Raw genomic sequence first — 72,089 nt, 5'->3', positions numbered from 1 at the left:
GGACATTGAGTTACAAGGTACATATTAGAGTTGAGCGAACTTTTGAAAACTTCAGTTCACTGGGTCCGCCAAACTTTTAGAATAGGTCCAGTTCACAGTCAATTAGTTCTAACTGAACTCATAATTCGCTATCCTTTAAAACTCATGACAGAACACCCTTAAAGGGGTATTCTGCCCCTAGTTATCTTATCACTTATCCAAAATATAGGGGATAAGATGCCTGATCCTGGGGGGGGGGGGAGGGGGTGTGTCTGTTGGCTTGGACCCCCCACGATCTCCAAGCCAGCACCACTGCATTCTGTACATAAATGGTCAGAATGTTGGCTTCGGGCTTCCGTGTTCGTGGCATCACACCACGCCCCCATATGCATGTCTTTGGGAGCATGATGGCTGTGTACTTCTGCTCCACAGCTGCCACGCCCCCTCCCATAGACATGAAAAGAGGGGGCGTGGCATGATGTCAAGAACACGAAAGCCTGAAGCCAGTGTTCTGAACATAGATGTTGAGAATTCTTTAGTGTTGTCCCAGATATTGCAGATAGGATAGGGAATAAGATGTCTAGAGGCAGACTACCCCTTTAAGAGTTAGTGCACAATCCCTTGACTGTGCCTCTCCCCTAGAAGGCTTTTTTCTTGAGACCACAGATGCCGCAGAGTCACCGTCACCTGCTCCTGAGCTGATAATACCAGCAGACCTGGTCTGGTACATTTGACAAATGATCTTGCCCTACTTGGGCTCTGCTCTTTATCACCGGCACTGCAACCACATGCCTCCTGCTTTGACCATGTTACCTGCTTGCCACATCCTGTCCAAACCTTGCTCCCCCTCAGCATATCCACCATGATGCCCTACAATATTACCACCTCGCCTACCAACACCTTGTCACGATTCGGCTGGCAGGAGGTGGATCCTCTGTGCCAGAGAGGGATTGGCGTGGACCGTGCTGGTGGACCGGTTCTAAGTTGCTACTGGTATTCACCAGAGCCCGCCGCAAAGCGGGATGGTCTTGCAGCGGCGGTAGCAACCAGGTCGTATCCACCAGCAACGGCTCAACCTCTCTGACTGCTGAAGATAGGCGCGGTACAAGGGAGTAGACAAGAGCAAGGTCGGACGTAGCAGAAGGTCAGGGCAGGCAGCAAGGATCGTAGTCAGGGGCAATGTCAGGAGGTCTGGAACACAGGCTAGGAACACACAAGGGAACGCTTTCACTGGCACAATGGCAACAAGATCCGGCGAGGGAGTGCAGGGGAAGTGAGGTATAAGTAGGGAGTGCACAGGTGAGAATACTGATTAGGCCTGCTGCGCCAATCAGTGGCGCAGCGGCCCTTTAAATGGCAGAGACCCGGCGCGCGCGCGCCCTAAGGAGCGGGGCCGCGCGCGCCGGGACAACACAGACGGGGAACGGGTCAGGTACGGGAGCCGAGATGCGCATCGCGAGCGGGCGCGTCCCGCATCGCGAATCGCATCCCGGCTGGGAGTAATATCGCAGTGCACCCGGTCAGCAGGTCTGACCGGGGCGCTGCGAATGAGAGAACGCTGCGAGCGCTCCGGGGAGGAGCGGGGACCCGGAGCGCTCGGCGTAACACACCTGTCCCACTAGTGCTATGCTCCACCACTGCTTCCATCTCCACCACCTTTACAACACACTCCAAAAGATGACTGTCCTCACACAACTCCTCCTTGTTAGAATCTATCCTTCTGCCTAGCACTAGTGTAAGAAAGAAAAACAGAGATAATGGAAAAGACTGTCTAAAAAGGTTTCATTTTGGATGCTAGAATCTCCTTCACAGAAAAGACGTCAGAAGATCCGGAAACTGGAGTGGGAGAAACAACTTTGGGAGAGAAGAGGTTAAGGATGAGTGGTTTAAGGAGAGAGACATGGAAGGCATTGGGAATACGGAGAGAAGGAGGAAGAAGGAGTTTGTAAGAGACAGGGTTGATCTGGCACTTGATTTTGAAAGGACCAAGATAGCGTGGTCCCAGTTTGTAACTGGGGACATGAAAGCGGACATATTTAGCGGTTCTTCTTTTTTTATCAGCAAATCTTTTCATCCGGGATGAAGCCTGTAAAAGAGAATTTTGGGTCTCTTTCCATATGGTGGAAAGATCACGAGTCACTTCATCCACAGCGGGCAAACCAGAGGGCAAGGGAGTAGGGAGGGGAGGAAGAGGGTGACGGCCGTACACCACGAAAAATGGGGATTTAGCAGAAGATTCGGAGACTCTGAAGTTGTATGAGAATTCGGCCCATGGTAGAAGATCTGCCCAGTCATCCTGGCGGGAGGAAACAAAATGCCGTAAATAGTCACTCAGGACCTGATTAACTCTTTCTACTTGCCCATTGGATTGGGGATGATAAGAGGAAGAGAAGTTTAATTTGATCTTGAGCTGTTTACAGAGAGCCCTCCAGAATTTAGACACGAATTGGACGCCTCTATCTGAGACGATATGCGTGGGCAAACCGTGAAGGCGAAAAATGTGTATAAAAAATTGCTTTGCCAACTGAGGCGCTGAAGGAAGACCAGGAAGAGGAATAAAATGTGCCATCTTGGAAAATCGATCAACGACCACCCAAACAACTGTGTTGCCACGGGATGAGGGCAAGTCCGTAATAAAGTCCATACCAATCTGTGACCAAGGCTGTTCAGGAACAGGCAGAGGATGAAGGAGACCAGCAGGCTTCTGGCGAGGAGTCTTATCCCGGGCACAGACAGTACAGGCCCGCACGAAATCAATAACATCAGTCTCCAGAGTCGGCCACCAATAAAATCGAGAGATGAGTTGCAAGGATTTTTTGATGCCCACATGGCCTGCGAGGTGGGAGGAGTGTCCCCATTTGAGAATCCCGAGACGCTGGCATGGAGAAACGAAGGTCTTCCCTGGAGGAGTTTGCCTGATGGAAGCTGGAGAAGTGGAGATCAGACAGTCCGGAGGAATGATGTGTTGCGGAGAGACCTCTACTTCAGAGGCATCAGAAGAACGAGAGAGGGCATCGGCCCTAATGTTCTTGTCAGCAGGGCGAAAATGGATTTCAAAGTTAAAACGGGCAAAGAACAACGACCACCTAGCCTGGCGAGGGTTCAGTCGTTGGGCAGACTGGAGGTAGGAGAGATTCTTGTGATCAGTGTATATGATAACTGGAAATTTTGATCCCTCCAGCAGGTGCCTCCATTCCTCAAGCGCCAATTTAATGGCCAGTAGTTCTCGATCCCCGATGGAATAGTTTCTCTCCGCCGGGGAGAAGGTCCTAGAAAAAAACCCACAAGTCACAGCATGCCCGGAAAAATTTTTTTTGTAGAAGGACAGCTCCAGCTCCCACTGAGGAGGCATCTACCTCCAATAGGAAGGGTTTAGATGGGTCAGGTCTGGAGAGCACGGGAGCGGAAGAAAAGGCAGACTTGAGATGTTTAAATGCGTCTTCCGCTTGGGGGACCAGGACTTGGGATTGGCATTTTTCTTGGTTAAAGCCACGATAGGAGCCACAATAGTGGAAAAGTGTGGAATAAACTGTCTGTAATAATTGGCGAACCCCAAAAAACGTTGGATAGCACGGAGTCCGGAGGGGCGTGGCCAATCTAAGACGGCAGAGAGTTTATCTGGGTCCATTTGTAGTCCCTGGCCAGAGACCAAGTATCCTAGGAAAGGAAGAGATTGACATTCAAAGAGACATTTCTCCATTTTGGCATAAAGTTGATTGTCACGAAGTCTCTGAAGAACCATGTGGACATGCTGGCGGTGTTCTTCTAAGTTGGCAGAAAAAATCAGAATATCGTCCAGATAAACCACAACACAGGAATATAGGAGATCACGAAAAATTTCATTAACAAAGTCTTGGAAGACGGCAGGGGCGTTGCATAGGCCAAAGGGCATGACCAGATACTCAAAGTGTCCATCTCTGGTGTTAAATGCGGTCTTCCATTCGTCCCCCTCCCTGATGCGGATGAGATTATAAGCACCTCTTAAGTCCAGTTTGGTAAAGATGTGGGCACCTTGTAAGCGATCAAAGAGTTCCGAGATAAGAGGTAAGGGGTAGCGTTTTTTTACCGTGATTTTATTAAGTCCGTGGTAATCAATACAAGGACGTAGGGAGCCATCTTTTTTGGACACAAAAAAAAATCCAGCTCCGGCAGGAGAGGAGGACTTGCGGATAAACCCCTTTTTTAAATTCTCCTGGATGTACTCCGACATGGCAAGAGTCTCTGGAGCCGACAGAGGATAGATTCTGCCCCGGGGTGGGGTAGTACCCGGGAGGAGGTCAATAGGACAGTCATAAGGCCTGTGAGGAGGCAAAGTCTCAGCTTGCTTTTTGCAAAAAACGTCAGAATAGTCCATATAAGCCTTAGGAAGACCGGATACAGGGGGAACCACAGGGTCACGGCAAGGAGTACTGGGAACCGATTTAAGACAGTCCTTGTGACAAGAAGTACCCCAGTTCTTGATTTCTCCTGTGGACCAATCAAGGGTTGGGGAATGGCGTTGAAGCCACAGTAATCCAAGAAGAGTTTCAGAAGTGCAGTTGGAGAGGACCAAAAATTCAATTTTTTCGTGATGAGGTCCGATGCACATTAGGATAGGTTCCGTGCGGTAACGCACGGTACAGTCCAATCTTTCATTGTTAACAGAATTGATGTAGAGGGGTCTGGCGAGACTGGTCACCGGGATGTTGAACCTGTTGATGAGAGAGGCCAAAATAAAATTTCCTGCAGATCCGGAATCCAAGAAGGCAGTAGCAGAGAAGGAGAAGGTAGAGGAAGATATCCGCACAGGCACAGTAAGGCGTGGAGAAGCAGAGTAGACATCAAGAACTGTCTCATCTTTGTGCGGAGTCAGCATACGTCTTTCCAGGCGGGGAGGACAGATAGGACAATCTTTCAAGAAGTGTTCGGTACCGGCACAGTACAGGCATAGGTTCTCCATGCGGCGTCGTGTCCTCTCTTGAGGTGTCAAGCGAGACCGGTCAACTTGCATAGCCTCCACGGCGGGAGGCACAGGAACGGATTGCAGAGGACCCGAGGAGAGAGGAGCCGGGGAGAGAAACCGCCTCGTGCGAACAAAGTCCATATCCTGGCGGAGCTCCTGACGCCTTTCGGAAAAACGCATGTCAATGCGGGTGGCAAGATGAATAGGTTCATGCAGGTTAGCAGGAATTTCTCGTGCGGCCAGCACATCTTTAATGTTGCTGGATAGGCCTTTTTTAAAGGTCGCGCAGAGGGCCTCATTATTTCAGGATAATTCGGAGGCAAGAGTACGGAATTGGATGGCGTACTCGCCAACAGAAGAATTACCCTGGACCAGGTTCAGCAGGGCAGTCTCAGCAGAAGAGGCTCGGGCAGGTTCCTCAAAGACACTTCGGATCTCCGTGAAGAAGGAGTGTACAGAGGCAGTGACGGGGTCATTGCGGTCCCAGAGCGGTGTGGCCCATGACAGAGCTTTCCCAGACAGAAGGCTGACTACGAAAGCCACCTTAGACCTTTCAGTTGGAAACTGGTCCGACATCATCTCCAAGTGCAGGGAACATTGCGAAAGAAAGCCACAGCAAAACTTAGAGTCCCCATCAAATTTATCCGGCAAGGATAATCGTAAGCCGGAAGCGGCCACTCGCTGCGGAGGAGGTTGTTGCTGGAGCTGCGGAGGAGATTGTTGCTGGAGCTGTGGTAATAGCTGCTGTAGCATCACGGTCAGTTGAGACAGCTGGTGACCTTGTTGCGCTATCTGTTGTGACTGCTGGGCGACCACCGTGGTGAGGTCGGCGACAACTGGCAGTGGGACTTCAGCGGGATCCATAGCCGGATCTACTGTCACGATTCGGCTGGCAGGAGGTGGATCCTCTGTGCCAGAGAGGGATTGGCGTGGACCGTGCTGGTGGACCGGTTCTAAGTTGCTACTGGTATTCACCAGAGCCCGCCGCAAAGCGGGATGGTCTTGCAGCGGCGGTAGCAACCAGGTCGTATCCACCAGCAACGGCTCAACCTCTCTGACTGCTGAAGATAGGCGCGGTACAAGGGAGTAGACAAGAGCAAGGTCGGACGTAGCAGAAGGTCAGGGCAGACAGCAAGGATCGTAGTCAGGGGCAACGGCAGGAGGTCTGGAACACAGGCTAGGAACACACAAGGGAACGCTTTCACTGGCACAATGGCAACAAGATCCGGCGAGGGAGTGCAGGGGAAGTGAGGTATAAGTAGGGAGTGCACAGGTGAGAATACTGATTAGGCCTGCTGCGCCAATCAGTGGCGCAGCGGCCCTTTAAATGGCAGAGACCCGGCGCGCGCGCGCCCTAAGGAGCGGGGCCGCGCGCGCCGGGACAACACAGACGGGGAACGGGTCAGGTACGGGAGCCGAGATGCGCATCGCGAGCGGGCGCGTCCCGCATCGCGAATCGCATCCCGGCTGGGAGTAATATCGCAGTGCACCCGGTCAGCAGGTCTGACCGGGGCGCTGCGAATGAGAGAACGCTGCGAGCGCTCCGGGGAGGAGCGGGGACCCGGAGCGCTCGGCGTAACACACCTGTCCCACTAGTGCTATGCTCCACCACTGCTTCCATCTCCACCACCTTTACAACACACTCCAAAAGATGACTGTCCTCACACAACTCCTCCTTGTTAGAATCTATCCTTCTGCCTAGCACTAGTGTAAGAAAGAAAAACAGAGATAATGGAAAAGACTGTCTAAAAAGGTTTCATACACCGGGCTTTGTAATTGTAAATGATAAGAAATTTACTGACACCTGGCCTAGCATCGCAGTTCTCCTGAGATGACCGAGAACAAGCCAGCAAGTCTACAATGGCCTATAATCCTCTGAAACAACAAGATGCCTGAAGGAAAATGGAGTTTTGCTTGCCAATGCTGCAGCTACTACTGCCACTAGGAACCTGGCAGCTGCTGCTACCTGTACAAGGCCTGGGAAAATAAGTGGTGCCCACAGTGGCCACTAACATGCTTAATGGCGGAGGACATGGAATGGGTGCTCTTTACTCTACTCCGCCCTCATCCAAATAATGAAAAGGATTTTGAGGTGATATTTATTTATTTATTTTTTTTTGGGGGGGGGGGGGGGGTAATTTGTCACCAACTAGTCAAGTGATTGAGAAACTGCCAGACAGATATGCATTATTTTTTGTTAAAACTTGAAAATACAGGTAAAGCGGTGCACAATGGTCCAGTCTAGTTCCACTTTCACAGCTAGAAATGTTCTATTTGTACAACCCAGAAAATACAGGTAAAGTGGTGCAAAAGGGCTATTTAAGATGTATTCTCACAGTTTTTGATTGAGAAATGCACTAGGTTTTTTTTGTGATTCTCCTGACAATTTTGTTCTTCTAACCCTAAGCTTAGAGAAAAGATAAATACACCCCACACAAGCACTTTCTGTTGTATTGCACAGGCACACTAGTGCAGTGGAGCTTTGTAGTGCACGCACACTGATTGACTGAACTATAAATTGGTACATCACATAAAGCCCACCACACAGTTTAGATGCTATGCTAGAATGCCTTTCTTTGTGTTACAGCATACATTTTGCCTGGCTGGGCTCTATATTGCTCACACACTGCTGGGATCTGTAGTGCACAATCACTGGTCAGCACTGCAGGTCAGCCCACCACACAATTAATTTGGTACAATGCTTTGTGCTCTCTTGTAGTGTGTTTTCTTTCTATGGCTGGGCTCTGTAGTGCCACAATAAGCTGTTCTGTGCTCAGCTTGTCACTCCAAGATGGCAGCTGAAAAATAGTGCATAGGGTTTTATCTGTCCTCCTAGAAACACCCTATGCTTTTTTTTGATTGGCCTGGGAGCTGTATGCAAGCAATAATCAGCTAACCTGCAGTCATGTGATCTGGCTGCTAGCTGCAAAGTGTTCTGGGCTACCCTGATGTCATCTCAGTGTTCCTACTTTCTCATCTCATGCTGAACTGGCACAAAAAACACAGTTGGGGTTATTTACTACTAGGATCCTGACTCTTTTTTTCTCAGGTTTTGCACCCAGATTGTGGGCGACACAATTTGTGACCAGAAAAAACAAAACTCTCAATTTTGCAAGAAACACCTGAAAAGGGGCACGACAATGGGAGAAAGGGGGTGTTGCCCCAACAAAAGGGGCGTGTCCCTGACAGTAAAAAAAAAAAAAAACAGTGTGACTGCTCTTCAGTCCTCCCTTCCTGATGGTTAAATAAAAGAGACTTATATGCAACTAATGGTGAGTGCCATTATTTGTTTCTCTTGTTAGATGAATTGTCACATTGCTGCTTTTGTGTGAGTGATCACCACTTCCAGTGGCGGATCCAGAGTATAATCACTATCAGCAGTATCAGGCTATGTTTGCACGGGGTAATGTCCGCACAGAAAAGCTCAGCACATGAAATAGTGGCAGACGTTGCTCCCCGTCTGGATCCTCTGACCACTACCTAGTAATCTGCAGCCACAGCAATAGGATCAAGACTATTCCTGAAGTAGCAAAGTGGTATACATATCCACAGAAGTGCAAAGTCTGGAAGTTGTAGTGCCGACCCTAATATTCTTTTTGCATAAAGCATTACATGGTGTACATGTACATCATGCTGCTCCAAGGATTTATACTAAGAACAGTGTTTTATCGAACAGCAGTTGTTTGTTTCTGTACATTAGAGCCTTTTGTTCTCTAATGTAACAGGGTGTCTTGTAAGAGGCAGTAAAATTTATGCTATTTCTAGCTAAACTACATGACTTTGACTTTGCATTAATAGCTCCTTAGCTTGAAAAAAAAAACAATATATGCATAAAAAGCATTATAATTTTGAAGTATCAGTTCACTAATTCATACCCTGAATAATAAAGGAACTCATTAAGTGTGGAGTCTTTGTTACTTATTGGTGCATAGATCTCTTAGCAGTTTAAGTTATGTATCATAAGTCTAAATACTTTCAGGGATAATATAAAATTATCTACTGTTCTTTTATATCTAGATATGAACATTTATTTTCTTTTGCTACTTTGCTAGCCTAGCTGAGAAATAATATATTATCATAATTGCATATTATTTATTAGCCAGGAAACAAATAAGTAAATCTAAAACAATTCTCCTTTGTTATTCATGAATCTGCATTAGATGGCAGAGATATAGTAAAACAAGTAGGCTATCATTATATTTATTACAGCCTCTTTGTGCTAATGAAGAATAACATTCACTAGGAAAATGATCTAGGTGGTTTAGAAATTAAAGCTAGGCCTACAAACTACATTCCTCAGGAAACATCTAATGTCACATTTTATAGAAAGCCTTTTAAAGGGGTACTTCACTGCTAGACATCTTATCCCCTGTCCAAAGGAAAGGGGATAAGATGTCTGATCATGGGGGCCTGCCACTGGGGACCCCCACGATCCCCCTTGCAGCAGCCCGGTACCTCAGCAGCCTGGAGCTAAGTTTCCTCCGATGCTGATGAGAGGTGGTGCAGGTGACGGGGCATCGTGACATCACGGCCCCGCCCACTCATGACATTACGTCCAACCCCTCAATGCAAGTCTATGGAAGGGACGTCCACTCCCATAGACTTGTTTTGAGGGGGAGTGGCATGACATCACAAGGGGTGGGGCCGTGATGTCACGATTCCCTGTCCCCTGCACCACCCATCATCAGCATCGGAGAAAACTTAGCTCCGGGCTGCTGAGGTACCGGGCTGCTGCAGGGGGGATCGGGGGGGTCCCCAGTGGCAGGCCCCCGTGATCAGACATCATATCCCCTATCCTTTGGATAGGGGATAAGATGTCTAACAGTGGAGTACCCCTTTAACCTTAGTAGAAGACGGCAGACCCAATTGTTTACTGACTGTATTTGCCGGCATTATTTATTATTGCTGAGACAATATAGAACAGACAGTGCTTGGTATTATGAAAGCAGGAGATGACATGGGGATTTAAAAAAAACAAACAAAAAAAAAACACTTTTAGCAATAGTGACCTAATGTGGACATTTAAAAGTAATGTTATTTAAAAGATACATATATGACCTCTTATGTATTTGGATAGATAGGGAGGCGGATATTCATTAAAAGGGTACTCCGCTAGCAGATATATTTTTTTAAATCAACTGGTGCCTGAAAGTTAAACAGATTAGTAAATTGCTACTATTTAAAAATCTTAACCCTTCCTTTTCTTTTTGAATTTCTTTTCCCTCTGGTTAATTACCACTTTAAGTTTAATTAATAAAATTTCCACCTGTCCTAATTTTCCACAGGGGCAGTAATACCCCATTTGTGCTGCTAGTTAGGATGCAAGTGAATTTGGAATTTTTATTATCATCTTACTTAACTTCAATACCCATAGCTATCTTATTTTTTATTTAGACACCCATATGATGGCTTGTTTTTTGCATGACCAATTGTACTTTGTAATGACTTCCTTCATTTTTCTATAACATTTGCTCCGAAACCTAAAAAAACATTTTTATTTGGGAAAACATTTTTTGACCCTCTATAACCTTTTTTATATTTCAATGACATAGGAGAGGGGGCCTACAACTATATATGGGAAAGTATGGGGGCCTACAATTACATCAGGAGGCCTAGGTAGAATAGAGAACAGGATTAAGGTCACATACATATTTACACACTTGGCTTGGTTTCCACACAGGTTTTTTCTGGTGCTCTCTGCTGAATCACAAGCACAGTGCTCTCTGCTGACATCTCTGTCCATTATAGGAACTGTCCAGAGCAGCATATGTTTGCTATGGGGATTTTCTCCTACTCTGGACAGTTCTTAAAATGGACAGAGATGTCAGCAGATAGAACTGTGTTCTTGATGTCAGCAGAGAGCTCTGTGTTCCAAAAAGAAAATAATTTCCTCTGTAGTAATCAGCAGCTAATAAGTACTGGAAGGATTAAGATTTTTTAACAGAAGTAATTTAAAAATCTGTTTAACTTTCTGGCACCAGTTGATAAAAAAAAAAAAAAAAAAGGGTAAAAAAATGCTTCACTACAATGATAAATGCTGGTGCCTGTGTGGAAACCAAGCTTTAGGTTGCCATCCTTTATAGTCCTTCCTTTATAGCTCCTATTTCTTTTTTATATATGTGTGGCTTTGGGTCAAAAACTGCAGTGACTATTTTTCAAAACTCCCATGTGTGAGACCAGCCTCAATGCTTTTTATCTTCCGAACAGTATTTCCAGCATTGGAACATATATATTTATACACTTTAAAGGCAGTATACATAGTAACGTTGCTAAAGAAAATGATATGGGTGACACAGACCAAGCCTCCTTTCATCTCTGATCTTAAAATAAAGTAATAAGGTAAGATGGAATAAAGAACAACACTTTCAAATGAAATATATAATAGAAGTATTGCAACTAAAAAAAATCTCATCAAAATCAAACATGTTCCATGCTGTTTCAGAACATTCTTTGCTATATGGATGTCCTTTGAGCAGGAATAACATATATTGTTAAAAGCCATCTAAATGATAATGCACAAATGGATAATTTCATAATTTTATTCTTTTGAACTGTAACTGGGTTTTGTCTTTCATGAAATTACTATATTTGGAATATTTGTACAATTAATTTGATATGTTGATTCAACTACATTCAAACACTACATGAACAAACATTGGAACACTGTCATTTTTGGAAGCATGTGGTACTTAAAGCATAACAGATATATATATATATATATATATATATATATATATATATATATATATATATATATCATACCCTGCATGGCTCCCTCGAGAAATAAATACGTGATGCGTGTTTCATTTGAGAAAGCAATAATATCCAGTAATTGTGTCCTAGTGCTCATAAGTCATTATTTATTAAAAGACTGCAAGCAGTGCAAGAGTGCTGAAAAAGCAAATATTAGTCTTACTAGCAACTACATTTCCCAGTTTCCACACATTTCTTCCATTGTCTAAGTTTATAACTATTAACATATAGCGGGTGCTTTAAATGTGTTTGAACATTTCTAATACTGGGGTAATGAATAGAGATGAGCGAATTGAAGCTGACGAACCCGAATTTGTTACGAATTTGTGGAAATATTAAATTTGTAGCGAAAGCGAATATCGCCGCAATTCTATCACATGAATCGCTTAATTAAACTCCATTTACTGCAGTGCAGGCTCCAGGGCATCTAAAATGGCGGCTCCACATGTCAGTACATGGGCATGGAATGCTGAGAAAGTGGGAAGGCAAGGCGGGAAGGGAAGTAGGCGGGATGGCCCTGAATCACATGCAGGATGCAGCCTATCAGCAGCCAGTCACCCCTGTGATGTCACAGCCCTATATAATCGGCAGCCATAATTCCAGCTCCTCATTCATTACAATACACTGCAGAAGGATCATAGGACACAGAGCCTGTGTGTGTGTGTTACAGCAGAGAAAAGTGCAGTCCAGCAGCGTTTAACATCCTCCTAGTCACATCAGTGCTCTCGTGGACGGAGAGCATTGTTTTTTTCACTGAATAGGATAAATCATCTGCTGGTTATACTAGTCTGTAGACGGTATAATAACCAGCAGTCCATTCCTAATAGTCTTTGACAGAGTGCAATTTTGTACACAGCTTTTTTTGGCTGCAGCACTGTTGTGTACTGCTGGTGTTTTACAAAAATATTTTTTTTAAGTGTACTGTAGCACATTTTTCTGCCCTCATCAGTGCATACCGCATACGTACATCTGAGTAGTGTACTATTTTGTACCTGTGAATCTGTCAAGGGCCTACATACTGTGAAAGGGCAGAAGTAATTACTGGCTGGTGTTTTACAAAAATACAGAGTTTTTAGGCGTACTGTAGCGCATTTTTCTGCCCTCATAAGTGCATACCGCATACGAAATTCTAAGTAGTGGACTATTTTGTACCTGTTAATCTGTCAAGGGCCTAGATACTGTGAAAGGACAGAAGTAATTACTGGCTGGTGTTTTACAAAAATACAGAGTTTTTAGGCATACTGTACCGCATTTTTTTGCCCTCATCAGTGCATACCGCATACGTTCATCTAAGTAGTGTACTATTTTGTACCTGTTATTCTGTCAAGGGCCTATATACTGTGAAAGTCCAGGCAAAAGTACTCACCAGCTGGTGTTGTACTCAGATACTTTTTTAAGTGTACTGTAGAGCATTTTTCTGCCCTCATAAGTGCATACCACATACCTATATCTAAGTAGTGTACTATTTTGTACCTGCTAATCTGTCAAGAGCATAGATACTGAGAAAGGCCAGCCAAAAGTACACACCTGCTGTTGTTCTAGACAACTACTCTTTTAAGCATAGTGGAACGCATTGTACTCTCCTCATATACGCACTAAGTATGTCAGGGAGAGAAGTGCCAGGACATGTACAGAGGAGAGGGCTAAATCCTTCAGGCAGAGGTCGCAGCAGACTAGAGGCGAGTGGCAGCAAGAGTCACAGCGAGAGGCCTGAGCTAACGTTATCAGCTAGCGGTCGTGTCTCGACCAGCAACCCATCTGCCATCATCGATTGGTTAACACGGTCATCCACTTCATCACAAGTGACATCTGACACCCCCAGTCAACAGTCGGTGGGTTGCTCAGACACAACCCTCAGTTGCCATGGCCCAAGAGCAGTCTGTGTCCTCCCATTGCCTCTGTCCTATGCTGTTCCCTCCCCTAAAGATGTATCTTATGCTGTGGGTTCAGCTCCACCATTCAGTGAGGACGATCTAATAGAGGACAGTCAGCATCTACTGCCCAGCCAACAAGTGGAGGAGACATCTGCCGCTTCCCCCACTAGGCAGGCAAGGAGTGGTGAGGAGAGTGATGTCGGAGCCGGTTTTGCCAGCGTTCAGGGTCCTGAGGCAGACACTGTTGAGGAACCTGAGGAGGACATCAGTGACGTGTAAACACTTGTTGATGATGATGAAGCAAATCGCAATTAAGAACCGGGTGCAGAGCGGGCTTCATCACCATCATGAGAAGAGAGTTGCAGATTGCCCGTGAGGCAGCAACTGAGCCAGCAAGGTGGTTGCATGGTTGGCAATCAGCATGGTGGCAGAAGTGGAAATTCTGGAGCCAAACATGCCCAGGGGAGACCACCTGCTTCACTGCAGCCTACCTTTCCGGGAGGTAGTGGAACAGGGGTTCCTGGAGACGGCGGCAGTAGCAGTCAATTAGTGCAGACTGTTGGTGGGAAAATCAGCTACTCGGCGGTGTGGCAGTTTTCCATCAAGCATCCAGAGGAGGTTCACATAGCCACATGCAGAAAGTGAAGCGTAGACAGGGTCCCAATGTTAGCACCACTGCCCTGCGTCAACATATGCTTCACCACCATAAAGCGGCCTGGGAGAACCGTGGCTCCGATGTAGTAGTCCAGCCTGCTGCATAACCTAGTGGCATGCTGCTCCCTCTTTCAGCCAGCCAAGGCTCCAACACCTCAGCTGAAGGGAGCTGTGTGTTATACCCTCCTTCTGTCACTCCAGATGCTCCTGCCTCTCCTACTTTTACTCAGCCATTCCGCCAACAATCCATCGGCGAAGCCATGTCCAAGAGACAATGGTATGCGCCCACTCATCCAACAGCTCAGAAGCTGAATGTGCTCCTGTCTAAGTTGCTGGTGCTGCAGTCCCTCCCTTTTCAAGTGGTGGACTCTTCACCTTTCAGAGAACTGATGGCTTGTGCCGAGCTGAGGTGGAGAGTGCAAAGCCGTCATTTCTTTGCGAAGAAGGCAGTACCAGTCCTGCACAATTATGTGGAAGAGAAGGTGGTCCAGTCATTGAGCCTGTCAGTGTGTAACAAATTGCACGGCAGCGCCGATGTCTGGTGCTGTAACTACGGTCAGGGACAATACATGTGCTTAACAGCTCACTGGGTAAATGTGGTTCCTGCATAGCCACAACACCAACTTGGACAGGTCACACCGCTTCCTCCTCCACGCTCTCAGGCCGTTGGTCCTGTGACAGTGTGCGACTCTGCCTCCTCATCCTCCACCGTGTCCTCAGCCTCCACTGCCCAGACAAGTCTTAGTGGTCCTTCAGCATACCATGTGTGCAGGGCACGGCGGTGTCACACTGTTCTTCACATGGTTTGCCTTGGCGAAAAGAGTCACACAGAGGAGGAACTGCTAAAAGTCATTCGTAAGGAATCGAAGCATGGCTTACTCCACGAAAACTGGAAATGAGAACCATGGTGATTGACAATGGAAAGAACATCTTGCATGCGCTGCAATTGGGAAGACTGAGCCATGCGCCCTGCATGGCACACGTGTTCAATCTGGTTGTGAAGCAGTTCCTGAAGTGTTTCCCGATTTGCAAGACATCCGAACAATGGGAAAGAAACTTTGCATGCACGTCAGCCACTCATTCATTTCAAAGCACACCCTCCTTGAACTGCAGCGTCAGAACGGTATCCCCCAACATAGTCTGATTTGTGACAATGCCACACGTTGGAATTCCACTCTCCATGTGTTGGACCGACTGTACGAACAGAGAAAAGTCATCATCAATTTCTTAATAATCCAAGCGGATAGGGGTACTCCCCTGTGTAACTTCAATGTGAACCAGTGGCAGCTCATACGAGACACGTGCCGTTTGCTCAGGCCCTTTGAGGAAGCCGCATTATTAGTAAGTCACCAGGATTACGGGATGAACGACGTTATTCCACTGATTCATTTCTTACAACACGTGTTGGAAACGATGGCTGGTCAGGGCACTGGAGAAGTTGCGCCTACATCTCATGGCCACGAGCCCTGTGTGGGCTGAACTGGAGGTGGACAAGGAGAAGAGGGAGGGGCATAGTGGAGCACAGTTTAGGTTTCACCAAATGGGCGGTTTTTCTAGTAATCTGACAGGAGAGGTGGAGCAGGGGCAGCCAGAGGAGCTACAGGGTTATGAGGAAGGCGAGAAAGAGGACCCAGACTGATGGGTCTGCTATAACATTTAAACAGTACAAAGAGCTTAATAAAATCTGTAAAAATGCAATAAAAACTGCAAAAATTCTAAACGAGAGACAGGTGGCCAAAGAAAGCAAAACTAATCCTAAATATTTTTTTAGATATATAAATGCAAAAAAAAACAAGGACAGAGCATGTAGGACCCCTTAATAATGATAATGGGGAGGTTGTCACGGGCGATAAAGAGAAAGTGGAGCTAGTGAATGGGTTCTTTAGTTCTGTATATACTAGGGAAGAATAATGAGCTGACATTGGACAGGTCAGTGTTGGTAACACATCATGTAATGTACTGAACTGGCATAATGTAGAGATGGTAGAAGGTAAGTTAAGTAAAGTAAATGTAAGCAAATCTCCAGTGGGATGGACTACACCCAAGAGTTCTTAGAGAGGTAAGTTCAGTAAAATATGTACCCTTGTTCATGATATTTAGAGATTCACTGGTGTCTGGTATTGTGCCAAGGGACTGGCGCAAGGCGAATGTGGTGCCAATCTTCAGAAAGGGCTCTAGGTCTTCCCCAGGAAACTATAGGCCGGTAAGTTTAACATGCATTGTGGGTAAATTGTTTGAAGGACTTATAAGGGATTACATACAGGAATACATAGGGGATAATTGTATTATAAGTGATAGCCAGCATGGGTTTACTAAGGATAGAAGTTGTCAAACCAATCTAATTTGCTTTTATGAAGAGGTGAGTAGAAGCCTTGACAGAGGAATGGCTGTGGATATAGTGTTTCTGGATTTTGCTAAAGCGTTTGATACTGTCCCTCATAGACGTCTGACAGGTAAGTTAAGGTCTTTGGGTTTGGAAATTTTAGTTTGTAACTGGATTGAACACTGGCTCATGGATCGTACCCAGAGAGTGGTGGTCAATGATTCGTACTCTGATTGGTCCCCGGTAATTAGTGGTGTACCCCAAGGTTCAGTACTGGGCCCGCTGTTGTTTAATTTATTTATCAATGATATAGAGGATGGTATTAACAGCTCTGTTTCTATCTTTGCAGATGACACCAAGCTTTGTAGCACTGTACAGTTTATAGAGGATGTGTATAGGTTACAAGATGACGTGGATAGACTAAGTGTCTGGGCATCCACTTGGCAAATGAGCTTCAACGTGGATAAATGTAAAGTTATGCATCTGGGTACGAATAACATGCATGTGTCGTATGTCTTAGGGGGATTAAACTGGCAGAGTCACTGGTAGAGAAGGATCTGGGAGTACTTGTAGATCACAGACTACAGAATAGCATGCAATGTCAGGCTGCTGCTTCCAAAGCTATAAGGATATTGTCATGTATAAAAAGAGGCATGGACTCTAGGGACAGGGACATAATACTCCCCCTTTATAAAGCATTGGTACGGCCTCACCTGGAATATGCTGTTCAGTTTTGGTCGCCTGTACATAAAAGGGACACTGTGGAGCTGGAAAGGATGCAGAGACGCGCGACTAAACTAATATGGGGCATGGAACATCTTAGCTATGAGGAGCGATTAAAGGAGTTACAATTGTTTAGTCTTGAGAAGAGACGTTTAAGGGGGATATGATAAACGTATATAAGTATATTAATGGCCCATACAAAAAATATGGAGAAAAACTGTTCCAGGTTAAACCCCCCCCAAAGGTCGAGGGGGCACTCCCTCCGTCTGGAGAAGAAAAAGTTTAGTCTCAAGGGGCGACACGCCTTCTTTACCATGAGAACTGTGAACTTATGGAACAGTCTACCTCAGGAACTGGTCACAGCAGGAAAAATTAACAGCTTTAAAACAGGATTAGATACATTCCTGGAACAAAATAAAATTAATGCTTATGAAGAAATATAAAATCCCATCCCTTCCCCAATATCGCGCCACACCCCTACCCTTCAATTCCCTGGTTGAACTTGATGGGCATATGTCTTTTTTCGACCGTACTAACTATGTAACTATGTAACACCGTGGCAGTATGCAGCCAAGATGGAGGCAGGGAGTCCCTCCGAGTAACTTGCACAAATGGCACAATGAATGCTCACTTGAGTAGTGACAGCCGAATTGTCACCATTCTGCAGCGGGATGACTTTTGGATCTCCACCTTATTGGACCCTCGCTACCGCCACAAAATGGGGGACATTTTTACATCCACTGAGAGGGAGGACAAAATGACCTACTACAGAGGCATCCTATGTAGTCAGTTGGCCGATGCCTATCGGCGCCATCGTCCATCCTCTCGCAGGTCTGAATCGGGGGGTCCCCTGCGCTCACGTTCCACTGCCATGGCTGCTAGGGAGGGGTGGGGTGGCAAAAGCAGTACCAGTTCAATCAGCAGCAGCCTGAGTCTACTGTTGCTGATGAGTAGCTTTCTTCACCCTCATAGGGAAGCAACCCATCAGCAGCAGGTAGACCTGGAGCAGGACCTGAACCAGCAGGCAGTGGCATACCTTGACATGCCCATGCCAACTCACCTTGAAGATCCGCTGGACTTCTGTGCAGCCAAATTGCAATTAGAAGAGTTTTCACTGGAAAACCTGTTCTGCCCGGCCAGTAGTGTGCCATCAGAGTGGGTGCTTAATGCGAAGGGGGCCATAGTAACCCCAAGGAGAACTCGTCTTTCCACGAAAAATGTTTAGAGACTGATCTTTGTCAAGATGAATCAGGCATGGATCAGCCAGGATTTCCATCCACCAATGCCTGATGCATGAGAGTAGATTGACCATGGTGCAACACCAACACTTCACAAATATGGATAGTAGACTTGTGCACTAGAAAAATTTTCGTTTCGTTTCGTTTTTTCATTTTGGAAAAATTTTTCGGTTCGGTAATATTTAGATTTTTCGGATACATTTGGTATTCGGGTGTTCGGTTAGATTTTTCGGATACATTCGGTATTCGTTTTTTTTTTATATTTTCTTTCGGATACATTCGGTATTCGGGTACATTCGGTAAATCTTTTTATTCTTTTTTGGACTTTAGCGATCCTAAAAAATTATGGAGATACCTTTTTTAATAAAAATTTCGTAGGGTACCATAAAAAAATAATAATAAAAAAGATACAGTAGTGATGGAGAAAATTGTATCTAACGAAATGAATATTTTTTTTTATATGAAATGTTTATTAATTTTTAAACAGGGATCAATTTATGTGAGCGGGTAAAGCACAAAAAATGTAGACGACAATAATAAAAATGTATTGTGTGCGTGTCCGTGTATGCAGAGGATTACTGCGGATTCGATGGATTACGGCGGATTATTTTTTTTTACTTTTAATAAAATGGTTAATGAGGGCTGTGCGGGAGTGTTTTTTTAAATAAAATAATTTTTCCAATGTGTTACATAGTTACATAGTTAGTACGGTCGAAAAAAGACATATGTCCATCAAGTTCAACCAGGGAATTAAGGGGTAAGGGTGTGGCGCGATATTGGGGAAGGGATGGGATTTTATATTTCTTCATAAGCATTAATGTTATTTTGTTCCAGGAATGTATCTAATCCTGTTTTAAAGCTGTCAATTTTCCTGCTGTGACCAGTTCCTGAGGTAGACTGTTCCATAAGTTCACAGTCCTCACGGTAAGGAAGGCGTGTCGCCCCTTGAGACAAAACTTTTTCTTCTTCAGACGGAGGGAGTGCCCCCTCGTCCTTTGGGGGGGTTTAACCTGGAACAGTTTTTCTCCATATTTTTTGTATGGGCCATTAATATACTTATATACGTTTATCATATCCCCCCTTAAACGTCTCTTCTCAAGACTAAACAATTGTAACTCCTTTAATCGCTCCTCATAGCTAAGATGTTCCATGCCCCATATTAGTTTAGTCGCGCGTCTCTGCACCCTTTCCAGCTCCACAGTGTCCCTTTTATGGACAGGCGACCAAAACTGAACAGCATATTCCAGGTGAGGCCGTACCAATGCTTTATAAAGGGGGAGTATTATGTCCCTGTCCCTTGAGTCCATGCCTCTTTTTATACATGACAATATCCTGACGGCTTTGGAAGCAGCAGCCTGACATTGCATGCTATTCTGTAGTCTGTGATCTACAAGTACACCCAGATCCTTCTCTACCAGTGACTCTGCCAGTTTAATCCCCCCTAAGACATATGACGCATGCAGGTTATTAGTACCCAGATGCATAACTTTACATTTATCCACATTGAACCTCATTTGCCAAGTGGATGCCCAGACACTTAGTCTATCCAAGTCATCTTGTAACTTATGCACATCCTCTATAGACTGTACCGTGCTACAAAGCTTAGTGTCATCTGCAAAGATAGAAACAGAGCTGTTAATACCATCCTCTATATCATTGATAAATAAATTAAACAACAGCGGGCCCAGTCCTGAACCTTGGGGTACACCACTAATTACCGGGGACCAATCAGAGTACAAATCAGTGACCACCACTCTCTGGGTACGATCCATGAGCCAGTGTTCAATCCAGTTACAAACTAAAATTTCCAAACCCAAAGACCTTAACTTACCTGTCAGACGTCTATGAGGGACAGTATCAAATGCTTTAGCAAAATCCAGAAACACTATATCCACAGCCATTCCTCTGTCAAGGCTTCTACTCACCTCTTCATAAAAGCAAATTAGATTGGTTTGACAACTTCTATCCTTAGTAAACCCATGCTGGCTATCACTTATAATACAATTATCCCCTATGTATTCCTGTATGTAATCCCTTATAAGTCCTTCAAACAATTTACCCACAATGCACGTTAAACTTACCGGTCTATAGTTTCCTGGCGAAGACCTAGAGCCCTTCTTGAAGATTGGCACCACATTCGCCTTGCGCCAGTCCCTTGGCACAATACCAGACACCAGTGAATCTCTAAATATCATGAACAGGGGTACAGATGTTACTGAACTTACCTCTCTAAGAACTCTTGGGTGCAATCCATCTGGCCCTGGAGATTTGCTTACATTTATAATACTTAACTTACCTTGTACCATCTCTACATTAAGCCAGTTCAATACATTATATGATGTGTTACCAGCACTGACCTGGCCAATGTCAGCTCCTTTTTCCATAGTGTATACAGAACTAAAGAACCCATTCAGTAGCTCCGCCTTCTCTTGATCGCTCATGACAACCTCCCCATTATCATTATTAAGGGGTCCTACATGCTCTGTCCTTGGGTTTTTTTGCATTTATATATCTAAAAAAATATTTAGGATTAGTTTTGCTTTCTTTGGCCACCTGTCTCTCATTTACAATTTTTGCTGTTTTTATTAAATTTTTACAGATTTTATTAAGCTCTTTGTACTGTTTAAATGTTATAGCTGACCCATCAGATTTGAATTTTTTGAAGGCAATTTTTTAGTTGTTTATTTCTCTTTTAACATCATTTGTCAGCCATGTAGGATTTAGTTTTAATCGTTTATATTTGTTCCCCTTTGGTATATATTTAGCTGTATAGTTATTTAGAGTTGATTTAAAGATGTCCCATTTACCTTCTGTATCAGTATTTGAGAACACCTCCCCCCAGTCTATGTCCTGTAGTGCAGCCCTCAGCCCAGGGAAGTTTGCCTTTTTAAAGTTATATGTTTTTGCCTTCCCCGCCTGTCTTTGTTTTCTACATTTTAAGTCAAAAGTAACTATATTGTGGTCGCTATTACCAAGGTTTTCTCGCACAGTTACATTACCAACCAGCTCTGCGTTGTTGGAAATGATGAGATCCAACAAGGCATCACTTCTTGTTGGGTCCTCCACAAACTGGCCCATAAAATTATCCTGCAATAAATTTAGGAATTGTCGCCCCTTTGTAGTTTTAGCCAACCCCGGACCCCAAGCTATATCTGGATAGTTAAAATCTCCCATTATTACCACTGTACCTGCCTGGGCGGCCCTCTCTATTTGTTTATGAAGCCGACCTTCTATCTCATCTCTATGTGTTGTGTTTTTTTTTTCATTGAATTTTCAGGCTTAGTAGTGGAAGCCAGTCTTATTGACTGAATCCATTACTAAGCCAGGGCTTAGTGCTAGCCCCAAAAACAGCTAGTGCTAACCCCCAATTATTACCCCGGTACCCACCGCCACAGGGGTGCCAGGAAGAGCCGGTACCAACAGGCCCAGAGCGTCAAAAATGGCGCTCCTGGGCCTAGGCGGTAACAGGTTGGCATTATTTAGGCTGGGGAGGGCCAGTAACAATGGTTCTCGCCCACCCTTGTAACGTCAGGCTGTTGCTGTTTGGTTGGTATTGTGCTGAGAATGAAAATACGGGGAACCCTATACATAACGCCAGCCTGTTACCGCTGGACAGCCTCCATAAGATAGCCTCCATAACTAAGCCTGAAAATTCAGTAAAAAAAAAAACACAACACATTTGAAAAATTATTTTATTTAAAAAAACACTCCCCCACAGCCCTCGTTAACCATTTTATTAATAGAAAAAAAAAATCGGCCGTAATCCATCGAATCCGCAGTAATCCTCTGCATACACGGATCTGAAACCAGAAGAAAAAAAACACAAAAAATTGGTTATGACATTTTTGGCGCTGTCCGCTGGGGAGAGCACCTATGATGCAATGTCTACCCAAACAGGGAGCCACCAATTGGTGCAAAACTACAACTCCCAGCATGCCCAGACAGCCTTTGGCTGTCTGGGCATGCTGGGAGTTGTAGTTTAGCAACAGCTGGAGTCTCCCTGTCTGGGTAGACAGTGCCAGAATGGTCTGTTCACATTATACAAAACGGACAATGTGAACAGAGCTTCAGATTTACTAGCCTTGTTCCCTTCTGTAGCTCTGCCCCCTGATGACGTAATCACTAGGGGGCGGAGCTACACGGACCTGCCCGGTACTCAAGGGAAGTAAGTGGACTTCGTCTTCTGTATACACTATATACAGCTATCTATAGATAGCTGTATATAGTGTAGACTGCCCAAAGGGTTAACCTACACTGTCCAGCAAATTTATACGTTTAAAAATGTCATCTTCTGACCCCTATAACTTTTTCCACGTACATGGCGGTATGAGGGCTCATTTTTTGCGCCGTGATCTGAAGTTTTTAACAGTATGATTTTTGCTTTGATCAGACTTTTTGATCACTTTTTATTCATTTTTTAATGGTATAAAAAGTGACCAAAATACGCTTTTTTTGCACGTACGCCATTGACCATGCGGTTTAATTAATGATATATTTTTATAGTTAGGACATTTACGCACGCGGCGATACCACATATGTTTATTTTTTATTTTATTTACACTGTTTAATTTTTTTTATGGGAAAAGGGGGGTGATTCAAACTTTTATTAGGGAAGGGATTAAATTACCTTTATTAACACTTTTTTTTTACTTTTTTTTTTTGCAGTGTTATAGGTCCCATAGGGACCTATAACACTGCACACACTGATCTCCTATGCTGATCACTGGCGTTATCGGCGCTTGACTGCTGGTGTCTGGATCTCAGGCACGGAGCAGTCATTCATTGGTCGGACACCAAGAAGGCAGGTAAGGGCCCTCCCGATGTCCTGTAAGCTGTTCAGGATGCCGCAATTTCACCGTGGCGGTCCTGAACAGCCCGACTGACTAGCCGGGATACTTTCACTTTCGCTTTCGAAGCGGGGGTCAACTTTGACCGCCGCTTCTAAAGGGTTAATACCGCACATTGCCATGATCGGTGATGTGTGGTATTAGCCGCGGGTCCCGGCCGTTGATGAGCGACGGGACCGACGCGATGTGATGCGTGGTCGCAGCTTCATATCGCTTCATTTCGCGGGAGCCGACGCAGGACGTAAATATACATCCTGCGTTGTTAAGGGGTTAAAAATCATACATTTCAATGGTCTCCTCATGCTTCAGCCACCTCTAGGCTGTGCCATTCAGCCAGTATATGGTTTACTGATGCTGCTGGGCCTGGGTCTGGGAATACAAATTTTGTTATGGAAGCACTAGCTACCCAAAATCTTCAGTTTAAATTTCAGAATTCATCTTTTCATCTTAGGGATTGTGAAGCCCTAGTGTCTACTCATGCCGCTGCCAACTCCTTGCTGTGCCATTCAGACACTATATGGTTTACTGATACTGCTGTGGCTGGTATCACTTGGGTATTGTTTGAGTCTAATAACCAAAAGTATTGCCAGAGAGTGAAAAAGTGATTGTAATTTAGATGCCAGGAATAGAAATACATTAGCATCACTTTTGTGTCACATGACAGAATATAGTCATTAGGTACTAAGGACATTAAGCACTTAATTCTATTGTAGCATGTGCTTAGGTCTTCCTAATGTATGGTATACACTGGTGCTGCTATTTGCAGTGTTAGTTGTTAATATGCCTGAGTTGTTCTGCAAGCTCCTATTTATATCTTGTTCTTGATATAGGAGTAAATACTGGTTCCTAACCATCTAGTTTAAACAGCTTGTACACAAGTTGCTCAAACGTAATAAACATGTAGAGCATGTTAAAGTTACTTCACCCTAAATATCATTTACTACATACCCCATATTCTACACTATACAAAACACACATTGCAAAAACCTTGATACTTGAATTAAGTAGAAGTTGAAAAAGGAAAACTAAATAGGTGAGTGGGGGGAGGATAATAAAGCAAAGAAAGCAGACAGTGGGATGGATAGGTTAGAGAGGGGTCAGGACATAATGGTGGGTGGAGAGGAGTCCTGTGGGGGGAGGTTAAGAGCAGTGGATAAGGAGATTCATGAACAGAAAAGGTGGTGGAGTCTGTCTGTATGTAAGAAGTGGTATGAAAGTCAGTGTGAACGATGCCAAAGTGTGTGATGATTCTGAGGATGTGGAATCATTGTGGGTAGAATTACAAAAGGAGGGAAATACTGAAAAAATTATACTTGGTGTAATTTTAACTATCCAGATATAGATTGGGGTCTGGGGTTGGCTAAAACTACAAAGGGGAGACAATTCCTAAATTTATTGCAGGATAATTTTATGGGCCAGTTTGTGGAGGACCCAACAAGAAGTGATGCCTTGTTGGATCTGATCATTTTCAACAACGCAGAGCTGGTTGGTAATGTAACTGTGCGAGAAAACCTTGGTAATAGCGACCACAATATAGTTACTTTTGACTTAAAATGTAGAAAACAAAGACAGACGGGGAAGGCAAAAACATATAACTTTAAAAAGGCAAATTTCCCTGGGCTGAGGGCTGCACTACAGGACATAGACTGGGGGGAGGTGTTCTCAAATACTGATACAGAAGGTCAATGGGACATCTTTAAATCAACTCTAAATAACTATACAGCTAAATATATACCAAAGGGGAACAAATATAAACGATTAAAACTAAATCCTACATGGCTGACAAATGATGTTAAAAGAGCAATAAACAACAAAAAAATTGCCTTCAAAAAATTCAAATCTGATGGGTCAGCTATAACATTTAAACAGTACAAGGAGCTTAATAAAATCTGTAAAAATGTAATAAAAACAGCAAAAATTCTAAATGAGAGACAGGTGGCCAAAGAAAGCAAAACTAATCCTAAATATTTTTTTAGATATATAAATACAAAAAAACCAAGGACAGAGCATGCAGGACCCCTTAATAATGATAATAGGGAGGTTGTCACGGGTGATCAAGAGAAGGCGGAGCTACTGAATGGGTTCTTTAGTTCTGTATATACTATAGAAGAAGGAGCTGACATTGGACAGGTCAGTGCTGGTAACACATCATGTAACGTACTGAACTGGCTTAATGTAGAGATGGTACAAGGTAAGTTAAGAAAAGTAAATGTATGCAAATCTCCAGGACCGGATGGACTACACCCAAGAAATCTTAGAGAGGTAAGTTCAGTAATATCTGTACCCTTGTTCATGATATTTAGAGATTCTCTGGTGTCTGGTATTGTGCCAAGGGACTGGCGCAAGGCTAATGTGGTACCAATCTTCAAGAAGGGCTGTAGGTCTTCTCCAGGCAATTATAGACCGGTAAGTTTAACGTGCATTGTGGGTAAATTGTTTGAAGGACTTATACGGGATTACATACAGGAATACATAGGGGATAGCCTATGTATTATAAGTGATAGCCAGCATGGGTTTACTAAGGATAGAAGTTGTCAAACCAATCTAATTTGCTTTTATGAAGAGGTGAGTAGAAGCCTTGACAGAGGAACGGCTGTGAATATAGTGTTTCTGGATTTTGCAAAAGCGTTTGATGCTGTCCCTCATAGATGTCTGACAGGTAAGTTAAGGTCTTTGGGCTTGGAAACTTTAGTTTCTAACTGGATTGAACACTGGCTCATGGATCGTACCCAGAGAGTGGTGGTCAATGATTCGTACTCTGATTGGTCCCCGGTAATTAGTGGTGTACCCCAAGGTTCAGTACTGGGCCCGCTGTTGTTTAATTTATTTATCAATGATATAGAGGATGGTATTAACAGCTCTGTTTCTATCTTTGCAGATGACACCAAGCTTTGTAGCACGGTACAATCTACAGAGGATGTGCATAAGTTACAAGATGACTTGGATAGACTAAGTGTCTGGGCATCCACTTGGCAAATGAGGTTCAATGTGGATAAATGTAAAGTTATGCATCTGGGTACTAATAACATGCATGCATCGTATGTCTTAGGGGGGATTAAACTGGCAGAGTCACTGGTAGAGAAGGATCTGGGTGTACTTGTAGATCACAGACTACAGAATAGCATGCAATGTCAGGCTGCTGCTTCCAAAGCCAGCGGGATATTGTCATGTATAAAAAGAGGCATGGACTCAAGGGACAGGGACATAATACTCCCCCTTTATAAAGCATTGGTAAGGCCTCACCTGGAATATGCTGTTCAGTTTTGGTCGCCTGTTCATAAAAGGGACACTGTGGAGCTGGAGAGGGTACAGAGATGTGCTACTTAACTAATATGGAACATCTTAGCTATGAGGAGCGATTAAAGGAGTTACAATTGTTTAGTCTTGAGAAGAGACGTTTAAGGGGGGATACGATAAACGTATATAAGTATATAAATGGCCCATACAAAAAATATGGAGAAAAAGTGTTCCAGGTTAAACCCCCCCAAAGGACGAGGGGGCACTCCCTCCGTCTGGAGAAGAAAAGGTTTAGTCTAAAGAGGCGACACGCCTTATTTACCGTGAGGACTGTGAATTTATGGAACGGTCTACCTCAGGAACTGGTCACAACAGGAACAATTAACAGCTTTAAAACAGGGTTAGATACATTCCGGGAACAAAATAATATTAATGCTTATACAGAATTATAAAACTACATCCCTTCCCCTTATCCCCTTACACCCTTCCCTTCAATTCCCTGGTTGGACTTGATGGACGTATGTCTTTTTTCAACCATACTAACTATGTAACTATATATATATATAAATATATATATATATATATACATACATGCACACAGTGGGGCAAAAAAGAGTAGTTTAGTCAGTCACCAACTGTGCATGTTCTCCCACTTAAAAAGATAAGAGAGGCCTGTAATTTTCATCATAGGTATACCTCAACTATGAGAGACATAATGAGAAAATAAATCAATAAAATCATATGGTCTGATTTTTAAAGAATTTATTTGCAAATTATGGTGGAAAATAAGTATTTGGTCACCAACAAACAAGCAAGATTTCTGGTTCTCACAGACCTGTAACTTCTTCTTTAAGAGTCTCCTCTGTCCTCCACTCGTTACCTGTATTAATGGCACTTGTTTGAACTTGTTATCAGTATAAAAGACACCTGTACACAACCTCAAACAGTCACACTCCATACTCCACTATGGCCAAGACCAAAAAGCTGTCGAAGGACACCAGAAACAAAACTGTAGACCTACACCAGGCTAGGAAGACTGAATCTGCAATAGACAAGCAGCTTGGTGTGAAGAAACCAACTGTGGGAGCAATTATTAGAAAATGGAAGACATAAAGACCAATGATATTCTTCCTCGATCTGGGGCTCCATGCAAGATCTCACCCCTTGGTGTCAAAATGATGACAAGAATGGTGAGCAAAAATCCAAGAACCACAAGGGGGGACCTAGTGAATGACCTGCAGAGAGCTGGGACCAAAGTAACGAAGGCTAACATCAGTAACACACTACGCCACCAGGGACTCAAATCATGCAGTGCCAGACGTGTCCCCCTGCTTAACCAGTACATGTTCGGGCCCATCTGAAGTTTGCTAGAGAGTATTTGGAGGATCCAGAAGAGGATTGGGAAAATGTCATATGGTCAGATGAAACCAAAGTAGATCTTTTTGGTAAAAACTCAACTCTTCATGTTTGGAGGAGAAAGAATGCTGAGTTGCATCAGAAGAGCACCATACCTACTGTGAAGCATGGGGGGATGGAAACATCATGCTTTGGGGCTGTTTTTCTGCAAAAGGGACCAGGACGACTGATCCGTGTAAAGGAAAGAATGAATGGGGCCATGCATCGTGAGATTTTGACTGAAAACCTCCTTCCATCAGCAAGGGCATTGAAGATGAAACGTGGCTGGGTCTTTCAGCATGGCAATGATCACAAAAACACCGCCCGGGCAATGAAGGGGTGGCTTCGTAAGAAGCATTTCAAAGTCTCAGGATCTCAACCCCATAGAAAACCTTTGGAGGGAGTTGAAATTAATGCAATGGAATTATCATCTGTACAATTTTTGAGAAATACATTTTTACATACGATTGTATATGATTTTTTGCAATCCAATTTCATCTGATTTTACGGTCCGATAATTGGATGGTTAAATCGTGATGTGAACCTAGCCTTACAGAAAATGTTTGACCTCTGTCATTGCCAACAAAGGGTATATAACGAAGTATTGAGATTAACTTTTGTTATTGACCAAATACTTATTTTCCACCATCATTTGCAAATAAATTCTTTAAAAATCAGACAATGTGATTTTATGGATTTTTTTTCTCATTATGTCTTTTATAGTTGAGGTATACCTATGATGAAAATTACAGGCCTCTCATCTTTTAAGTGGGAGAACTTGCACAATTGGTGATTGACTAATACTTTTTTGCACCACTCTATATAGGACTTCTGGTATATTGCTCCACAAGGTCTGCTCTGCATCTCCTGGTGAATGCGTCAGTCACTGGCAAGCAACACCCTCCCCACATGCCATACCCCATCTTGCAAAGACTTGCCCACCATTTAAGCCACACCCCTTTTATTTTCAGTTTACAATATCTTTACCACAACTTAGCCCCACTTGAGGATGGGCTATGAGGATTAGAAATGAGGATTAATACTAATAAACAGTTATTTAAAAAATAAATGAGAATTCGATATGAGGACAGGATATGAGGTCGGGATATGAGGACAGAATATGAGGACAAAATATAAGGACAGGATATGAGGTCGGAATATGAGGAGGGCATTTGGGGTCGGGATATGGGGTCAGAATTTAAGGACAGAATATGTGGACAAAATCTTCCTCCTTTGTTGCTTTTCCTCCCCCTCAAGGATAAGGAAGGAAAAATGGAAAAACCGGACAGCGCCGGGTACTCAGCTACTGAATAAGGGACTCAACTCAATAAGGGAGATTTATCAAAATCTGTGTAGAGGAAGAGTGGTATGTTTGCCCATGGCAGCCAATCAGATCACTTCTTTCATTTTTAAAGAGACCTGTGAAAAATGAAAGAAGCAATCTGATTGTTGCCTTGGGCAACTGCACCACTCTTCCTCCACACAGGTATTGATAAATCTCCCCCAATGTGTGTATGTGTGTATATTCCAGCATCACTTCCAAATGGCTAAAGATATTTCCATGAAACTTGGTACATATATTACTTATATGTCAAAAACAAACATAGGATAGATAAATTAACCCTTACCCACCCCCATTTGCGACGGTCAGGGTTTTTGTTTGACGTCCCATAAAAGTCTATGGAAAATGTATGTTCCCTTGTAAGTTCCAAATGACTAGATATATTTTGATGAAACTTTGAACACATGTTACTTTTATGTCAAATAAAAATATATGATAGTTAAATTAACCCTAATCTACCCCCTTATGTGAAGGATGGGGTTTTTGTATTAGGTCCCATGCAAGTATATAGGACTTCCATTACCTTACTCCAAACTCTGCTCTGCATCTCCTGGTGAGTGCATCAGTCCTGCCACACCCCTACCGCATACCACACCCCTCTCACATGCCACACCACATATCACAAAGCTACACCCACCATTTAATCCACACCTCTTTTATTTTCTACCCCTTTTGTGCATTGGTCCGGCCTGCAAGTCATGCCCACTTCAACAAAACCACGCCTCCTTCTATTTTCGGCCTACAATCTTTTCATCACAACTCAGCCCCACCTTAGGACAGGATATGAGGGTGGGAGATGAGGACAGGATATAAGGACGGGATATGAGGATGGGATATTAGGTGGGACATTAGGTCAGGATATGAGTTCAAGATTTGAGGATGGGATATAAGGACAGGATATGAGAACAGGATATGAGGACGGGATATGAAGATGAGATAGGAGGTCAGGATATGAGGTCAGGATATGAGGATGGGATATGAGGTCAGGATATGAGGATGGAATAAGAGGAAAGGGATATGAGGACGAGATATGAGGTCGGGATATGAGGATGGCATATGAGGTCAGGATGTGAGGACGGGATATGAGGAAAGGGATATGAGGACGGGATATGAGGAAGGGATATGAGGACAGGATATGAGGTCGGGACAGGAGAACAGGATATGAGGACAAGTATTTCCTTCTATGTTGCTTTTTGTCCCCCACAAGAATTACGTAGGAAAAACTGGGCAACGCCGCGTACTCAGCTAGTAAATATATAATTTATAATAATGTGAATGGTAATATGGTTTACAGAATAAATTCACACCACCAATTTAGGAAAACCTCTTTACTTTTTTTTTGTTTATTGACATACTGCAAATCTGTAGAAAATATAAGGCAGATTGTAAATTTAAATAATATACATGCACATCTGAATGCACACACACATACTACTGACATAATGGAACAGTGGGTGCTCAATTGTTTTCTATTTTGTCTAGTTTACTCATCCCTTATGTGAAAAGAGGAAACATAGAATATATTCAAAAAAGAATGAAAGTATTACTGCCTTTAAGATACTTCCCTGTCATAAAAAATACAATGTGAGTGCTGATTTTTTTGTAATTTGCATTTAAATTACAATTTTCAAGTCCTTTTGAAAAGTAACATATTACAAGAAGCCAGTGGTAGATCATAAATATTTTGGATAGAATATTAAAAACAAAACAAAAAGGAATCTCTGCTGTGAGATTTGCATTTTATGATTTACCTTTTTATACTGCATTGGTATACATTACCCTTTAATCATCACTTTAAACGTCAATCACAACACTTGTTAATGAAAACCGAAAGATTTCCAAATCAAATAGGCATCCATGATCTATCATGTGACTTGCATTTTTCATTATGATTTTTACTAGTTCATCTCTTTCCACTTTGTCATCATTCCGACGCTTAACTAATATTTTAAGTATTATGGAAAGGGTTATTTACATATGATTTTGTAGACATGGGCTTGATATGTTATGTTTTCATGGTTTCATCACATGGTATCAAGTCTGATACTTTAATGAGCCTTTGAATATTTAATTTCTGTACTTCATATTTATATATATGCTAATACACAGGTGCTGGAAAAATTACTGCAATGTCGTCAGTGCATCAGCATTGGGAGCTTCCAAGACGTACAATTAATTACCTGTCTTTTCATTGTATCACTTATTTGCAGTGTAACTTCATGTATCTTATACCAGCCATTAAATGGGTACTCCACTGGAAAACTTTTTTTTTAATCAACTGGTGCAAGAAAGTTAAACAGATTTGTAAATTACTTCTATTAAAAAATCTTAATCATTCCAGTATTTATCAGCTGCTTTATGCTCCACAGGAAGTTCTTTTCTTTTTGAATTTCCTTTCTGTCTGACCACAGTGCTCTCTGCTGACATCTTTGTCCATTTTAGGAACTGTCCAGAGTAGGAGCAAATCCCCATAGCAAACCTATCCGGCTATGAACAGTTCCTAAAATGGACAGAGGTGTCAGCAAAGAGCACTGTGGTCAAACAGAAAGGAAATTCAAAAAGAAAAGAACTTCCTGTGGAGCATATTAGCAATAAGTTATTTACAAATCTGTTTAACTTTCTGACACCAGTTGATTTAAAAAAAAAATGTTTTTCAGTGGAGTACCCCTGTAAAGCTATGCAGGAACCATTAGCTCATATATGCCTATAATTATTAACAGCTAGGTTACAGTTCTACAGTAAGGCCGGGATCAAAAAAAGTTTTCTGTTTTTATTTTTTGTAAAAGTGTGTGCTTAAAGGAGTACTCCACCTCTAGACACCAATCCCTTATCCAAAGGATGATCCGCTGGGACCCCTTGTTCTCTGGGGCCTTTGTGTTTAGAATGCTGACTGTGCTAGGCTTCAGGCATCCATGGTCGTCATGCCCCTCTCTTTTAATTTGTCTATGGGGGGTTTGACAAATATGGTTGCTTGTAATCTGGCATGGAGCGGAGTTTGCTTAATGCAGCAGATTACAGGGGTGTTGGGTCAGAGATTGCGGGGGGTGAGAGGGGGTTCCAGCAGCTGGACTCCAACCCCCCCAAACCCCCCCCCTTTGGATGGATGGAGTCCCCCTTTAAAAGATGCTTTTTTAACCCCTAATATTCAGGAGTCCTTGGGAAATGAGAAATTAGCAATCTTGCTAACTTTCCTGGTGATATGAATGTTTTTTTTTTGTTTGTTTTTTGTGGAAGTTATTGCTGGTTGGGCCAGGTGGGAGGACTTTTTGTCTGAGAGGATGATGTCCCTTCTTTAGCAAGCTGATAGGAGTTCTTATAGGCCAGGCAAAAGTGTATGTACTGTAAATTAGTTGCCCTCCTGCTCTGTACTGATGAAAGCAAGACCCCCCCCCCCCCCCCCACACACACAAAAAATAACTTTACAAATGGGTCCTCCTTCTTTACTTACATAGTAGCTACCTCCGGTGGAACTTTTTTTGTTAGAAAGCTAATTTACATGTAGAAGTGAGAAAAGACATAGGGGAGATTTACTAAGACTGATTTGTTCACTGAGCTCAGTAAATCCTTGCATGTAAGGCATACTGAGCTCAGAGCTGGCCTAGATTTTTGCTGCAATTTATCCTGGAGATGTAAATTGTAACAAATTGGGCACACAGGAGGCCACTCCCCTTCATGCAAAGGGGGTATTGATAAAAAAGTGGTATTGATATCTCAAGAGACAACAGCTTGAAGGCAAAGGGGGAAAGGGAATGATGGTTACTTAAAGGTAATGTACCACTGATCAGCATAGGCAGGAGGGAGAGAGATCATCTCTGATGGGCCTGGTAAAACTAAAATTGTATTGTTGGAAAGTGACTCTAAACCTGCTTATTTTCCATTCAACATATTAGTGGCAGTATAACCGCACCCAACTCATCGAACTCTAACTCATTCATAAGTATCCGGGCTCACTACACAAAGATGACCAGATGACCAATGCTTCTAATTGAGTGAAGAAGATTACTGTAATGATGCTGGATGTGGATCCACTGACCTGTGTGGCAGATGACTTGGGCCATATTGGGGAGCGGAGTCTAAGGGGCTGCTTCACCAGAGCCCACTGCAAGGCAGGATGGGTTTGCTGCGGTAGGCGGCACCCAGGCTGCTACCCACGATAGGACTCGGCCACACAAGTAGCTGGGTGAGGTACAGAAGGATGAGGCAGAGGCGTAGTCGAATTTAGCAGAAGGTCTAGGCAGGCGGCAAGGTGGCGTAGTCAAATAACGTATTAGAAGTGTCAATACAAGGGCAAACAACAGACAAAGGGAACGCTTAATCTCAGGCTATGGGGCACTGAAGATCCAGCAGGGAAGAGGGGTGGAGCTGCTTTAAATAAACTAGCAGAAGGACCAGGCACCAATTAGCGGTGCACTGGCCCTTTAAATCTCATGCAGCCGTGCACGCGCGCCCCAGGAGGCGGGGGCACATGCGCCGGGAACCAGAGACTGTAGTAGGAGCAGGTAAGGGACGAATCGTGATTTGCATGCGTGCGCGTCCCGCAATGCGGATGGCGGCCCAACTGGGAGAGCGGGCCGGTGAGCGCTCATGGTCAGAGCGCCGGACCGGAGCGCTCACCGAGACTTTTTTAGAAAAGTGGTTGTGGATGACAGGTCTCAAGAGGGAGACATAGAAGGAATTCGGAATCCGGAAAGAGGGTGGCAAATGGAGAGAATAGGCCACAGGATTTAGTAATTTCTTGATTTTATAGGGACACAGATAGCGAGGGCCCAGTTTATAGCTGGGTACCCTGAACAGATATACTTGGATGACAACCAGACTCTGTCACCAGGAGAGAATTTGGGAGGAGGACACCTATTCTTGTCCACTTAAGACTTCATACGAGACTTGGCATTCAATAGTGAGCGACGTTTCATCTGCCAGATGGTGGAATAATTCCACACTTGCTCATCAACTGCAGGAACTCCAGAGGAAGAAGACAAGGGAAGAGGAGGACGAGGATGAAGTCCATAAACCACAAAGACGAAGTCCCAGTGGATTCAGCATCCCTATGATTGTATGAGAACTCTGCCCAAGGAAGTAACTCGACCCAGTCGTTCTGACGAGCAGAGGCGAAATGACGAAGATAATCTCTTAAGACCTGATTCACTCTCTCGACCTGTCCAGCTTAACTTGGAGACATGAACAGAGGGCTCGCTAGAACTTTGAGACAAACTGGAATCCATGATCAGATACAATATGAGAAGGCAGTCCATGTAAGCAGAAGATGTGGCAAAGGAAAAGCTGTTGTGCAGATGGAAGTCCAGGCAATGGCACAAAATGAGCCATTTTAGAAAATCAGTCCACTACCACCCAGATGACCGCATTGCCGGCAGAAGATGGAAGGTCAGTAAAGAAGTCCATAGCAATATCGATCCAGGGAAGATCTGGGACTGGCAAAGGCTGTAGAAGACCTGCAGGTTTAGAACGAGGAACCTTGTCCCGGCCACAGACCGAACAGGAACGGACAAAAGCAACGACATCCCGTTTTAGACTAGGCCACAAATACTGTCTGGAGATAGCTGTAAGGATTTACGAATTCCGGAATGACCGGCCAGGAGAGAGGAATGACCCAACTTCAAAACTTGGATTCTTAAACGGGGAGATACACGTAAGTCTTTCCAGGAGGCAGGTGCTGAAGTCTTGCTGGTGCTACAGAGATGACATGCTCAGGAGGAATCATATGCTGAGGAAGAGATTCCTGGTCATCAACGTCAGAAGACCCGGAGAGAGGGTCGGCTCATAGATTCTTTGCTGCTGGACGGAAGTGAATGTTGAGTCAAATCTGGAGAAGAACAAAGACAAATCGGGCCTGTTGAGGGTTGAGTCGATGGTCTGTCTAAAGATAGAGCAGATTCTTATGATCAGAATATATAGTGATCATACAGTCCAATACAGCGGACAACTTGTTAGGGTCCATTTGAAGACCTTGACTGGTAATTATATATCCGAGAAATGGAAGACTGTTTTTTTCGAAAATACACTTCTCAAGTTTGACATAGAGATGGTTGTCACGGAGGCGCTGTAAGACCTGGCGGATGTGTGAACGATGAGTCTGAACATTGGGCGAGTAGATGAGAATATCATCCATAGTTAGTACGGTCGAAAAAAGACATATGTCCATCAAGTTCAACCAGGGAAATGAAGGGTAGGGGTGTGGCGCGATATTGGGGAAGGGATGGGATTTTATATTTCTTCATAAGCATTAATGTTATTTTGTTCCAGGAATGTATCTAATCCTGTTTTAAAGCTGTTAATTTTTCCTGCTGTGACCAGTTCCTGAGGTAGACTGTTCCGTAAGTTCACAGTTCTCATGGTAAAGAAGGTGTGTCGCCCCTTGAGACTAAACTTTTTCTTCTCCAGACGGAGGGAGTGCCCCCTCTTCCTTTGGGGGGGTTTAACCTGGAACAGTTTTTCTCCATATTTTTTGTATGGGCTATTAATATACTTATATACGTTTGTCATATCCCCCCCTTAAACGTCTCTTCTCAAGACTAAACAATTGTAACTCCTTTAATCGCTCCTCATAGCTAAGATGTTCCATGCCCCATATTAGTTTAGTCGCGCGTCTCTGCACCCTTTCCAGATCCACAGTGTCCCTTTTATGGACAGGTGACCAAAACTGAACAGCATATTCTAGGTGAGGCCGTACCAATGCTTTATAAAGGGGGAGTATTATGTCCCTGTCCCTTGAGTCCATGCCTCTTTTGATACATGACAATATCCTGCTGGCTTTGGAAGCAGCAGCCTGACATTGCATGCTATTCTGTAGTCTGTGATCTACAAGTACACCCAGATCCTTCTCTACCAGTGACTCCACCAGTTTAATCCCCCCTAAGACATACGACGCATGCAGGTTATTAGTACTCAGATGCATAACTTTACATTTATCCAAATTGAACCACATTTGCCAAGTGGATGCCCAGACACTTAGTCTATCCAAGTCATCTTGTAACCTATACACCTCCTCTATAGACTGTACCATGCTACAAAGCTTGGTGTCATCCAAATATACAAGAGTATACAGTCATGGCCTCAAATGTTGGCACCCCTGAAATTTTTCAAGAATGAAGTATTTCTTAAAGAAAAGATTTGCAGTAACATGTTTTGCTATACACATGTGTATTCCCTTTGTGTGTATTAGAACTAAACCAAAAAAGGAGGAAAAAAAGCAAATTAGACATAAGGTCACACCAAACTCCAAAAATGATCTGGACCAAATTATTGGCACCCTTTCAAAATTTTGGAAAAATAAGATTGTTTCAAGCATGTGATGCTAATTTAAACTCATCCGGGGCAAGTATCAGGTGGGATAATATAAAAAGCACACCTGAAAGCAGATAAAGAGGAGAGAAGTTCACTTAGTCTTTGCATTGTGTGACTGTGTGTGCCACACTAAGCATGGACAACAGAAAGAGGAGGAGAGAAATATATTGAAATTATGTGTTTTTACATCCATTATACCCCATTTAGTATACATTTCCCTGCCCCCACAGTCTAAAGCTTAATTTCCAGCTCAGCCACAGTAGATGTGGCCAAAGAACCTATTTTTCCACAGTAGGCGGACACTAAACCAAATGGGCGGGCATTATGGCAAGAGGGGAGCATCTGATCCTCAACACCATAGCCGGGGATTGATAAGTATATTGCTGTATCATTTCTACACTAAATATTTATATCCCTCAGGTAGATCCATGCTAGTTTGCTAAATATAGAGTATGTACTATTGTATTAATGCTTGTATGTATGTCTTATTTGGTTTAGCTAATTAATGTTTTATTAAATGTTATCAACTTTGCTGGTTATTGAGTGATTGTTAAAGGGGTACTACCGTGCTGACAACTTATCCCCTATCTAAAGGATCGGAGATAAGTTGCCTGATCGTGCGGGGTCCCACTGCTGGGGACCCGCACGATCTCGCACGCAGCACCCCGCTCTCATCAGCCCCGGAGCGAACATCCGCTCCAGGTCTGATGACGGGGCCGGTGATTGTGATGTCACAGCTCCGCCCCCGTGTGACCTAACGCTCCGCCCCTCAATGCAAGTCTATGGCAGGGGCAAGAGAGCTGTCTCGCCCCCTGCCATAGACTTATATTGAGGGGGCGGAGCGTGACATCACCCGGGGTGGAGCCGTGACGTCACGATACTCCGGCCCCATGATCGGGAGTCATCAGACCCGGAGCGATGTTCGCTCCGGGGCCTGATGAGAGCGGGGTGCTGTGTGCGAGATCGTGGGGGTCCCCAACTTATCCCCGATCCTTTAGATAGGGTATAAGTTGTCAGCACGGTAATACCCCTTTAATTTGGTGGGATACACTGCTGGTACAAGACATTTCTGCCAAAATACCTTGTACAATTATTTCATAGTTGTACAAAACTTAATCAGTGTTTCTGGGTGTTTACAAACATATTTAGGCCCTATAAATTTAGCCTGTACTTCCTGCTTCCGTTTCATATAGTTGGTGGCATTTTTGGGGACTCTAACAAAGTAAGCACATTGTTGGGGGAGAGACATGTTTTGTTGTACTCTTATCCTAAAAACCACAATTGGTGTAGTCAGCAGGATTAGCCACAATAATTGGAGCTGCAGACATCATTATCACCCTAGAACCACAACAGATGGGACCTATCACGCTAACTCTACACACCTCTGAGTGGGTGACATGCAGGATCCATTAACAGTTGAAGTGCACAGCTATAGAAGGTGCAACTCCTTACTTGCATTGGTGGATGCAAGACATATTTTGATCAAAAAGTGTGCTAAGAGCCTCCATTTTTGATCAAGAGTGCTGCAGCAATTATATTTTATATCTTGTTTTTTCCACAGCAGCATGCACCTATGTATTAGGTAGCTGCGTGCCTGGGTATTTTTCAGTGTTTTTTTTTTTTTGCACTGTAACATTGTAACGTTGTCTTGGCGGGACTGTGACAGCATCAGTCTTGTCTCCATGTGAATCCAGAAGGGTGGATCAAGCTTGTTGGTCAGAAAGTCTACAGGAGGGGATGGGAGGGATCTAGGCGAGCACAGCAGTACTAATGCAATGAAAATAACAAGCCCCAGTGCACCAAAGACTGAATTAGCATAAGCAATAAATGCAGGTTCTCTACGTAATGCTGCATGTGCATAACAAATGTATTTTTTGTTGCACTACAAGTTCTATTTAGCAGTGGTAGTAGTGATATATGGACAAAGGGGGTGCCAATTTCTATTTAATATATTGGGACTTTGATTTTCAGCACTTATTTCCAAGGCAAACATAAGGGAATTGATGCTGATTCTGCCTCATTTCTGCTCCATTTACCATGGGCAGAAAGGGTGCGAGTCCCAAGAGGAATTTAGTGAGGAAGTTTTCCTCGCTGAATTGTTAAGTTTGAACATATCCTAAGTATGGAGAAGAAACTGCAGCACATTTAAAAGACAAAGGGTTTGCAGATATTTAGGACATTCACTGTCTTTTTGAGATGTAAGAATCATTTAATATATAACAGATAGTTAACAATTTGGGACATTTTCACTATTCCCATGTCTCCTAATGTAATGTGCATTTCTGTTTCAGGAGCATAATGTATTTCATATATTGAAGTGAATAAGATGTCATGTACTTGTAATGTTGTTGTGCAATAAATTTTATGTCTAGTTTCAACCTTGAGCCTTTTGAAATTCCAGTCTTAAGAAAGGTTTATGTGTTCTATATGCAGCACGGGATATATCTGTGTAATCTGTGTTGTTCCTTTAAATGTATGAGATTATATTATGGTTGCGATACTGTATGGTAATAGCAGTGTTAGTTTGGTTAAGACATGCTTGTATGTGTTCTAGATCAGTGCATAAAATCCCTCCGGAAATGTGAGATAAACACAGTTAGGTAAAAAGTGTAAATCTAAATGTTGATTTGTAGACATGAAGAGGATAGCCTGCTAGCTGACATGCTGATTTATTGAATTCTCCAAGTTAATCACTACCGGCCCCTGGCCAAACGGATCCAGCAATGCTGAAAGGCAGCTGAGGGAGCAGACTTATAAGCATAAAGCCGCATAATAGTGTTCAATGAAGTGTGAGACTTTTAGTTCGGTCTCACTGAGCCGACCGCACCGCCGGAATGTCAAAGAGGGATTGTGGGTGGAAAAATTATGGATTTAAACTGCTAGCTGTAAATGAGGTCAATATGTCTGGTTCATAAACAGTCCAAACCTATTCCAAGAATTCAGTGAGGGGGAAAATTAGCGTGAAGCCAACACTGTAGACAAACCTCATTGAGATATAATTGCAGCCATAAATACAAGTGAAAAGCTTACTGAGTGCAATAAAATATAGACATGCATTTTTATTCCCCAATCTAACCACCCCTCTTCTTCCATGCATTCTTCGAGAGTGTGCATTGGTTAAGTTTGGCGCATTTATAAGGTCACTTCCTTCAGTTTTCCCACTCCTTTTTGTTATACACAACATTGAAATTAATTGAGTGTTCACGATATTTCATTCCATTTCATACATACAGAATTTATAAAAACAGAAATCAAAGGGGAAGATCTGAAGCTTTGTCTTTTTTTTATATTTCTTTTACCATTCATTAACGAAAAAAAAATATGGTGTATTTGTCTACATGTGTTCTATATAATCTATATATAATTATATATTTGTTCATGTGTACATACTGTAAGTGTGTGTGTGTTGGTGCCAGCTTATTAAAAAAGAACAAGACTGAAGCAAATAAAAAGGAGCAAGATCCTATTTAAACTAATACATCTGTTAGATCCTTCTTGAATCCAAATTTAATGAGGTGACATCAAAGGCAAGAGCTGTATCCTATGGAGATTTTCTTTTATGATACCTGTTCTTTGCCGAAGAAACACTGTCATAAATGAATATACATTTTTTCCCCTCTACTTCCCCCCCCCCCCCCCCTCTTTAAACTATAAAGCATTTTATCACTGCATTCTAGTCTGGTGCTAAAAGGGCAGGGGACAGGCATTATCTACTTGTTTCGTCCAAGTTGAAAGCTGATGTAGTAATAAATTGAAGTCTAATAGCTATAGTAAGGCTGTTGCTCCCCTGAAGCCAATTGATTTAAATGGCAGTAATTTGGCTAGTAGGGGTAGTTCTGCTTAAATTAAATCCATTAATATAATAGCTGAAGCTCAATGAAATACACCTCTAAAATACCTTCTGATGGTCACTGGTTTAATGACTGGAGAGGGAAGTCTTATGACATTCATATTAATAGAAAGGAATTTGAAAAATAGTAAGGTTAACTTGGGCCTTTCTGTTAAAGAGAGATAAGGGATATGTAAGGAGCAAAACAATGTCCAACATAGTTATAGTAAATAATATATAATAATTATTAAAATGCATGAACTTAAATTAGTTATAATTATATTACAGAATGTCTAATGTTATATTATAAACATGTGGGACTAAAGGAATAATATTTATCCGTGAGAAGTGCACCAAAAGCTGTGTGAAGACTTGGTCTTTCATCATCCACTGGGAATTTGGGGGGGGGGGGGGGTATATACAAATTAGTTCTCTGGCAACACTTATTGGAGGCTGAGTTCCTGTGAGTTAAGGTTTGACTTTTGAGAATGACTGTGAATTTAATAAAGTGAGAAAATATTACTAAGATAGGAAGGTTAGAAAAAAAATTGTTAACTTTTCCTTTTTGAATTGGGAGGTAGAAATTATGTGTAGGTATCCACAGACCCACTGTCACATAGCTTCCAACAATGCTAAATAGTTTCCCTTTTGGGAGAGATTGTGGGCAGCTTTGTTATTAAAATCCCAGTCATCTTCTAAGACTCTAAAAAGAGTCAAACACTGGATTGACTGACTGGAATACTACCTTTTATACGGTACACTTACCTACACTGTAATAAGCATGTATAATAGGGCTTTGGGACTGAGGGAAATACTGTGTTTTATCTCAATATACAATGAGGGGGATATTCAAAGAATTTTGCACCACTTTTTTTTGCCTTAGCTGCACCACATTTGCTTAAAATGTGGCAAACACTATTAGTGCCACATACTTAGATATTTGGCATCCGAATTAGCGCATTGTTAGCCAATTTTTTAAAAAGGGGCGTGGGTAGGCTACTTTGTGCTATTAGCACCCTATTTTCAAAGGTTTAGCACAACCTTCACAAAGGTTTTGCAGTTAATACCAAGTATACCTGGTATTAAATTATGTGCTATTTGCTCAAAATTTCCGAAAGACCAAAGACACTTCTAAAAATGAGGCACAGTTAACACTCTTTGAGGAGAAAAAAAAAAGGATCACTAATAACACAAGCCTTGGAATATTCTAGTCCCCCAATATTTCCTAGATAAGACCAAATCTTGTTTATTTCTTGTACAGAATATCAATATTTACCAGCAGTTTCATTTCTATGCAAATAAATATTAAACTTTCAACTGAAAAATATGCTTCATTTTAGGATTAGTCTTGGCTAGTCAGCTTTGCCACTGAACTGACATCATGACAATCTCAGTGAAAGAGTAATATAGAAATTAATTGACATCATTAGATTTCTTTATTATACTACTGTGCTTAAAGGGGTACTCTGGTGGTCAACGTGTTTTTCCGTTTTTGACTTACCCTATTTGTTTTGTTTCATTTCTATTTCTTGTTGTTTAGGCTACTCTATTTCCGTTCTTTGTTGTCTTTTTATCCCCCACTTTGTTTTCCTAACTTTTCTTCTAGTTCCTGTTTATTGCTGTGCTGAAAACTACAAATCCCAGCATGCCACATGCCTTGCTGGCTTGGAGCGGCTCCTTTTTTTGTTTGTTTGTTCCGCCCTTTACCCATCCTACTATTTTCCCTGGTCAGCCCCCTTATACACAGCACACTAATATAGTCAGGCCTGGTTGGGATACACTGGCATACACACACAAAAGGGACTACTACTCCCAGCATGTGTCATTCAGGAGTTTTCAGTCTGTCTTATAACACCAGCATTCTGCCTCTGTAGTCTCCTGGGGGTTGTAGTTCACCACACCTCTGTGGGGCATACACCAGTGTTTCCCAACCAGGGTGCCTCCAGGTGTTGCAAAACTAAAATTTCCAGCATGCCCTGACAGCCTTTGGGCATGCTAGGAGTTGTAATTTTGCAACAGCTGGAGGCAAACTGGTTGGGAAACACTGGTGTAACATGATGTGTATGCTGAATAGGGTAGAACAGTGTTTCCCAACCAGTGTGCCTCCAGCTGTTGCTAATCTACAACTCCCAGCATGCCCAAAGTCTGTCAGGGCATGCTGGGAGTTGTAGTTTTTCAACAGCTGGAGGCACACTGGTTTGTAAACACTACATAACAGGAACTACAACTCCCAGCATGTGTCATTCAGGAGTCCCCCTTCACATATAGAGATCATCCCCAGTATGAGATTTATTCTCCTGCAGTCCATACATCCCCAGCCAGTGCACCTTCTCATCCTCCCCTTCAGATAACACTTATCTTCTCTGTGAGGTCCTTCTCCTGTGCTGACCTGCATCCTTAGAATACAGAACAGGGGGGAGGGGAGGTGAGGAGCTGTGTACTCAGCTGGATGAGATGAGAGGGCATGGCTTATTTCTCTCCTGCAGACCGAGGGGGAAAAAAATGACATCTTGTCCACAACAGACTCAGAACATGGCCGACTGTGGAAAACAGTAAAAGAAAACCCTCTTAACTACAGAACTTCCTGCCCAACAAACAGGTAAGAAAAACACATACATGCTGCCAAAACATATAACACATGTATATTGCAAAAAAAAATAAACTTACAAAGAAGATGCCATATAGTAAAAAAAAAAAAACTAACCACTGGAGTACCCCTTTAATGATTTCCCACTCATAACGTCAGGCAGCTGTTACGCCGAGCGCTCCGGGTCCCCTCTCCTCCCCGGAGCGCTCGCAGCGTTCTCCTGTTCACATCGCCCCGGTCAGACCCGCTGACCGGGAGCGCTGCGATAATGTCCCTAGCCGGGATGCAATTCGCGATGCGGGACGCGCCCACTCGCGGTGCGCATCCCGGCCCGCTTACCAGACTCGTTCCTCGTCTGTGCTGTCCCGGCGCGCCGGCTCTCTGCGATTTAAAGGGCCAGTGTGCCACTGATTGGCGCCTGGTTTTAATTAGTGTGTTCACCTGTGCACTTCCCTATATTACCTCACTTCCCCTTCACTTCCTTGCCGGATCTTGTTGCCATTGTGCCAGTGAAAGCGTTCCTTGTGTATCCCAAGCTAGTGTTCCAGACCTCTTGCCGCTTCTCCTGACTACGATCCTTGCTGCCTGCCCTGACCTTCTGCTACGTCCGACCTTGCTCTTTCCTAATCCCTTGTACCGCACCTATCTCAGCAGTCAGAGAGGTTGAGCCGTTGCCGGTGGATACGGCCTGGTTGCTACCGCCGCTGCAAGACCATCCCGCTTTGCGGCGGGCTCTGGTGAATTCCAGTAGCAACTTAGAACCGGTCCGCCGGCACGGTCCACGCCAATCCCTCTCTGACACAGAGGATCCACCTCCAGCCTGTCGAACCCTGACAGCAGGCTTAAAGACATTCTATCACGTGACCATATCCATATTCACCTGTGGTGCTAGCTATCATTAGTTATAATATCTATGTTGTTTAGTGGTTGACACAATGGGAGAGATTCATCAAAACCTGTCTAGAGGAAAAGTCACTGAGTTGCCCATAGCAACCAAGCGATCTGATTGGTTGCTATGGGCAACTCAGCAACTTTTCCTCTGGACAGGTTTTGATAAATCTCGCCCAATGTTGTTTTCATGCTGCTGTCCTGGATTCAGATTTTGCCAAGAGAAGTAGTATCTTCTTTGAATTATATATGTTTCTTCTATATGTGCAACATAAGTATTAAAGAAATGTAATCTGCCTAATCTCTCATCTCTTGTATTTTGAACCAGGTCTTCCTTTCCTGGCTGTGTAACCAACATAAAATGTTATGAGATTATTGACCTGTGAAAAAGAAGGGCAGTTCGTAGAAAACAACCAGGTAATACAAAGTAGTAAACATAACATTATAGTGCACAGATTGAAATAGAATAACATAGCAGAAGTAAATCACCAACCTTTCACAAAATATTTCAGGATAAACTGTTGTGTGTGTATATAATTTGTATAAGATATATTTCCCTAGTTTTCAACTCTGCAGGACCCAACTCAATTTTCAGTTTTCCCTGAGCTACTGGATGGAGACAGGTTGCTATTGTGTCTTTTATACACTGCAACACAAAGAATATGAGATCACACCCTCAGAAACAGCAGCAGGAGCAGCATGGTGACATTACACAGCGATACTTAGCAGTGTAAGTGGTAGATCATGTATTGGAAAAAGACAGAAGATTTACTAGACTGAACGTCTTCCTCATATGTCTCTTTGCCTCACTCTGCAGCAAAATTCTACTTCCCATCCCCTCTTCATATACTTCTATGGGCAGTTTATAACTTGATCCCTCAGTGGTCTGATTTTCTATCTAAAGATTGAATTTAAACAGTTTATCAGAGTAAAAAATTAGTCCAGTTAGAAGAAGAATTGAGAGTTTATTATTCTCTAAAAAGATTCTTCACAAAAGTACTTATATTTACTTGTTCTAAGTTTGCTTAAATGTTAGTAAACATTAAAAGTAATATGACAGTGGAATGTTCTGTCACATAACATTAAATATATGTTATATCTCCAGTAATTTCACCATATGCAATGAACATGTTTCTAAAACTAGCGATCAAAAGTTTGAGGAAAAATGATTTTTTTTTTAAAGAAAGCAATTCTTATTTCCACTGAATAAGACACATGCAACTTGCTTAGTTTGTTGATCAAAAGCTTTAACCCAAGCATGTCAAACTCAAAGGCTAACATGGGCAAAAAAAACAAGGTTTTAGTTTATGTGGGCCGCATCCAAAAAAGGACGTAGTAACGCCGGCCCTTGAATTCTGGGAGCGTGACGTGAGCAATGTCAATGTCAATACGAGGCCCCCACATTAGGTGCCCAGTACAGTTCCCCCCACATCAGGTGCCCAGTACAGTTCCCCCACATTAGGTGCCCAGTACAGTTCCCCCACATTAGGTGCCCAGTACAGTTCCCCCACATTAGGTGCACAGTACAGTTCCCCCACATTAGGTGTGCAGTACAGTTCCCCCACATTAGGTGCCGTATAGTTCCCCCACATTAGGTGCCGTATAGTTCCTCCACATTAGGTACAGTTCCCCCACATTAGGTGCATTATACTTCCCCCACATTAGGTGCGCAGTACAGTTCCCCCACATTAGGTGCGCAGTACAGTTCCCCCACATTAGGTGCGCAGTGCAGTTCCCCCACATTAGGTGCGCAGTACAGCTCTCCCACATTAGGGGCAGTATAGTTCCCCCACATTAGGTACAGTTCCCACACATTAGGTGCAGTATAGTTCCCCCACATTAGGTGCAGTTCCCCTCACATTAGGTGCAGTATAGTTCCCCCACATTAGGTACAGTTCCCCCACATTAGGTGCCCAGTACAGTTCCCCTACATTAGGTGCCCAGTACAGTTCCCCCACATTAGGTGCCCAGTACAGTTCCCCACATTAGGTGCCCAGTACAGTTCCCCACATTAGGTGCCCAGTACAGTTCTCCCACATTAGGTGCCCAGTACAGTTCCCCCACATTAGGTGCCCAGTACAGTTCCCCCACATTAGGTGCCCAGTACAATTCCCCCACATTAGGTGCCCAGTACAGTTCCCCCACATTAGGTGCCCAGTACAGTTCCCCCCATTAGGTGCCCAGTACCCCCCCCCCCCATTAGGTGCCCAGTACAGTTCCCCCACATTAGGTGCCCAGTACAGTTCCCCACATTAGGTGCCCAGTACAGTTCTCCCACATTAGGTGCCCAGTACAGTTCCCCCACATTAGGTGCCCAGTACAGTTCCCCCACATTAGGTGCCCAGTACAATTCCCCCACATTAGGTGCCCAGTACAGTTCCCCCACATTAGGTGCCCAGTACAGTTCCCCCCATTAGGTGCCCAGTACCCCCCCCCCATTAGGTGCCCAGTACAGTTCCCCCACATTAGGTGCCCAGTACAGTTCCCCCACATTAGGTGCCCAGTATAGTTCCCCCACATTAGGTGCCCAGTACAGTTCCCCCACAGACATACAGCCTCCAGTCATATACACTGTATGGCTGGAGGCTGTATGCCTGTGTACTGCCCCACTTCAGTCCTCTGACCACCACTCCTCCAGTCCGGCCATAGCTGTAGGTCCCGAGACCGGAAGAGCAGTCGTCTGACCACAGAAGCTGACGTGCTGCTGGTCACTTACCATGCTGGCCAGCGCGCGTCTTCCACCTCCATGTTCCACTCCTCCGCACCTCTGTTGCTATCACCCGGCGGCCCCTGCATTTTTAAACTTAACGCGGGGCCGCTGAGAGTTGACGGGGGCATCCCTGTGTCCCGAAAACATATTTCGGGACACTAGGATGTCCGGGCTGCAAATATATTCATTGCGGGCGGGCTGCATGTTTGACACCCATGCTTTAACCCCTTCCCTCTTTGACGATTTTTCATTTTTGCAATTTTGCTTTTTCCTCCTTACCTTCTAAAAATCATAACACTTTCAATTTTGCACCGAAAAATACATATGAGGGATTATTCTTTGCATCAACAATTTTACTTTGTAATACTATTAATAATTTCACTACAAAATCTACAGCGAAACAAGAGAAAAATTATTTGTGGGGCAAAATTGAAAAAAAAAATTTTTGAGCAGCTTCCGTTTCTATGCAGTGCAGTTTTCGGCAAAAATTGCAGCTTATTCTGTAGGTCCATATGGTCACAAGGGTACCCAATTTATATAGGTTTGATTTTATTTTACACGCACCAAAATTTATAAATTGAAAAATGTCCTCTTCTGACCCCCATAACTTTTTATTTTTCTGTATACGGGGCAGTATGAGGAATCATTTATTGCACCATAATCTGTAGTTTTTATCAGTACCATCTTTGTTTTGATTGGACTTTTTGATCACTTTTTATTCATTTTTTTATGGGACAAAAAGTGACCAAAAATACGCTATTAGACCGTGCAGTTTAATTAGTGATACATTTTTATAGTTCAGATATTTATACATGCGACGATACCACATACATTTATTTTTATTTACACAGTTTTTTTTATGGAAAAGGGGGGGTGATTCAAACTTTTATGAGGGAAGGGGTTAAATCACATTTATTAAAATTAATAAGATTTATAGCACCGGCGCAGAAATTTATATACAAGCCGCTAAGATACCACTGGGTGGGTCCCTGATTTTCCACCCCAAATGTTGAATAAACTATAAATAATTGTCATTAAACTAATCATCGTCACACACCAGCAATTGTAACCAACGTGGTATTTTAAGTTGCTACTCAGTATTTTCTTTTTGACATTAACTGCATTGGATACAGTAGCCTTTGAGTGGTACAGACATACCGAGTGGTCTTACAATCCACTCTACCTTGGACATATCTGCTATTTTTATATCCTTGTGGCATATACTAGGGCTGTGTATAATCATTTACATATCACTATTAAGCTAAATCACGGCATACATCCTTTTCTTTTAGTGAACAAGGTCTGTCACATGCCTTATATGAACCTATTCTTCAGAATCAAGTAAGTAATATTTATGTTCTATAACCCAATTAGCGCTTGTACATATTTATTAACACTTTATTTTGACTTTTTTTTTTGCAATGTTATAGCCCCCATAGGGGACTATAACATTGCACACACTGATTTCCTACACTGATCAATTCCATGCAATAGCATGGCATTGATCAGTGTTATCGCCGCTCGACTACTCCTGCTTGGATCTCAGGCATGAAGAGTGGGAAGTTGTGCTGCTGACAAGACTAAGGGAAAACAGATTAACTACTTAAATATAATCTTCCCTAGTGTCTCATCAGCAGCACAATAATGGGATTTAACTAGCAGTATCCCCGGGCGGGCTGGTTACATTAACGGAATCTAAGACAGATTTAACAAATTGCATTTTGTCTGACAACAATAAGTCAATCTTATAGTGCTTAAAGAAAGTGTTTGGAGTGGTCCATGATGCCCTTTGGCAGATGTGTTCCAGAGGAACTGTATTTCTTTCAGCCCAAGAGGCCGCCATTGCTCTTGTTGAATGAGCTCTGGTAAAGCTTGGAGGATCTAGATTTTGGATAGAATACGATATCCTGATGCAGTCATAGATCCATCTATAAATAGTCGCCTTGGAGGCTTCAGCTGCAAAAGCCTGTAACTCCCCTACTCTTTTGGCAGATGTTATGGCTAAAAGAAAAATAGTCTTGAAAGTAAGTTTTTTTTAGGAAGCCTCTTCTAGAGGCTCAAAGGGTTGTAGACATAGGTCTTTTAGTACAAGTGAAAGATACCAAGAAGCTATAGGTTGTACTCTATTTTGGTCTGAGTCTACCTAGGGATCTAACAAAATCCTTGACTTCCTGGTATTGCAACAACTTTATTTGGAGGAAAGCTGAAAGTTCAGCCACTTGCACTCGAATAGTACTAGGAGACAGACCTTTATTGAACCCATCCTGTGAGAACTCAAGAATTTGGGGTCTGGATGGAATGGACAGATCTAGATTATTCTTTGTACACCAAGTACAAAATACTTTTTTAATTCTTGCGTAAGTTTTATTTGTAGAAACACTCCTGGAGTGTGCAAGCGTATCTAGAACCCGATCTGAAAACCCCTAAGATTTTAAAATGGTCCTACTAACCTCCAGGCAGTTAGATGCAGGGCTTTCAGATTGTGGCATACCTGAGACCCTTGGGATATTAGATCCCAATGTAGAGGGAGTTCCCAAAAAACTCCCTGACTCATGGTCACCAGGAGAGAGAACCACGCTCTAGTTAGCCAGAACGGGATTATAAGTATTACAGCCGTCTGTTCCTGTCTGATCTTCATCAGATTTCTCTGAATCATGGGTGTTGGTGGAAAACGTATGCCAGACTGAACTGCCAGGGAATTGACATGCCGTCTATGGCAAATGGCTGCTCCTCGGCATAAAGGGAGCAAAATCTTGGGACCTTGGCATTTAGCCTGGTAGCCATGAGACCTATTTTTGGATATCAAGGAGAAATTGAGTGGCTCTTGTTTCGACCACGCCCATTGTAGACCTGGGCTTCCAATCAGTACACCTATACCCAAGGTGCACAAGGAAAATGTATAATTAATAAAAGGAATGTTGGGGCTCAAGGTCAAGGATTTAAGGACACAGATATAATTAAAATATTTGAATTAATTTATTCTATAAATAATACATATATGTACAGGGATACCAATAACTCACAGGGCCCTTGTGCAGTTATGGTAATCACTGAATATAGAAATATATATAAAAGGGTATGTAAAACAGTAATTAAAATAATAATGATAGGACCACCTATAAATATTAATAAAAGCCTATAGCTATAATAGCACAAAATCCAATTATCAATTAGACCTGCAATAAAACCATCCAGAGAATTGTCCCAAAATCACTGATGTAACAAATGACAATCAGATTGCTGTATCCTATAGCAACAGTCAGAGGGTACCACTAGCAACAGTCTGTGTGGTATAGTATAGGTATGCTTTAGATATGATTTAGATGCATAATGACTGTCACTGTGTTTCCATATTCAATCATATAACCGGCATATAGGAAATGTATCTTTAAACAGTTAGTAGATGATGCTAATTGTAGCAAGTGGCAAGAGATACTTGTATGCTCACCGCTCCGCTGGTAACAGATGGAACAGGCTCACCTCTCGGGCATCGGTTTGTGAAGGGCAGGTACCGTAGTCTGTGTGAGATACTGTGATCTCTCCTTCAGTTTTTCGTGTGATCCGATTGTATGCCTGTGTAGTTCGATGTCTCTCTCAGCAGGAGAGAACGGCGCCGGAGACTCGATCGTCTCCTCGCTGGCGGCGTTAGGTGGCGGTGGATCCAAAACTCGGGTGCTCCAGTGCTTCCACTGGCGGTGCCGGTCACATCCTCGTGGCTGATGGACGCACACAAGGAACTGGCGTTGTGGTGGACGGTAAGATGGCAAAGTCTGTGGTTGGCAGGATATATATGGTGGTAGTCTCAATACTTTCTCAGTATTTTCCTCAGCAGCAATAAGTATAAATCAGGTATAGGAAAATAACCGTTCTTATATATAATTAACCCCTCCTCTAATAACTCACGTCACTTCCAGTGTAAATAGACGTTTGTAGTAGTAAAAACATGAATGAAACTATAGAGGATTATATAAGTAGACAAATGGCTGGATATAGATAAGTACTAAATACCGTACCGCATTAAATATAAATAGACAAATGTATATATGGGAAGTCTTATTTATACTGGAAGGTAAAATAATCCTATGATGACTAAGAATAGTGATAATAATATTAATAAAAGGACACAAAAACTGTACATAAAAGTTATATATAAACCTATATGGATAAATAATCAATACCCTTCAAAAAATATACATATATACGAATAAATGTAGAAATTAATGATAAAAGACATATAAATGTAAATGTGATATGATGTGATCTATTGAAGATGTATAAGTACGTGTCAGAATAGTGTATAAGTAAATGAATGGAAATAGGAACCAGAGAGAACGGAGGACACCCCAGATAAATTAATATATCATATAAAACATACTCTACATAATTATATAAAATAAAATGTGAACAATATATAATACATAGAATTATACAAAATATAAATATTGATAAAAATACATGAAATAGATCACTCATAAAATACTATACATATAAAAATACATACATATATAACGTGTGAAAATAAATATAAAAAATATGTATATATATATATATATATATATATATATATATGCGTATAAAAGTATGGATAAAATGAATAACATGAATGCTAAATACTCTATCTAATTAATTCATGTATTAATATCAAATGCCAGTAGATAAAGGTGCTGCACAAAAATGTATCATAAAGAACGAAGGACGTGACCGGCATTGCCAGTGGAAGCGCTGGAGCACCCAAGTTTGGGACCCACCGCCACCTAACGCCGCCAGTGAGGAGACGATCGAGTCTCCGGCGCCGTTCTCTCCTGCTGAGAGAGACATCGTACTTCACAGGCATACCATCGGATCACACGAAAAACTGCAGGAGAGATCGCAGTATCTCACACAGACTACGGTACCTGCCCTTCACAAACTGATGCCCGAGCGGTGAGCCTGTTCCATCTGTTACCAGTGGAGCGGTGAGCGTACAAGTATCTCTTGCCACTTGATACAATTAGCATCATCTACTAACTGTTTAAAGATACATTTCCTATATGCCGGTTATATGATTGAATATGGAAACACAGTGACAGTTATTATGCATCTAAATCATATCTAAAGCATACCTATACTATACCACACAGACTGTTGCTAGTGGTACCCTCTGACTGTTGCTATAGGATACAGCAATCTGATTGTCATTTGTTACATCAGCGATTTTGGGACAATTCTCTGGATGGTTTTATTGCAGGACTAATTGATCATTGGATTTTGTGCTATTATAGCTATAGGCTATTATTAATATTTATAGGTGGTCCTATCATTATTATTTTAATTACTTTTTTACATACCATTTTATATATATTTCTATATTCAGTGATTACCATAACTGCACAAGGGCCCTGTGAGTTATTGGTATCCCTGTACATATATGTATTATTTATAGAATAAATTAATTCAAATATTTTAATTATATCTGTGTCCTTAAATCCTTGACCTTGAGCCCCAACATTCCTTTTATTAATTATACATTTTCCTTGTGCACCTTGGGTATAGGTGTACTGATTGGGCAGCCCAGGTCTACATTGGGCGTGGTCGAAACAAGAGCCACTCCATTTCTCCATTATTTCAATTATATTTTTTACCCGGGAGTTCTGAGCTCCGTTTCTCCACTACCATGGACATTTGGACACACATGGCTACTAAGCAATCTAACATTAACACATTAAAATTTTCCGCCCATACTAATAACTCTACTAATCAAAAGGACACACCACAACCACATAAGGTGCTATCCGACACATTTAGGGAATTATAATTTTATCTTATTAAAAATCTCAAACAAAAATGGGAAATCAAGACCCTGTCACATATGATTGAGACTGAAAATGTACCAAAAGGCCTTACAGTACATAAAACACTAGATGGAGTCCTGAATAGTGACACATTCACAGTTAAGTGGGACTCATTTTTTAAGCAGGTATCTATAGAAGCCACTAAGTTAGTGGTGGAGAGACGCCAGGAAATGCTTATCGATATTGATACAAAAATCTCTACACTACGTACAACTATAGACTCTTTTGAAAAATCAACTGAATTCTTGAAATATCAAGAATGTCTTATAAAAAAATTAGATTTAGTGGAAAATGAGATTATCACTAAAAAAAACAAAAAAAGACTTTGGAATGCTAGAAAACAACTTGAACAGTACACTGCTAACACTAATGACACTAAGGTGAGTAACAATATACCTGTGCGCACCTTTAACATACCCACGTCCAATAAATATGCAGCACTTATCACTGAAGATCGTTTTTTAGGAGAAACCCCTAAAAGACACATTTCACCACACCACAAGTCAGCGCTGCAGGCCTCTTATTACAGACCACGATACGAACACAAGACGTTTCAACCACATTACCATCACAATTCACATCCGTACTCACACAATCATTGGTCTCCCCACTCACCTTACTCCAATTGGAGACAACCCAGACCATATATTTCACACAAACCACGTTATCAGAGACACAACAACACATACCACCACCCCAACAGCCAAGCCCCAAGCCAACCGTCAGGTCACTATCCCACACAAACTCTAGAACCACGGAAAATAATCCAAACAGTGGAAACAGTAGCATAGATACACCCGACACCAACGAACACACTCACAGTACCAACGCCAAACAGAAAAAGAGAGTACGTCGAGGACACCATAGAAAAAATAAACACACCCAAGACAAAAGTGAGCAAAATATGAAGGATCTGGATAGTGCAATATTTAACCTCAGTTCTAAACACCTTAGTTCCAATCAACTGAATTTATTAAATAAAGGATTAAAATATGTGCCAAGCCAACCCCTTGATAAATTTGGTGTGTATATTGGGCTAGAACAATATATTCGAAAATAAAGTTTAAAAAAATATTGTATGAGAAACCCTATTCCTCCCACCACAACCAATAGTTCAAATTATCAGCATACAACCCTTAAAAACAAATCAAACGTTTTTCCACGCCAAGAGATAAGTGCAGATATGTTATCTTTCAAAAAAGCAATAGAAAATTATTTAAGGAAAATTAAAAACCCAAAAAATACATGGACTAATTTGTCCCAAGGTGAAATTAAAGCGATCAAACAATTACAGGAAGACTTGTCCATCACCATTAGACCAGCCGACAAGAGGGGTGGGATAGTGGTGATGGACACTTCTGTCTATATAACTAACTGTCTAGTACAATTGAATGACACTACCACGTATTCCAAATTAAAGGGTGACCCCACAACCAAATTTTTTGAGGAACTCCAAACATTATGCTCAACAGCAAAAGACGAAGGTATTCTATCCAAACAAGAGTTTGAATACATTACAGGCACACCAAAACGTCTGCCCATTTTCTATACTATCCCCAAGATCCATAAAGACCCCGTTAAACCTCCAGGCCGCCCGATAGTATCGGATATAGGCTCAATTACGGCGAACCTGTCAAAGTACATTGACAGGTTTCTCCAGCCCTATGTAAAAGAGACAAAATCATACTTAAGGGATACAACCCAAATTATTCAAATTATTGAGGCTATTAGATGGGACTCTTCATGGATCTTGGGGACACTAGACGTCAGTTCCCTGTATACTGTAATAAATCACTAGCAAGGTATCAACGCTATCCAGAACATTCTTAATTCTAAACCGGACCTAGTACCCAGCAAAATTCAGTTTATTTTAGATGGGATTCATTTTATCCTTTCTCATAATTATTTTGCGTTTGAATCCGATTTTTACTTACAGATCAACGGAACTGCCATGGGCACCAGATTCGCCCCCAGCTACGCCAATCTGTTTATGGCAGATTGGGAAACTAGTACCATCGACTCGCAGCTGGGGGCGGATCTGGTGTCATGGCACCGTTATATAGACGATTTTTTTTTTCTGGAGAGGTTCTAGGGAAGCGCTTGGTGATTTTATTGAATATCTTAATGTTAATAATTTTAATTTAAGATTCACACCTAATATTAGTTCAGTTTCAGTCGAATTTTTAGATTTATTAATTACGGCTAGTGAAGATAGATTAATATGTAGCACATTCCGCAAATCGGTTGCCAAAAACGGTTTTATTCTGCATACAAGTTGCCACCTCCCCTGCTGGCTTGCTAATGTACCCACAAGTCAATTCCGCCGTCTTAAAAGAAATTGTACAAGAAATGAACAATTTGAAATTGAAGCAGAAGGACTCACACAACAATTTTTAAACAAAAAATATCCACCAGATACATTAAAACAATCTTTGGACAAAATCCGTGGACTGGATAGAGCCACCTTTTTTCAACCAAAAAACCCAGAACCCCTGAGTAATATTTCTATAGATAATGCTAAATTAATTATGCCCTACAATACCCAACACCGAAAAAATAGAAAGCATTATTAAACGTTATTGGCCACTTATCCAACAGGATAAAATTATAGGGAGCACTATTCCAGAAAGACCTCCTATAGTTTACACCAGAGCTCCCAATTTTGGCATAAAGATAGCACCGACTGTACGATCAAATTAACAAGAGAAAAATCCTCAGTCCACTTTATTAAATCTTAAATGCTTTTTTCGGTGCGGCCAATGCCCTAATTGCAAGGCCACAAATTTTGAAAAGAGAACAACTCTAGTCGAGTCCACTGCCAATGATTTTAGCTATAATATCAAAGATTTTTTTAATTGTGCCAGCAGGGGAGTAATTTATCTAATCCAATGTCCGTGTCTTAAACATTATGTGGCACATACATCCCGAGCATTGAAAACACGTATTCTAGAGCACAGATATAATATAAAAAAACAGAATGAGAAACACCCCCTGTCGGCACATTTAAATTATTTCACCAAGGCAATCCCAATAACCTCAAATATGTAGCACTTCAGAAGATACACCCAGACTGGCGAGGTGGCAATTTTATAAGTAAAATGTCGCGAGCAGAGTCCCGAAAAATATTTGAATTCGGATCCCTGGCCCCCAGAGGTTTAAATAGTGATATTGAATTATTTGGCTTCCTAGAATAGTCATATGGTTGGGTCCCCTTAGACAGTCCGTCGTGTGTCTGGCTGTGTTATCAGCACCATGACGAACCCTTTATCGGGCCCTTTCCTAAATTCTTCATTCTTTATGATACATTTTTGTGCAGCACCTTTATCTACTGGCATTTGATATTAATACATGAATTAATTAGATGTTATTCATTTTATCCATACTTTTATATGCATATATATATATATATATATATATATATATATATACACACATACAAATTTTTTATATTTATTTTCACACATTATATATGTATGTATTTTTATATGCATAGTATTTTATGAGTGATCTATTTCATGTATTTTTATCAATATTTATATTTTGTAAAATTCTATGTATTATATATTGTTCACATTTTATTTTATATAATTATGTAGAGTATGTTTTAAATGATATATTCATTTATCTGGGGTGTCCTCCGTTCTCTCTGGTTCCTATTTCCATTCATTTACTTATACACTATTCTGACACGTACTTATACATCTTCAATAGATCACATCATATCACATTTACATATATATGTCTTTTATCATTAATTTCTACATTTATTCTCATATATGTATATTTTTTTGTAAGGTATTGATTATTTATCCATATAGGTTGATATATAACTTTTATGTACAGTTTTTGTGTCCTTTTATTAATATTATTATCACTATTCATAGTCATCATAGGATTATTTTACCTTCCAGTATAAATAAGACTTCCCATATATACATTTGTCTATTTATATTTAATGCAGTACGGTATTTAGTACTTATCTATATCCAGCCATTTGTCTACTTATATAATCCTCTATAGTATCATTCATGTTTTTACTACTACAAACTGTTACGCCTAGCGCTCCGGGTCCCCGCTCCTCCCCGGAGCGCTTACGGCGTCTCTCTCTCCGCAGCGCCCCGGACGGTCCCGCTGACCGGGAGCGCTGCACTGTCATGGCCGTCGGGGATGCGATTCGCACAGCGGGACGCGCCCGCTCGCGAATCGCATCCCAGGTCACTTACCCGTTCCCATCCCCTGCTGTCATGTGCTGGCGCGCGCGGCTCCGCTCTCTAGGGCGCGCGCGCGCCAGCTCCCTGAGACTTAAAGGGCCAGTGCACCAATGATTGGTGCCTGGCCCAATTAGCTTAATTGGCTTCCACCTGCTCCCAGACTATATCTGATCTCTGCCCCTGCACTCCCCTGCCGGATCTTGTTGCCTTAGAGCCTAGTGAAAGCGTTACTGTGTTTGTCCATACTGTGTACTTGACCTCCTGCTATTGCCTTATTGACTACGATTCTTGCTGCCTGCCCCGACCTTCTGCTACGTCCGACCTTGCCTCTGTCTACTCCCTTGTACCGCGCCTATCTTCAGCAGTCAGAGAGGTTGAGCCGTTGCTAGTGGATATGACCTGGTCACTACCGCCGCAGCAAGACCATCCCGCTTTGCGGCGGGCTCTGGTGAACACCAGTAGTGACTTAGAACCGGTCCACTAGCACGGTCCACGCCAATCCCTCTCTGGCACAGAGGATCCACCTCCTGCCAGCCGGCATCGTGACAGTAGATCCGGCCATGGATCCCGCTGAGGTTCCCCTGCCTTATATCTCTGATCTCACCACGGTGGTCGCCCAGCAATCCCGACAGATCGCCCATCTAACCCACCAGCTGTCGGAAGTGTCCACCATGGTGCAGCAACTTCAGTCGCAACTTCTGCCTCTGCTACAGCAACAACCATCTCCTCCGCCAGCTCCTGCACCTCTTCCGCAGCGAGTGGCCACTCCTAGCCTCCGCTTGTCCCTGCCGGACAAATTTGATGGGGACTCTAAGTTTTGCCGTGGCTTTCTTTCACAATGTTCCCTGCACTTGGAGATGATGTCGGACCAGTTTCCTACTGAAAGGTCTAAGGTGGCTTTCGTAGTCAGCCTTCTGTCTGGGAAAGCTCTGTCTTGGGCCACACCGCTCTGGGACCGCAATGACCCCGTCACTGCCTCTGTACACTCCTTCTTCTCGGAAATTCGAAGTGTCTTTGAGGAACCTGCCCGAGCCTCTTCTGCTGAGACTGCCCTGCTGAACCTGGTCCAGGGTAATTCTTCCGTTGGCGAGTACGCCATACAATTCCGTACTCTTGCTTCTGAACTATCCTGGAATAATGAGGCCCTCTGCGCGACCTTTAAAAAAGGCCTATCCAGCAACATTAAAGATGTTCTGGCCGCACGAGAAACTCCTGCTAACCTGCATGAACTCATTCATCTAGCCACTCGCATTGATATGCGTTTTTCTGAGAGGCATCAAGAGCTCCGCCAGGAAAAAGACTTAGATCTCTGGACACCTCTCCCACAGTCTCCATTGCAATCTGCGCCTAGGCCTCCCGCCGAGGAGGCCATGCAAGTGGATCGGTCTCGCCTGACCCAGGAAGAGAGGAATCGCCGTAGGGAAGAGAATCTTTGTCTGTACTGTGCCAGTACCGAACATTTTTTGGTGGATTGCCCTATCCGTCCTCCACGTCTGGGAAATGCACGCTCGCACCCAGCTCTCGTGGGTGTGGCGTCTCTTGATGCTAAGTCGGCTTCTCCACGTCTCACGGTGCCTGTACGGATTTCTCCTTCAGCCAACTCTTCCCTCTCAGCCGTGGCCTGCCTGGACTCTGGTGCCTCTGGGAATTTTATTCGGGAGTCCTTGGTGAATAAATTCCGCATCCCGGTGACCCGTCTCGTCAAGCCACTCTACATTTCCGCGGTCAACGGAGTCAGGTTGGATTGCACCGTGCGTTACCGCACGGAGCCCCTCCTAATGTGCATCGGACCTCATCACGAAAAAATTGAGTTTTTGGTCCTCTCCAATTGCACTTCCGAAATTCTCCTTGGACTACCCTGGCTTCAACACCATTCCCCAACCCTGGATTGGTCCACAGGGGAGATCAAGAGCTGGGGTACCTCTTGTTTCAAGGACTGCCTTAAACCGGTTCCCAGTACTCCCTGCCGTGACCCTGTATGTTCCCCTGTATCCGGTCTCCCTAAAGTCTTTATGGACTCTGCCTGCCATAAGAAGTGCCTCTCCCCCCCTCCCAGTCCAGTCAGGCAAGCCTCGGTGCCTCCTCATGGCCCCCGTCCTGGTGTCACACTGCCCCGTGCCAGGCCTCGCCCTCTGCCCTCCCTCCCCATTCCCACTCCTGCTGTACTGCCTGCCGTTGAGGAATCCCTCCATTCTTTCCCGGTGTCCTCATCCCAGGGGAGGCAGTTACCGGACAAAGAGAAGGGGAGACCTAAGGGGGGGGGTACTGTTACGCCTAGCGCTCCGGGTCCCCGCTCCTCCCCGGAGCGCTTACGGCGTCTCTCTCTCCGCAGCGCCCCGGACGGTCCCGCTGACCGGGAGCGCTGCACTGTCATGGCCGTCGGGGATGCGATTCGCACAGCGGGACGCGCCCGCTCGCGAATCGCATCCCAGGTCACTTACCCGTTCCCATCCCCTGCTGTCATGTGCTGGCGCGCGCGGCTCCGCTCTCTAGGGCGCGCGCGCGCCAGCTCCCTGAGACTTAAAGGGCCAGTGCACCAATGATTGGTGCCTGGCCCAATTAGCTTAATTGGCTTCCACCTGCTCCCAGACTATATCTGATCTCTGCCCCTGCACTCCCCTGCCGGATCTTGTTGCCTTAGAGCCTAGTGAAAGCGTTACTGTGTTTGTCCATACTGTGTACTTGACCTCCTGCTATTGCCTTATTGACTACGATTCTTGCTGCCTGCCCCGACCTTCTGCTACGTCCGACCTTGCCTCTGTCTACTCCCTTGTACCACGCCTATCTTCAGCAGTCAGAGAGGTTGAGCCGTTGCTAGTGGATACGACCTGGTCACTACCGCCGCAGCAAGACCATCCCGCTTTGCGGCGGGCTCTGGTGAACACCAGTAGTGACTTAGAACCGGTCCACTAGCACGGTCCACGCCAATCCCTCTCTGGCACAGAGGATCCACCTCCTGCCAGCCGGCATCGTGACACAAACGTCTATTTACACTGGAAGTGACGTGAGTTATTAGAGGAGGGGTTAGTTATATATAAGAACGTTTAGGTTCCTATACCTGATTTATACTTATTGCTGCTGAGGAAAATACTGAGAAAGTTTTGAAACGCGTCCAGCTACAAGTATTGACCACTGAGAACACCACCATATATATCCTGCCAACTACAGACTTTGCCATCTTACCGTCCACCACAACGCAAGTCCCGTGTGCGCGTCCATCAGCCACGAGGACGTGACCGACATCGCCAGTGGAAGCGCTGGAGCACCCGAGTTTGGGACCCACCGCCACCTAACGCCGCCAGCGAGGAGACGATTGAGTCTCCGGCGCCGTTCTCTCCTGCTGAGAGAGACATCGTACTACACAGGCATACCATCGGATCACACGCAAAACTGCAGGAGAGATCGCAGTATCTCACACAGACTACGGTACCTGCCCTTCACAAACCGATGCCCGAGAGGTGAGCCTGTTCCATCTGCTACCAGCGGAGCGGTGAGCATACAAGTATCTCTTGCCACTTGCTACAATTAGCATAATCTACTAACTGTTTAAAGATACATTTCCTATATGCCGGTTATATGATTGAATATGGAAACACAGTGACAGTCAGTATGTATCTAAATCATATCTAAAGCATACCTATACTATACCACACAGACTGTTGCTAGTGGTACCCTCTGACTGTTGCTATAGGATACAGCAATCTGATTGTCATTTGTTACATCAGTGATTTTGGGACAATTCTCTGGATGGTTTTATTGCAGGTCTAATTGATAATTGGATTTTGTGCTATTATAGCTATAGGCTTTTATTAATATTTATAGGTGGTCCTATCATTATTATTTTAATTAATTTTTACATACCATTTTATATATATTTCTATATTCAGTGATTACCATAACTGCACAAGGGCCCTGTGAGTTATTGGTATCCCTGTACATATATGTATTATTTATAGAATAAATTAATTCAAATATTTTAGTTATATCTGTGTCCTTAAATCCTTGACCTTGAGCCCCAACATTCCTTTTATTGATTATATATTTTTGGATATCCCCAAAGAGCTGTAATCTGTTGAAAAATGTCTTGGGACAAGAACCACTCCGCTGAGATTGTCATTTGTCGACTACCTCTGATATGGACAGCCGATAACCTGGTTATCTTGGGCTCCACCCATATAAACATCTTGCCTTTTTCTGACAGTAGTATTGGCGATCTTGTACCACCCTGTTTGTTGATGTAAAACACTTCCTCCATATTGTCTGTTTTGACTCAAACAGCTTTCCCATAAAGAAAAGGTTCGAAATGTTTTGGGTGTGAAAAATAGCTCTCAACTCTTTGACATTGGAGGAGAATTGTTTCTCTATTGCTGTCCATATTCCAGCAACCTTGCGACCAGAAAAATTAGCACTTCAACCTGACCGTGAGGCGTCTGTGGTTAAAACTTGCCAATTTGGCTCTATCATGGACATACCGTCCTTGAGATTCTTCCACCACAGGAGAGAGTGCCTGCACTCCTCATTAAATTCAGTGAAGGGTGTAGTTTCCATAATGGGCTCACATGTGGGGGGGGGGGAGGTTCACTGTTCTGGCACCACGGGGGGCTTTGGAAACGCACAAGGCCCCCGACTTCTATTCCAAAAAATTCTCTCTCCAAAAGCTCAATGGCGCTCCTTCTCTTCTGAGAATTGTAGTTCGCCAGCAGAGCACTTGATGTCCACACATAGGGTATTTCCATACTCAGAAGAAATGGGGTTACAAATTTTGGGGGGCATTTTCCCCTATTACCCCTTGTAAAAATGTAAAATTTAAGGAAAAAACTGCATTTTATTGAAAAAAAAATTCATTTACACATCCGGCTTTAACGAAAAGTCGTCAAACAGCTGTGGGGTGTTAAGGCTCACTGTACACCTTGTTACGTTCCTTGAGGGGTGTAGTTTCCAAAAAAATATGCCATGTGTTTTTTTTTTTGTTTGTTTGTTTTTTTGCTGTTCTGGCACCCTACAGTGGGGATCAAAAGTTTGGGCACCCCAGGTAAAAATTTGTATTAATGTGCATAAAGAAGCCAAGGAAAGAGGGAAAAATCTCCAAAATGCATCACATTACAGATTAGACATTCTTATAAAATGTCAACAAAAAGTTAGATTTTATTTCCTTCATTTACACTTTCAAAATAACAGAAAACAAAAAAATGGCGTCTTCAAAAGTTTGGGCACCCTGCAGAATTTATAACATGCACTGCCCCCTTTGCAAAGCTGAGACCTGCCAGTTTCATGGATTGTTCTCAATCATCATCTGGGAAGACCAGGTGATGTCAATCTCAAAGGTTTTAAATGCCCGGACTCATCTGATCTTGCCCCAACAATCAGCACCATGGGTTCTTCTCAGCAGTTGTCCAGAAATCTGAAACTGAAAATAGTTGATGCTCACAAAGCTGGAGAAGGCTAGAAGAAGATAGCAAAACATTTTCAGATGTCAATATCCTCTGTTCGGAATGTAATTAAGAAATGGCAGTCATCAGGACCAGTGGAAATTAAAGCAAGATCTGGAAGACCAAGAAAAATATCAGACAGAACAGCTCACAGGATTGTGAGAAAAACTATTCAAAACCCACATTTGACTACACAACCCCTCCAGAAAGATCTGGCAGACACTGGAGTTGTGGTACACTATTCCACTATAAAGAGATACTTGTACAAATATGGTCTTCATGGAAGAGTCATCAGAAGAAAACCTCTTCCATGTCTTCACCACAAAAATCAGCGTTTGAACTTTGCAAATGAACATATAGACAAGCCTGATGCATTTTGGAAACAAGTTCTGTGGACCGATGAGGTTGAACTTTTTTGCCGGAATGAGCAAAGGTACGTTTTGAGAAGAAGGAGAACAGAATTTAAAGCGCACTTCTCATTAATTTCTTCTTCTTTTTTTTTTTTTTTTTTTACTGTCCCTACCTGTTCTCTAAATAGCCCTAATCCACTTTCTGTCTTTAAAGAAAAAAATGTCACCTCATAAATCACCCTTTTAGCACTTTAGTGCTCATTTACAATGTAAGCTTCTGGCCGGAGGAAGTGGAAGTTCACCAGCAGGCGCGAGGACACTGAAGCATACAGTGAGCCTGCTTCCGCCCTCTCCTCTTCTATGCTGTCGGGAGTGCGCATAGAAATTTCAGCCAATCATACTGGAGGCTGCTCTGGGTCTCCTCCTCCCTGTTTATCATTGCACGTGCTACCCAGGGAGAAGGAGTATAAGGAGCAAGTGCAGTTCTGTGAGGAAAGTAAATCTGTGAGGAAAATAAAAAATGGTGGGTGTATTATAGTTTTCATAACTAAATGCCCTAGTGTTCCCCCTATATTAGTGATGCCCCGGTACTGCTATGTCTAATCTGCAGGCGGGTTACCGCACCTCTGTGATACCTGTCAGCGGGACTCCCACCAACAGGTATCACGGAGGTGCGGTGACCCGCCTGAACTCTCCGCTCCCAAGCTATGCATTGCGCTCATCAGCTGAGCGCACATCTTAGCCGGGACCCGCATTAACCCTTTAGATGCCGTAATCAAATTTGATTGTCTAAAAGTGCTGAGATGACCTGCCGGTTAGCTCAGGGAATGCTGATCGGGATCACCGCAGTGTAATTGCGGTGTCTCGATCAGCTGTAAGGACGGACGAAGATCCTTCACCCTGCTCCGTGCGTACGGACATCACTCCTTTACTTCTGCCGGTGATGTAAAGTATTTTCTAATATGTGAAACTGAGTAACGACTGAGGGGGTGGGATTATGCAAATTAGCCATGCGGCTGGCAGATAACTCAATCTAGCCAGCTAACAGACAGGTTGTGAGCGATCTGTGCTAGTAACCCTGTCCAGACGTCATTTCCTGGCATAGGACTTTTGCCCAGCTGGCTGACGTCCGATGTATGTGCGCATGAGGGGGTAGAAAGGTGTTCTAGTAAAGGAGGGAGACCCCTAGTGGACGGGTTTTCAAAGATGAAAAACTGATATAAAACTTTATTTTTTTTTATGTGTTTCAATTAGACATATTGTTTTTTCACCATGAAGAATAAAATATAAAAAATAATTTTAATGAGAGTGCCCATTTAATGAAAAGAACCTCTGTCCAACTGTTAAGCATGGGGGTGGATCAATCATGCTTTGGGGTTGTATTGCAGCCAGTGGCACAGGGAACATCTCACGAGTAGAAGGAAAAATGGATTCAATAAAATTTCAGCAAATTGTGGATGCTAACTTGATGCTATCTGTGAAAAAGCTGAAGTTACAGAGAGGATGGCTTCTACAAATGGATAATGATCCTAAACACACCTTGAAATCCACGGGGGATTACATCAAGAGATGTAAACTGAAGGTTTTGCCATGGCCTTCACAATCTCCTGACCTCAACATAATTGAAAATCTATGGATAGACCTTAAAAGAGCAGTGTGTGACAGACAGCCCAGAAATCTCAAAGAACTGGAAGACTTGTGTAAGGAAGAATGGGCAAAGATGCCTCAAACAAGAATTGAAAGACTCTTGGCTGGCTACAAAAAGCGTTTACAAGCTGTGATACAGTACAAGATATTAACTCTGCAGGGTGCCCAAAGTTTTGCAGACGCCATTATTTTGTTTTCTGATATTTTGAAAGTGTAAATGATGGAAATAAAATCTAACTTTTGTTGACATATTATAAGAATGTCTAATCTGTAATTTGATGCCTTTTGGAGATTTTTCCATCTTTCCTTGGCTTCTTTATGCACATTAATACACATTTTTACCTGTGGTGCCCAAACTTTTGATCCCCACTTTAGGGGCTTCCTAAATGTTACATGTCCCCCAAAAACTATTTCAGCTAAATTTGCTTTCCAAAAGCCAAATGTGACTCCTTCTTTTCTGAGCATTGTAGTGCACCCGCAGTGCACTTGACGTCCTCACATGGGGTATTTCCATACTCAGAAAAGATGGCGTTACAAATTTTGGGGGACATTTTCTCCTATTACCCTTTGTAAAAAATGTAAAAACAGCATTTTAGTGAAAAAAAAATCATTTACACATCCAACTTTAACGAAAAGTTGTCAAACACCTGTAGGGTGTTATGGCTCACTAGACCCCTTGTTATGTTCCTTGAGGGGTTTAGTTTCCAAAACAGTATGCCATGTGTTGTTGTTTTTTTTTTTTGCTGTTCTTGCACCATAGGGGCTTCCTAAATGTGACATGCCCCCCAAAAATAATTTCAGAAAAACTCCCTCTCCAAAATCCCATTGTCGCTCCTTCCCTTCTGAGCCCTCTAGTGCACCCACAGAGCACTTTACATCCACATATGAGGTATTTCCTTACTCGAGAGAAATTGGGTTAAAAATGTTAGGGTGATTTCTCTCCTTTTACCCCTTGTAAGATTTCAAAAACCAGGTCTACAAGAACATGCAAGTGTAAAAAATGAAGATTTAGAATTTTCTCCTTCACGTTAACACACTTACTGAATGTAATTATGAATACTTTGAGGGGTTCAAATTTTATAATGGGGTAATTTATGGAGTATTTCTAATATGAAGGCCCTTCAAATCCACTTCAAAACTTAACTGGTCCCTGAAAAATTCAGATTTTGAAAATTTTGTGAAAAATTGGAAAATTGCTGCTGAATTTTGAAGCCCTCTGATGTCTTCTAAAGGTAAAAACATGTCAACTTTATGATGCCAACATAAAGTAGACATATTGTATATGTGAATCAATATATAATTTATTTGGGATGTCCATTTTCCTTATAAGCAGAGAGTTTCAAAGAAAAAAAAATGCTAAATGTTCAAATTTTTTATCAAATTTTTTATTTTTTCACCAATAAATGATGCAGATATCAACAAAAATTTACCACTAACATAAAGTAGAATGTGTCATGAAAAATCATCAGAATGAAAAGTAAAAGCATCCCAGAGTTATAAATGCTTAAAGTGACAGTGGTCATATTTGCAAAAAAAGGCTGCATCCTTAAGGTGAAAATTAGCTGCGTTCTTAAGGCTTTAATGATGCGCACACCACAGTTTACATAGCATGGGCAGCTAGGCTGCTGCTATAAAAAGCGGCAACTTAGCCCAAAACCCCTTAGTGACTGTCATAAAAACATGTATGGGCAGTCGCTAAGGAATTAAATTATGTAATAGTTTTCATCATGTAAAACTAAAAGTGGGTGATCTACCCTGGATATAACTTTACCAAATATTCAATTGTAAAAATTAGACAGCCCACAGAAAATCTTTGTGTAACAGAATCCCTAAGACACCTCTAGGTATTGCTTATGATTCATTATGGCACTGTATTTATCCTAAGTAATTTAAACGCACCACATTATTATTATTCTGCATTCTTTTTTTATTATTATTATTTTGACTCATTATTCTATTTCAATGGAGACTTTATGTAGTTATATATTATTATTCTACACGTTCAAGTTGGTTATTAAATACAAAAAATCTATTTTTTTTAAAACGTCAAAGTTTTTTCCCTAAATGTTTTGCTCTGTACTGTGCTATTTAATATCCTTTTAACATTTTGCTGCAATGCATTGATTTTCTTACTTAAAAAAATTTGAGTAATTTGGATAATGTACCCTTAAACATATGAAAACGTGATTGCTTCTATCAATTACACTTAGGCTACTATTTTTCATAAGAATATACTTTGTGTCTTTAACAAGATTAGTCATTCCTTAGCAGACAGCCCTATGAATACAATGCATGTACCATACAAAGATTGTCAAGCTAGAATTAGTCACACAGAGATATTGACTCAAAAGACCTCAATAGCTTGCACTTGTATAATGTGCATAGAATATTTGAATGGATTACATTGGTTTTTACAATTACCTACCATTAGTCACTGTTAGTAGATTGAAATTGTTGCCTTTTTATATTAAGCACTCTTTTTAAGAGACGTGAAAATGTCATGATGGAACTTTTCATTCTAAGCCAAAAATGGTTATTGATAAATAACTGCTAGTCATACATTGTCACCCAATATGCTTTCATTAACATGACTAAATGAACAATATTTTATTTATTGCAGATCTGTCTCGGAGCCATTTATAACCTGAAAAAGTTTCCTTTATTTGTCACCTTTTCAGTTTTTTTCCCATCCCGACCAGTTGACATTTTCAGTATTTGTGTTATTTTCCATAATGGCATTAAAAAAAAAGCATAATTCTACAATGTGCAAATAGTCCATTGCATGCATAGGATGCATAGTTCTTTTTAAAATGAGTGGACAAGTTTTTATTGAAAACATAGTGAAGTATCAATATGTGGTTAAACAGTGAAAAGTTTTAAACAATTTAATGCTACTTTCACAATACCGTTGTCACACGCTGTCACGCGCTGCTTGCGCTGTCTTTTTCTCCCGCTACTCCCGCTGAAAAACAGCGGCGCCCGATGGACGCCATTGACTATGATGGTGTCCATCAGGACCCGCTGTTGCCCGCTGAGCCCCGTCAAAATGACTGCCGTCAAACTTAAAAACAAAAGAGAGTTTGACGGCCGTGTGAAAGTAGCCTAAAGGTTACTGGTGCCAAAAAGTTAAACCGATTTGTAAATTACTTCTATTTAAAAATCTTAATCCTTCCATTACTTATCAGCTGCTGAATGTTACAGAGGAAGTTATATACCTTTCTGTCTGACCACAGTGCTGTCTGCTAACAACTCTGTCTGTGTCAGGAACTGTCCAGAACAAGAACAAATCCCCATAGCAATCCTCTCCTGAAATTGACAGAGGTGTCAGCAGAGAGCACTGTGGTCAGACAGAAAAGAACTATACAACTTCCTCTGTAGTATACAACAGTTGATAAGTACTGGAAAGATTAACATTTTTAAATAGAAGTAATCTATTTAACTTCCTGGCACCAGTTGATAAGAATCTTTTTTTTTCAACCGGAGTACCCCTTTAACCCCTTAACGACCAAGGAAGTATATTTACATCCTTAGCCGGCTCCCGCGATATAATGCGGGGTCACGCGGTGAACCCCGTGTTATATCGGGTCGGTCCCAGCATGTAACTGAAGCCGGGACCCTGGGCTAATAGCGCGCAGCAACGATTGCGGTGCCGCGCGCTATTAACCCTTTAGACGCGGCGTTCAAAGTTGAACGCCGCGTCTAAAATGATAGTAAAAGCTTCCCGGCTGCTGAGTAGGGCTGATTAGGACCACTGCAGTGAAAATGCACTGTCCCGATAAGCTAGGACTTGAGCAGAGGTCCTCTTACCTTCCTCTGGCGCGTCCGATCGGTGATTGATTGCTCCAAGCCTAAGATGCCGAGAACACTGATCAATGCAAAGCTATGGCTTTGCAGTGATCAGTGTAAAAGATCAGTGTGTGCAGTGTTTTAGCCCCCTATGGGAGCTATAACACTGCAAAAAAAGTTAATAAATGTGATTTAACCCTTTCCCTATTACAAGTCCAAATCACCCCCCTTTGTCCATAAAAAAAAATGTAAATAATATAAATATAAACATATGGGGTATCGCCACATGCAGAAATGTCTGAACTATAAAAATATATCATTAATTAAACCGCATGGTCAATTGCATACGCACAAAAAAATTCTAAAGTCCAAAATAACGTATTTTTGGTCACTTTTTATATCATGAAAAAATTAATTAAAAGCGATCAAAAAGTCAGATCAATACAAAAGTGGAACCGCTAAAAACTTCAGATCACGGTGCAAAAAATGAGCACCCACATCTCCCCATACGCGGTAAAATAAAAAAAGTTATAGGGGTCAGAAGATGACAATTTTAAAAGTATAAATTTTACTGCATGTAGTTGTGATTTTTTCCAGAAGTATGACAAAATCAAACCTATATAAATAGGGTATCGTTTTAATCATATGGACCTACAGAATAAAGATAAGGTGTCATTTTTACGTAAAAATGTACTGCGTAGAAAAGGAAGCCCCCAAAAGTTACAAAATTGTATTTTTTCTTCAATTTTCTCGCACAATGATTTTTCTTTCCGTTTCGCCATATATTTTTGGGTTAAATGACTGATGTCACTGCATAGTTGAATTGGTGGCGCAAAAATAAGCCATCATATGGATTTTAGGTGAAAAATTTTAAGGGTTATGATTTTTTAAACGTAAGGAGGAAAAAATAAAAGTGCAAAAACAGAAAAACCCCTGGTCCTTAAGGGGTTAAGGTAAAATCCTGATCAAGTTCATACCATTTGTTGCCTTGCATTCAGGATGAGCATCTAATAGGATCCTCTGTTTTGCAGGTTATGTCTTAAATTCCCACCGCTACTATGCCTAAAGACATATTCTATACCCATGACACACAGTGTTGATACATCACCTGCATGTAGATCTCGGAAATGTTTACAAAGTGCTGAGATGTGGAATTGGGTACTTCTGACATTAGCAATGTGCCTCTTTATTCTGGATTTGAGGGTACTAGATGTACAGCCAAGGTATTGGCACTGATACACTCTACCAAATGATGAAGTGTTGCAATTGATACAATGTAAAGTATTGTATGGCCTGGCACCAAACAAAAAGATGTAGCAATCACTATCAAGGACATTTATCATCGTTGCTTTGGTAAGCAAGTTCTATAGTCATTTTTTTCTTGCAATTTTTTTGCTTATGTATGACATATTTATCATACTATCACAGAGAGTTGATAAATTTGGCTTACATGAGCAAAAACCAATAAATCACTTTTAAATACCATTTTTTTAGCACACATAAGCAAAAACCAAATAATGACTACAGAACACCACTGTGCAGCAATATATATATATATATATATATATATATATATATGTATATATATATATATATATATATATATATATATATATATATATATATACGTGTGTGTATTTATTAAATTTTTTTTACCACAGATTTTTTTACCTAAATGTACTTACTCATTTTTTTTTGTTACCTCTTAATTCAGATCCGTGTATCCTGTGGACTCCTTCGGATTTGGTGGACTACTTCGATGACCAGCATTTTTCTTTGGTCGATATTAATAAAATGGTTAACGAGGGCTTATGGGGAGTGTTTTTTTGTAATAAATTTTTTTAAAAACCTGTTGTGTTTTTTTCTAACTTTACTTGACAGGATTAGTAGTGGAAGCTGTCTTATAGACGAAGTCCATTACTAAGCCGGGCTTAACATTAGCCACAAAAACAGCTAGCGCTAACCCCCAATTATTACCCCGGTACCCATGGCCACAGTGGTGCCGGGAAGAGCCGGTACCAACAGGCCCGGAGCGTCAAAAATGGCGCTCCTGGGCCTAGGCGGTAACAGGCTGGCGTTATTCAGGCTGGGGAGGGCCAGTAACAATGGTCCTCGCCCACCCTGGTAACGTCAGGCTGTTACTGTTTGGTTGGTATTCGGCTGAGAATAAAAATAGGGGGGACCCTATGCGTTTATTAAAATATTTAATTATTGTTATTTTTTTAAACGCATAGGGTCCCCCCATTTTTATTCTCAGCCAAATACCAACCAAACAGCAACGGCTTGACGTTACCAGGGTGGGCGAGGACCATTGTTACTGGCCCTCCCCAGCCTAAATAACGCCAGCCTGTAACCGCCTAGGCCCAGGAGCGCCATTTTTGACGCTCCGGGCCTGTTGGTACCGACTCTTCCCAGCACCCCTGTGGCCATGGTTACCGGGGTAATAATTGGGGGTTAGCACTAGGTGTTTTTGTAGCTAACGCTAAGCCTGGCTTAGTAATGGACTCCGTCTATAAGACAAGTATAAGTAAGGAAAAAACACAACAGGTTTAAAAAAAAAATTATTACGAAAACACTCCCCCACAAGCCCTTGTTAACCATTTTATTAAAATCAAACAAAGAAAAACGCTGGTCATCGAAGTAGTCCACCGAATCTGAAGGAGTCCACAGGATACACGGATCTGAAATGAGAAGAGAAAAAAAAACACAAAAAATGGGTTAGTACATTTATTATCACCTGCTCGCACATCTCCTGCCCCGCACGACTACAACTCCCAGCATGCCCTTACAGTAAGGACATGCTTGGAGTTGTAGTTGTGTGGTGCAGGAGATGTGTGGGCAAGTGACAAGCTTGTCCCCTGCCCCCAGCTGAAGGACTACAACTCCCAACATGCCCTTACAGTAAGGACATGCTGGGATTTGTAGTCCTGCAGCTGGGGGCAGGGGACAAGCTTGTCATTCGCCTGCACTGCACAACTACAACTCCGAGCATGTCCTTACAGTAAAGGCATGCTGGGAGTTGTAGTCCTGCAAAGAGAGACACACAGAGAGACACACACACAAACGCACACAGTCAGAGAGACACACAACACACTCACAGACACACACACAGACAGAGAGTCACACACAGTCACACAAACAGTCACACACACACAGTCACACACACATAGAGTAACACACAGAGTCACACATACATAGTCACATACACACACACAGACAGAGACACACAGAGATAGAGACAGACAGAGAGACAGACACACACACTCACCCATCCAGCGCAGCGCTCCTTCTCTCCGGGTGCCATGCGAGTGACGTCACTGACGGAGGGACGTCAGGCCGGCGCAATCGAAGATGTGGGAGCGGAGGCCATCGCAACCGAAGACATGGGAGCGGAGGCCGGGCACAGTGTAGGTGAAGGCCGGAGGGGGGGGGGGGATTTGGGTGTTACGGATAGGCCCACTGATATAGTGATACACTGATATACATCCCCCACTTGTCTCCCGCCCGCGCCGCTCAGCTCCCGCTGCTACAAGACTACAACTCCCAGCGTGTCCTCACTGTAAGGGCATGCTGGGACTTGTAGTCTTGCAACAGTTAGCAGACACATGGGAGTTGTGTGGCGCTGGCAGGTGAGAGGGGTGGGATGTAAATCACTGCAGTGTCCCTGTAGCGAAGTGAGGGTAGCGGGGAGAAAGTATGTTGGAGTCCAGGCGGCAGTAGCTTTTCCTGCTCCATGTTGGAGCTGGAGTAAATATAGTCAATTTTTACGGCCGTTGTGACATTATATTGTGCAGCTGCGACTGTCGCAGTTAATAAATACCTGACTAAAGCAAATCCATTTTGAAAAATGTACTACGTAAGCAAGTTTGAATTTTCTTGCTTTTCTTGTTCTTCGCGCAAATTGTCGCACGAAAACACACGTAGTCGCAGTTGCGACAATTTTGCGACAATTATAGTAAAGAAAACCAGACTAAACCCATTGATAAATGTCCCCCTATATGACTGCACATAACACATTTCATATAACCGCACCTCCAACTCCCAGGATAACTGAGCCAAGTCCTCTGTACAGAATTCGTTTTTCTTGTTTCAAATAAGCTTGGTAAAAGTGTAGCGCCCAAGAACAGGACCCTCCTGGAAACTATTTGGAAGTCATCAGCTAAAACTTCTCTTAAAGGGGTACTCTGCTGGAAACATCTTATCCCCAATTCG

This window comes from Hyla sarda, chromosome 1 (genome assembly GCF_029499605.1).
Source record: "Hyla sarda isolate aHylSar1 chromosome 1, aHylSar1.hap1, whole genome shotgun sequence".
NCBI lineage: Eukaryota > Metazoa > Chordata > Amphibia > Anura > Hylidae > Hyla > Hyla sarda.
Note: the sequence above shows the minus strand (reverse complement) of the source record.